General features: G+C 41.2%; 1 protein-coding gene across 1 annotated transcript; it reads right to left on the bottom strand.

Moving 5' to 3' along the window:
- Nucleotides 1-31735: 31735 nt before the first annotated feature.
- LOC141011999 (uncharacterized) lies at nucleotides 31736-61459 on the bottom strand. The gene is made up of 15 exons (XM_073485374.1): nucleotides 61292-61459; nucleotides 40066-40133; nucleotides 35348-35573; nucleotides 35157-35232; nucleotides 34674-34960; nucleotides 34552-34590; nucleotides 34370-34443; nucleotides 34151-34231; nucleotides 33753-33958; nucleotides 33570-33669; nucleotides 33325-33487; nucleotides 33121-33227; nucleotides 32892-33036; nucleotides 32621-32747; nucleotides 31736-32490 (listed from the first exon to the last, which is right to left on the bottom strand). Exons 1-15 carry the CDS (start codon nucleotides 61457-61459, stop codon nucleotides 32189-32191), a joined length of 2169 nt encoding a protein of 722 aa, XP_073341475.1. The 3' UTR covers nucleotides 31736-32188.
- Between the last annotated feature and the right edge of the window lie 10630 nt (nucleotides 61460-72089).

The raw sequence follows: 72089 nt of genomic DNA, 5'->3' as shown, positions 1-72089 counted from the left end.
AGTTGTGAGTCAGCAGGGTGAAGAGCAGGGGACTGAGCACACAGCCTTGAGGGGCCCCTGTGCTGAGTGTGATGCTGCTAGAGGTGTTGCTGCCAACTCGTACTGCTTGTGGCCTCTCACTGAGGAAGTCCAGCAGCCAGTTGCAGAGGGAGGTGTTGAGCCCCAGCTGGTCAAGTTTGCAGATGAGTTGTTGTGGGATTATGGTGTTAAATGCTGAACTGAAGTCAATGAACAGCATTCTCACATATGAGTCTTTTGTGTCCAGGTGGGTGAGGGCTGGCTGGAGAGCAGAGCAGATTGCATCCTCTGTGGACCGTTTGGCTCTGTATGCAAACTGGAAGGGGTCCAGGGTGGGGGGGAGGATGGATTTGATGTGTGACATGACTAGCCGTTCAAAGCACTTCATAATGATGGGGGTCAGTGCCACAGGGCGATAGTCATTGAAGCAGGATGGAGCAGGTTTCTTTGGCACAGGTATGATGGTGGTGGTCTTGAAGCATGAAGGAACAACAGCCTGTCTCAGTGAAGTGTTAAAGACATCCGTGAAGACATCCTTGAGCTCCTCTGCGCAGTCCTTCAGCACACAACCAGGGATGTTGTCTGGACCTGTTGCCTTGCGGGTGTTGATGGCGGAGAGTGTCCTCTTCACGCTGGCAGCAGACAGGCACAGAGCCTGATCGTGGGGGGGTGGTGAAGTCTTCTGTGGACGTGTGTTGTTTTTTGTTTCAAACCGTGCAAAGAAGCTGTTGAGGTTGTTGAGCAGAGAGATGTTGCTGTCGCAGATCTGTGGCGCGGGTTTATAGTCCGTGATGGTCTGAATGCCCTGCCACAGGCTCCGTGTGTCTCTGCTGTCTTTAGAATGGCAGGTTATCTTATCGTGTGTATTCCTGTTTTGCTTCCCTGATGCCGCGGGACAGGTTGGCTCTCGCTGTTCTCAGGCCAGTTTCATCCCCAGCTCTGAAGGCGTTGTTCCTGGCCCTCAGCAGCCGATGGACATCCCCTGTCAGCCATGGCTTCTGGTTAGCCCGAGTGATGATGGTTTTTGTGTGGGTCACATCATCGATGCACTTACTGATGTAAGAAGTAACAGTGTCTGTGTACTCCTCGATGTCTGTGTGGTTGTTGTATGTGGCTGCCTGCTTAAACATTGCCCAGTCTGTTGTGTCAAAGCAGTCTTGAAGAGCAGAGGAGGACCCCTCTGGCCACACCCGTACCTGCTTCTGAGCCGGTCTGGTGACTTTCACTCTCGGTCTGTATGCTGACTTTAGCATAACAGTGATGTGATCAGAGAGTCCGATGTGGGGGAGGGGTGAGGCCTCGTATGCTCCTTTGTGAGTAGTGTAAATCAGGTCCAAAATGTTATCCCCTCTTGTTGGGAAATGAACATGTTGGTGAAATTTCGGAAGGACAGTCCTAAGATCAGCATGATTAAAATCTCCAGCGAGGATGGTGAATCCGTCTGGGTGGGCTGTCTGTTGTTCACTGATGGCCTGATACAGTTCACAAAGTGCCACATTTCTGTCATTGTTGTTGGGGGTGGGAGGGATGTACACAGCGACTAGCAAAATCGCTGTAAATTCCCTCGGCAGATAGAAAGGACGGCACCTTCTGATCATAAACTCCGCCAGTGGTGAACAGTGTTTGCATACCACCACAGCGTCCTTGCACCAGGCATCACGGATGTAAACACAGACCCCGCCGCCGCGAGTCTTTCCACCGTGTACGAGGGCTCTGTCCGCTCGATAGCATGTTAGCTGCTCCAGTTGTACAGCGGAGTCGGGGATGTTGTCATTTAGCCATGTTTCAGTGAAGAGAAGCACACAGTAGTTACTCACATCACGCTGCGCTGACCTCAGCAGTCGTATGTGATCCATTTTGTTGTCCAAAGATCGTACATTGGCCAGGAGGATGGATGGTATGGCTGGGCGAGTTGGGCTAGCCTCTAGCCTAGCCCGGATACCTCCACTCTTGCCCCTCTTCTGCTTCCTCTCACACCACTTGCGGCGCCTCCTTTCCAGGGGGGGAGTAGCAGTCGGTGTGTCCAGTGTGGTCGCAAGCCGGCGGAGTAAACCGAGTTCCTTTATTGTCTCTGTTTGTGCAACTGTTTGTATAACATTTTAACTACTGAGACAAAGTTTTCTCCAAATCCCATTAATTTGAATGTATTAAAAATAAAAGGGTGTTCTAACGTGTCGAAAGCTTTGTAGAAATCAAGAAATATAATAACTGCTTGTGACTCCACATGTTCTGAGTAGTCAAGTAAATCTAAGATTAATCTAATGTTATTACTAATGTGTCGCTCAGACATAAAACCTGTTTGGCATTCATTTATTATATCTCCAAGATTAGATTTTAATCGTCTGGAATAGACAAATGCAAATAATTTATAATCCACATTCAAAATTGTGATGGGTCTCCAATTATCTATACATAAAGGGTCTTTGTTTGGTTTTGGAATTAGGCTAATTAAACCTTGTTTCATAGTTGATGTCATTTCCTTGTTTGTAATACAATCTTTATACATATACAAAAGTGGAGTTTCAATAATATCCCAAAAAATTTTATAAAATTCAGCAGATAAACCGTCGATCCCCGGAGATTTCCCAGTTTTCATGTGTTTCAAAGCTTCAATGAGTTCCAGATTCAAGATTGGATTTTCACAATGTTGTTTAAATTCTTCTGAGATCATTGGGATATAATCCTTAATACTGTCTAAGAATTTTTCACAGTGTTCAGGTTCATATTTAGATTTATACAGTTTTTCATAAAAAGCACAAATATGTTGTGCTATTTCTTTGGGATTAGTATTTAGATTATTTATTATTTATTATATTTATTCTCAGTGCCGAAATGTTAGATCTTTTTCGATTACGTTTTTCAAGAGCGAAAAAGTAACTCGAGTTTCTTTCACCATGTTCTAACCATTTTGCCCTAGAACGAATAAATGCGCCTTTAGCAGCTTCAGTATATAAATTATCGATTTCATTTCGGAGTTGCAATAATCTAACGTGTTCCTCTTCTGAAAGATTTTCCTTATTTAGAAAAGTTTTTAATTCATCCATAATTTCCTTTTCTTTTTTGTCTTTAGCTTTTTTGATATTTTTACTGCAGAGGATGGCCATGTCTCTAACTTTAAATTTAAAGTATTCCCATTTCTGGATATTGTTCATATCATTTTTAGGAAAGATATCTAAAGCTATTAATTTAACTGAGTCTTGAAAAGTTTTATTTTTAAGTAGGTTATTATTTAGCTTCCAATATCCCCTTAATTTCTTGTTACTTTCTTTAGAACCAGTTGTATTTGTGTTGTATTGAGATAAGATTATGGTCAGATAAAGGAGCGTATGAGTGATTAATTTCTGAAATATATTGTAAACATGAAGAGGAGGTTAACCATAAATCAATTCTGGATTGTAATGTTGTTCTTGTATTAGACCAGGTAAACTCTTTACAATCTGGACTAAAAGAATGCCATGCATCTATTACTGATAATTCTTGGCTCATAAATTGTGTGGCTTTAAAAAGTGAATTTTGAGAAGCTCTCCCTGGAATTCTGTCTATCATATCATTTGGAGCATCATTAAAGTCTCCTCCTATAATCAGGAATGCCTCTTTATTTTTACTTTGTAATTCCCTTATTTTGGACAAGATTTCTGTAAACATAGTTTGGGCTTGTGTGGTTCCATTGTGGCCATATACATTACATATTATGAAAAAAGCGTTATCCAGTTTGCATAACACAATACACCATCTACCACTATCAGAGTTGTAGGTTTCTAAGATATCACCTGTAAATTTATTAAATAGTAGTGCAACACCTGCAGAATTATGTGTAGCATGACAAAAGTAAGCTTGATCTCCCCATTGACTTTTCCAAAACTTATTGTTTGAGTCGCAAGAGTGTGTTTCTTGTAAGAGGATAATATTGGCATTTGTTTTTCGAAGAAAGAGGAACGTTGCTTTTCTTTTTATATTGTTTCTTAATCCCCTAACATTAAGTGAGACCATTTTCAACGAGTTAAACTTAAAATCATTCATTTTCAATGAAAAAAAAAAAAAAAAAAAATATAAGAGCACAATGTCTGGAGAACAGAAAGAAATAAGATAATGTAAGCCTTAAAAAATAGGCTTGCTTGTGCAAATGCCTCGAAAGTGTGAACGAGTTTTTTAAAGTTTAGGCACCAGTAATCAATTTAAGTAACTATAACTGGAATGCATTGAGTAACATATTTGTCTAACAGTCTAACAAGTGGTTTATAAACAATCTTTTCTATTTTTTTTTTTTTTTTTCCTTAACCCTCTAGGCGCCAGAGTTTATTTAGGAAAATATTCCGTTTGGATTGTAAGATTTCAAAAGGCTGTAGCTTGCAAGTGGTGAGAGATAAATTCATAGTGTAAATGAGAAAAATATTCATAATGACCTAAAGTTTGTGATGGGAGTACAATTAATCATCTAATTTGCATATTGTGACGTCACCAGGTGACTGAAAGTAACTTTCAGTAAAACTGATTTTTGAACATATTTACACAGAAAAAAAATATTTATATTGTCATCTCATCCTCAAAATAAAGGAACAGGAGTTTGATTGGAGTAAATTTACTAATCTAATTTGTATGTCACCAGGTAAAATTCAGTAAAACGGAATTCTGAACATATTTACACAGTAGATTTTTTTTTTTTCATCCTCTCATCCTCAGAGTAAATGAACAGGAATCTGATAGGAGTAAATGTCCTAATCTAACTTGTAAAAAGAAAAGAAAACTCTCGCCGTGATCAGCGTGTGTTGCTTGTGTGACAGTGTGCGCAGCTGCAGCATCGTCAGTCACTCGTCTCTGACGAGCGATCGTCATCAGAGGGCAAATCATCCCCTTCTGAATCGCGATCAGCAAAGATCTGTGCAAGCACCTCATCCACACTCTAAAGTCTTTTGGGCATTTTGTTTTTTATTGAAAAAATCGCTATCTGTCTCTCGATCTGTCCAGCACACTTCTGCCACCGCTCCGCGGCTCTCTCCTCTCCCACTCTGCCCGCTTAGCCGCTGCCGCTCCGACAGCCGGTGTCGGGTTTCAAACTTTTTTTTCTCAGGTATTTTGCATAGAAACACACCCCCAAATGACGTCAGGATTGAAGCTGAATCTATTGGCTATCTAGTGGTAGCAAGCAGTAACAGCACAAGGCAGTAGATTTAAAGATATGGGCTGTTTTAATGAGCAATGTTGCCTGTCGCAATAATGCGACTTTGGCGCCTAGAGGGTTAATGGAAAAAAAGAGAACATTCAGCTCTGAAGGTGGAGAGATAGGGACAAACCTATGGGTGTCTCAAAAGACATCTTTCACTGAGTCAGCGGTGATTCTCTTTCCTTCGATGATCACATCTGGACCACGCCATGCAGTCTTTCTTCCATCTTTGCGGCCTTTTTCAACCAGTGGCCAAAGTTTCTTTCGGCATTGTCTTTCCCCATATGTCAGATCCTCCGCAAGTCGAAGCTTTTTCTCCCTCATCACGGCGGCGGTCATCGAAGTTTTCCATATTTTCTGCCTGAAGGTGCGCATGGTGAATTGGATTATCACAGGATGAGGGCTCCTGTCATCTCTGGGGCGTCCAACTCGGTGTCGACGAGAAAGCCAAGCTTGTTTTTTTCATCTGGAGCCATTTGTCCAAAAATCTCAAAGATCTGTTTTCTTAGATCTTCCGTGGACTCGTTGGTGGATTCCGGTAGGTTGAAAAGTTTCAGATTCCAGCGTCGGCTGTAACGCTCTGCTTCTTCAATTTTTCCATCCTGTTCACTGAGCCGGCGACTCATCACTTGCATCTTGTCATTGTTTGTCTTCACCATATGTTCAATACCTTTGATGTTTTCTTTGATAGCCACAATCTCTTCAGTGTTTTGCCTTATCTTTTGTTCGAGAGATATGAACCTGCTCGTTAAGTGTTGGACAGCTTTTAGTATGTCTGCATTGAATACGTCATCGTTCTCTCTCAAGCCCTAACTCCAAGAAAACATGCTCAAGAGATGAGTATCAGGTAAAGGAGAGCATAAGCTGAGCGGAGAATCATCATTCAAGTCCATCAAAATGTTCCCCTTTTTTTCTTTCACTCGTTTTGTCATGTTGTTGTCTTAGCGTTTGGCTAGTTAGCCCCTTTGCGTTAGCTCAAAGAAGAGGGAGAAAAGAAAGTCTGTGTATCTTCCCAAAATCGATAACAAGTTAGACTTTAGTTCTTATATTGTCCTTTTCCTCACATACCAGTCCTTGAAAGTAATGTTCCGTTAAGTTTACCTTAGTTTATAGAGCAAATGGTGCCCAAAACTTGGAGGAGTTCACAGCAAAGCGTGTGTGCTGGCTGCCATCTTGCCCAGCCCCCCAACTTTAGGTCGTAATGAGCTGCTTGTACAAACGACCTATGAGGTCGTTTTTTGGGGGAGGACAGTCTGCGGCATTTAGGTACGTGTGGGACTGTTTCCTGGACAACTGCAGAAGACAGTTCATCCCCAGTGACTGTGTCACCATAGATGAGCAGCTTGTGCCATTCTGAGGCAGGTGCAAGTTACGGCAATACATGCCCAGCAAGCCTGCAAAATATGGGATAAAACTCTTCTTGATATGCGACGCAAGGGTATGCAATAGATGGAATTGTCTATAAAGGGAGACAGCCAGGAGAGGAGGTTCAGAGGAACCCTGGAGAAAATGTCGTCCAACAATTGTGCAGTGGAATCAGACAGACAGGTGAATATACAGTACAATAGAGAAATGAATGTATAAGTTTTAGCACAATACCTACATAATTTTTCCCAATCTTTTATGATGTGTATTTTATTTTTTTATATGATTTCTCTATTAGCAAAATAGTAGAATAGAATAAAATGCAATGCAATGCAACAGATTATGGTGTTAAGCCGGGCATACACTGTGCGATATTTCAAATCCTTTGATTCAGCTCCATCTCAAACTGCACGACTAGATCGCTGAGTTCAAAAGTTCGCAGCCCACGAATCGTGTTCTCACACTATACGGCCCGATGATCTGATGCAACTTGATTGCTCACACTATACGTCCTTATACCACACGTCGGACTTTTGTATCCGGAGCTGCAACGTCAAAAAGAAGTAGAAGAAGAAGAGGAACCTGGAAGTGGGAGAGGCAGAGGCATGCTCAATAAAAACAAGCGCGCTGCCCTGGCAATTTGTGCCATTCTGTGTGGAGATAAATCCAAAAAGAAAAGGCGACGGCGTCTTTGGACAAGGAATTGGCTGGGCAGACGTGGGCAAAACGGTCTCTCAATTCTTCAGAGAGAACTGGAGGTAAGCAGCAACAGCTAAATTGCACTTTAGACCAATACTACCTACACATAACTTTTGACACTCCTGCTTTTTCTGTCTTTTTTACACCAACGTTCAAGCCAGTCAGTTAAATCCAGAAGTAGGCTAATTATAGTTCACAGTATGTTTTTGGAGTGTTAATTCTACTTTCATTAGGCTACATTTAATTATAAATTACTGGTCATAGTTAAGGACAGTAACTACTAGCCAAGTTACTTGAGCTTTACTTGACTAGCATTCTAATGAGTGACTTTAACATCTTTCAAAATCAAGTACTACTTAAATGAGACTTCTAGGTGCTTTATACAAAATTGGTTAAATATCAATCTTTTAATTCTACAGCACAAAGGCTTCCACCACAAACCGGTTTCAGACTCTTAAATAGGCAATAACATCATATATAATGATGCCTATAATGATGCTGTATTAATATGGGATGTCATGTGTACATAGGTAGATGATATGAAGGGTTTTCGGGACCTTCTCCGAATGTCTGTGGAGGAGTTCAGTTATCTCCTGGAGAAGGTAACTCCTCATATCCTCAAGAGGGATACACATCTGAGGAAGGCCATCAGCCCCAGGGAGAGGCTTTCTGTTACCCTACGATTTTTGGCAACAGGCAAGTGTATGCACATATAAATTACACTTCTGTGACGCTCTCTATTAAACTATATAAAGGTGGACATGCGGCAAGGTCATCTATCTCACATTTTAAATCAATTCAACCATTGAATTACATACATCCAGGCTACATCATGCAATCATTCACCTCTCTAGATCAGCTACACTGGCCCAATATCTATTCACCTACATGCTACTACTACATACTGCTACATTTTGTTCTCCTCCATCCATCCATCAACTAAAATCTGTCAATCTACCAAGATCCATCCATGTCCACCTTTCCATATAATAACCATCTAAATCCACCTGACACCTAACACTTTCTACACTTTGACAGGTGAAACCTTCAACTCACTAAGTTTCCAGTATAGGATCGGCAGCACCACACTAAGCAGGATTGTGATGGAAACATGCACAGCCCTTATCTCCGTACTATGTGAAGATTACTTGAAGGTAAATTTGACTGGAAATACACTAATGTTACTGAACATCATCTACCCATGTTCATACTATTGAAAGGTTGACTTGCACATTTTCAAATGTCCTGTTAATACATTTTTTTTAACAAAAGCAATTCTCTGAGTCAAGGATGTATTTATTCAGTCTTTGTGTAATCAAATAAGTTAAGTGATGTTATGTGTGATTAAGAAAGAAAAAACATAAATTCACCAGAGACTCATTTGATGTAACACTTTGTACGTGTTTCACAGACACCATCGACTGACTCCGAGTGGAAGGCCATTGCCAGAGACTTTGCAAACAAGTGGCAGTTTCCACATTGCTTAGGGGCTATAGATGGGAAACATATCTTCATTCAGCCCCCAGCCAAGAGTGGAAGCATGTTCTACAATTATAAGTCAAGGTTTTCCATCCTACTCATGACTGTTGTTGACGCCAATTACAAATTTGTGTATGCATGCGCAAGTACACAGGGAAGGGTGTCTGATGCTGGGGTGTTCACCCATTCTGACCTGAGAGATGCTATGGACACAGGCACGCTGAACTTCCCCCCGATGATACTCTGCCAGGCACGGATGTGATGATGCCGTACATGCTCATTGGTGATGAGGCTTATCCCCTCCGACCCAATCTCATGAAACCATACCCCTTCCGAAACCTCAACACCAATCAGAGAATCTACAACTACCGTCTCTCGAGAGCACGCCGTGTTGTGGAGAACGCTTTCGGAATTCTGGCCAATCGCTTTAGAGTGTTCCGAACAACTCTTTGCCTGGATCCAGACAAGGTTGTCAGCATTGTTTTCGCATGTCTTTGTCTGCACAACTTTCTCCAGCACCAGAGATCTGACGCCTACGTACCACCCGGTTATATGGATTCTGAAGACGCAAACCATCAGCTGGTCGAAGGAGCATGAAGAATGGAGGGAGTACTTCAGTCTGTTTCAATGAGCCGAGCAAGGAACCCCTCAGTGGAAGCAAAGAAGCAACGGGAGGCCCTTTGCCAGCACTTCATCTCACCTGCAGGGAGTGTTTCATGGCAAGCAGACATGGTGTAGGTAGATCAGAGACCAAAGTTAAAGCGATACTCCCACTGGAAATGGCCTTTAAAATCCAGCGTGAATCAATCACTAGGTAACATCAACTGAATTGGGCATAAGAAAATGAAACTGAAATTTCCCCGTTCTGATAGTGTTAGCTGCTGGTTCATTATTCGGTCTGTTGTACCATTTAATTTCCAAATGTGAACTCTGTGACCTCAAACAATAGGGCTATGGATTGATTCACACCTGACTTAGCCTTTTGTTTCTCCTTACAATTCAGTATTTTTGGTTTTGAAATGAAATGTCACAATATGTTATCTTTATTGAAAATGTGATCTCTTTTTTAGAAACACTGTTTAGTACCACACAATCAGTGGTCTCTCTTCACTTGTGGCAGATCACAAAACTTTTTGTTTTTCTTTTTGATTAGAAAATAAATAAGTCAGTAAATAAAAAAAAATCCCTTTTTGTAAGTAGAAACAACAATAAATCTACCTCTGTGGGAAATTACAAAAATGATTTGCTCCATTAAATAAATAGAAGAACATTGGTAACAAAATGTAAATGTAATTCTGCACCACACAGCAACATCGAGGTAGACGGCAAAGTCACATTATCATTGTCATAGTGTGACATCAAGAACATTAACATGAACTTAGTGCATTGAAGAAAAAGCTTTTGTGTTAAGAACAGGAACAGTAAACTAAAAACAAGTAAGGACATTTTGGTTTTAAGCTTCCCAGCTATTCAGAGTTGAGCATGTTCAGATAAGACGATGGCTGGGTTGATTGGGCCTGGTTGTCTTGGGAGGGTGGCTGGACATGATAAGGCTGCATGGGATACAAAGGTGGCCTAGCAAATTGAGCATGGCCAGCATGCTCTACCTCCTGTGTGTCATATATAATGTTCATTATGTTTCTCCTGAGCCTCAACTGTAGAACTCTGTCCTTAATGATTCTCAACTCTGAGGCTACTTGTTGGCCAAACTGCTCCTCAGAATCTGCATTAGATCCTGATAGGGTTTGCTGGACCTGCTGAAGCAGGGAAAGTTTGGCCATCTCAATGCTGTGCTCTGCTGATTTTGGTGTAGGTTTGGTCAATCTAGGTCTTTTGACAGGCGGACCTGTGGACTCCATGACCTGTGAACTGGTTGAGAAGCTTTCCTCTTCCTGCGCCACTGAAACCGGACTGGTGGTGTTTGAAGGAGTATGTACATCTACTTCAATTTCCACAGTGGACTGATCCTCATCCTCCTCCTCAGTTGTGCCTGTGTCCTCTGACTCTGTGCCAAGCTGTACAAAACACCACAGAAAGCAGAGAGAAAGTGATTACACAGACATGAAGATGTAATCAGTGTTGTTTAGGTCAGATACTAATTTCACACACTGTATCACTCCACCTAGACTATGTCAGGAGTAAGTTACATTTGTAGGAACACATGTCCATCGCCTCTGCATTACATTGAGGCCCTGTTTGTTCTTGTTAACTCTTTTCATCTGGATGAAGACGATTCACAGGAAGAAGGCGCCTTCCAGTCTGCCACCTTATCTCCTGGCAGAGAGGACAGTGTTTTCTTGACCATAAAGTCTTCAGATGAGGACACTTTTAATTAATTTACAACCTAAACTCCCATTTTGAACTTTCTTTCCCCTCCAAACAGATAAATTCTTCTCTCACAGGTCAGTCTGAGTGAGCATGGAGACATCTACTCTCTCCACATCAGGAGGGACAGGAACTATCTTTTTGTCACAAGGATGTGTTAATTAAAAATGTCTTTGCAATTGAAAATTAAGTAACACGTCTGATGTCTCTCTCTCTCTCACCCTCTCTGTCTCTCTGACTTCTAATCCACAAACACACTCTCCAGAGTGGACACCAGACACCTTCTGACTTGTTGTTCTATGCTCTTACTCTGTCTTTTGTTATTTATGACACATCTGGTCTCACTATCTGTGGGACATTCCACGCAAATGGTCTCTGTATTCCTCCAGATTTCAGACCATTTCTAATTAACCATTAAGTCAGGATCTCACCCTCTTAATTCTAACAAATTAAGAGTCAGTAAAAGAAGTTCATAAAACTGATCTTTTTCCCGTTTCTCTGTGATGAAATTTGACTGAAATCAAGTTTAATGTTTAAAAGTGTCTTGTGTTTGGTGGAACCACAGTAGCCTCTAGTGGTGAGTCCCGGTACGATTGGATTAGACTGTTGGGAGATCTTTTGTCTAATACGTTTTTCTTGATTACCAGTAAAAGTCTCTAATATGTTTTTGTTTACAAGTATTAAGCTAGAACTAGAAGAAATGTGTATAAGTGATCAGTTCTATCAGTTCTACTGTATCTTTAAGTGTGTTTTTATGTTTTGATCCAGTGTTAATTTCTTTTAAGTGTTCAGTGATTTTAATCAGGTCATATTATTTCATTGTTAGACAAAGTCCATTTATTTTGCCATGGTAAAGTTCTGAGAAAGGCGAAGCATGATCTCGAAACATTAAATCGATAGTTTAAATTTAATTAAATTTCTTGAGTGTAGGCTTATGATATGGTCTACAGTGTGAACACCGTCAGCCTGCCCCTCGGGTCCCGCCTGCCACTCGGGACTACAAAACCGAGAGACAGCTCTCTCTCGCTCTCTTCTTTTTAAGCTCTCTTCTTTTTAAACTCTTCCTTTTAAACTTCTCTTCTTTTTAAATGTTTCAACCCTTTACTCTCTACTTTTGCGACACGCTCTTAGGCAGAAATCTCCGCAAAATTGACCACGTGCGATTTTACCTCATTTTTATAATTTCGAGGTGTGGACGCACTTGCTTTAAGTGCTTTCATTTTTGTTAAATGCTAACAGAACAAAGTTCTGCTTTGATAGTTTTGTTAAGTATCACTATTTTATTCAGTGGAAGTGAATTTAACTTAATTCGTCTTGTATTGAGTAATAACTGAGGACGCGCCCGGCCAGCGTTATTCTCTAGTTATTTTCATCAAGAAAGTTGAATTAGTTCAATCAGAAGTTAAGAGCCACCACTCCATGCAAGAAGAAGAAGATCTTTATTAAGACCAACACCATTAATAAAGACGTGCAGTAACTGCCTGCTTCAACAAACTGTGCGAGCGGTTTGTGACGAAAGAAAGACTTTGTGCCAAGCCGAGACCGGCCTGCCTCCAACGCTCACAAGCGGTGCCACCCCGCTGGGCAGCGGACCGGGACCATCCTGCTGAGTACTGGACGAGTTGCGCTCTACCTCCGACACCTGGACGAGAGAGCCACCCGCTGTGAGATCGGACGAACCACGACTTCCCTCCGGCTCTTGGACCGGCACTGCAAGCCCGCAGTCGAGCCACCAACTCCGGCAGAAAAACTCAAAGTTGTGGACGTCCCAACTCTCCAGACAAAGTAGGCTAGGCACCTTGCACACTGCTGGATACACACGCATGTACTGAGTTGGTGTCTCTTTACTTTTCATTCATAATAATCTTTTATTAAGAGAAATCCGGTTAGGGTCTCGTTAGTATCAAAATTACTCCCGTAATATTTGAATGCTTCCCAGACTCGCGACTTTACCATCCGCTCATGTTCATATAATCCCATTACCTTAATCATATAGTCTCCACATTTTCTGTTATCATTGTTGTTTGCTTAAATCATCCTTTCATTTATTCACCCTGATTTATTTAGTAAATAAACATATTTAACCGTATGTCGTTGTCTGTGCAGGTTTGTCTTTAATGTGGAGAACCGATGGAAACTGTGTAGAAATCACTGCTTCATTTATGAGATTGAATAAATTGATCTGAAATTGATTAGAGTTGATACAAGTTAACCTTGTTTAGTCGAATTTGATTAATTACCTCCGGATTATTCAAATAGATAAAACAACGGAGGTGGTGCCCCATTAACGAGTGTTTTATTAATCGCCAGTGATTAATGAATTAAATTTATTGGTAGTGTATCTCCTACACATTGAACTTTGGCCTGCTCTATTATGGAAAAAATGTAACGATTATTCATTAACTTTGTGGCATTCATTTGGCTAAAAACTTTTTTTTTTGCTGGGAATTGACTTGAACTTTGACATAATTCCCATCATTTCCATATAAATATACCTTTATATGGCGTGTGTGTGTATTTAAACTTGGTTATGAACTTACTGTCAGAGTGGACTCAGTGCGTCTGTGTATGACATGAGCCCTCAAAAAATCCAAGTGCTGTAGGATCCACGTCTGTTTGGGAGTCAGAGGTTTATGGCCACTGCCGCTAGGCTTGGGTTTCAGCAGTTTCCCATACTGCGTCCGCAGAGATGCCACACAGGTTTTCACCTCATTCACTGAAAATGTAAAATTAACACTTAATGACGTATATTTGCCACTAGTAGTTATTGCTTGCTAATCAAAGATGACACAATCTGATTGACCGGCTTTCTGTCATCGCTGCCTCTCTTCATTCATTCCACACTCGCGCAACCGCAGCAGCAGCAGCAACACACACACACACACACACACACACACACACACACACGAAGTGACAGCAGCAGAGGCTAAAAACATTAGCTCCTCATCTCCTCAACTTTGCTGAATTGCTAGTCTGGACAAAAACATTAACTTACCAGGCAGCTGCAATGAGCGGCAATCTCCCCCCAACTTTTTTCCCGGTTGTTGCGGTCATGGTAGGTCTGTGAGGCCACGTCGAAGAGGCTCGGGTTGCCTGGGTCCAGATGACTCGCTACGCCTCCATGTTTCTCCGTCTACTTGTTTTGACGTAACTTCAGGGATCGCGCATGCTCTGTGCGAGAGGTTGAGGCAAATCGGCTCGTGGCACTGCTTCTACTGTGAGATACCTTCACGAGGAGCGACCAGGATTTCAAACAAGTTTGATTTTCTTGCGAGCACACGATTTGTGATCAGGAGCTTGTCGTGAGGTGTCAATCTCTCCTCGTTACCCCACGTATACTGCACGAAGCACGACACACGATTGAGCCGAAATTCGGCCCGATTCAAAAAATAGTCGCACGAGTGGCAAATCGGCTCAAAATGAGCCGACAATCGCACAGTGTATGCCCGGCATTAGATTTTAGAGAATTCGATGTTGAGTAAATTTACAATCTTTTCCCCCTCTCATAGGTCGCAACATCACAATGGACAACTTCTTCACCAGTGTCCCTCTGGCTGAGAAGCTCCTCGAGAAGAACCTGACCATTGTTGGGACTCTTCACCAGAACAAGCCGGACATACCACCTATCATGAAGCCATCCAAATCACAGGAGATTCATAGCTCAGAATTTGGATTCAATGGCAACATGACCATGGTGAGCTATGTCAAGTCAAGTCAAGTCAAGCTTTATTTATATAGCACCTTTAGCCAAGGCGCTTTACAATTAAAAACAATTACAATTACATACATCAGATAAAAGCACAATAAAACACAATAAAACAATAAAATAAACAATAAAATAAAATATAAGAAACAATAAGAACTGTCATGATAAAACAATCAGTCAGTTAGGAGTGTTAAAAGCCAGGGAGAAGAGGTGGGTTTTGAGCAGGGATTTAAAATTTTCTAAATTTGGAGCTGTTCTAATGCAGAGTGGCAAGTTGTTCCTAAGTTTTGGAGCAGTGACCGCGAAGGCTCGATCACCTCTTGTTTTTAGCCTAGATTTTGGTATGTTGAGGAGGAATTGGTCGGCTGACCGTGATGTTCTACATGGAGTGTGGGCAACAAGCAGGTCATCTAGATAAGGGGGAGCCAAGCCATTAATGGCCTTGAAAGTCAATAATAACATTTTAAAACTTATCCTCTGGCAAACAGGAAGCCAGTGGAGAGACCTCAACACTGGGGTTATGTGCTCAGTTTTCCTGGTGCCTGTTAAAAGGCGAGCGGCCGCATTTTGGACCAGCTGGAGACGTTGGATAGAGGACTGGTCTAGGCCCACATACAGAGCGTTGCAGTAGTCCAGCCGGTTTGTAATAAAAGCATGTACCACTTTTTCTAAGTCACCCGGGGGAAGGTAGGCTTTTATTTTGCTTATTAATCTCAATTGGAAGAAGCTTGAGCTGACCACCGATGAAATTTGTTTTCCAAATTTAAAAGAACTATCAAGGTGCACTCCCAGACTTTTCACAGAATTGAGCATTTGAGGAGATAGGCCCAAGGATAGGTTCATCCCCCAATGGCAGTGGGGAGCCAAACACAATAACTTCTGTCTTGCTCTCATTTAATTTTAAAAAGTTTGAGGACAGCCACAACTTAACTCGTCCAGACAATCAAGCAGAGGTTGCAATGCACCTTTGCTTTTGATTTTTAAGGGCATGTATATCTGAACATCATCAGCAAAGCAGTGGAACAAGACATTATGCTTTTCAAATATAGAACCTAGGGGCAACATATATAATGAAAATAGGGTGGGGCCCAGAACCGAACCCTGGGGGACACCACATAGGAGCGGAGCATGTCCAGAAGCATGTGCAGAAGAAGGGAAAGGTTGTTGTCCTCCTGAGCACCATGCATGATGACAAAGCAGTGGATGACAGCAGTCAGAAGAAGAAACCAGAGGTGATCCAGTACTACAACAAAACAAAAGGAGGAGTGGACACAATGGATCAGATGGCAACTACTCATGTAAGCGGAGAACCTCGAGGTGGCCCATGGTTCTCTGGTACAATATGCTGGATGTTGCCACCCTCAATGCCTACACCAACTTCACCACACAACACCCTGATTATATGGGTGGTGTGAACAATGCACGCCGGCTATTCATCAAGGAGCTGGGCAAAGAGCTTGTCATGCCACATATGAAGAGGTGCTTGGAGGCACGCCCAAACTCCAGAAGCATATTATTGAGGCAATGGGAAGATGTGGGTTAAAAAAACAAAACACAGCCACCACCCAGCCACAAGAGGACATCAGACAGGAGGGCCAAAGGAAGAGGAAGAGGCGTGCGATCTGCCCAGTTTCCAAAGACAGAAAAGTCAGCAGCTGGTATTCCCAGTGCACCAGACCTGTGTGCATGGAGCACAAACACGTAGTGATCATTTGTGAGGCATGTAAAAATTGAGATGGCAATTTGTGCTCTAGTGGTGTGTTCAGTTGTATTTTATTTTGTTTGGTCACATTTCACCAGTTTACAGTTGTTAAACTACAGATACAGTTCAGTTCAATAGCTGCGTTATCTGTTATCAGAGGTATGTGTATGTGTGACAAAATGACAAATAAACATGTTGCAAATATTAAATACCCCACTCATTGCTAAAGTATTACTTGAAACAAATTATTATTATAGTATTAAGTCATTTAATTTTAAATCATACTTGGATGAATGGGTCATTTTTGACCCATGTGTGTGTAAACTTGATGTAGTAATATAAAAACTATTTTTGTTCATTAAGTATCAAAAGAAAAATGGAAATAATGATCGGTGGTAATCAAAAACAAGATATTTAAAGAATACTTAGAATATTCAATCATAAAATAAATTCAAGAAAAACTCAGCCAGCATGAAATAGCCTGGGAAATGAATGCGGGTCATTTTTGACCCATGTTGTGCATTAGAAGGGGTGTGCATATGTTGTGCATCAAAGGGTTAATATTGCAACCCCACGTTTCTGACTAGAAAAACAGCTGTAAAACACCTGACCAACCCAGTTTCTTTTAAGTTTAGCAGCCTCCTTATCTATCAAATGTACTTCCTGACAAAATGCAACATCTGCACTTTGAGACTTAAGGTAACATAAACACTTGTTTCTTTTGACAGGGTTCGACAAACCATTCACATTCCACGTAATTATCTTCATATTTTAACTTAGAAAAACTCTCCGAAAGAAATACAGATAAAATAAACAGGAAACAACATATAAGAACTGTGAGACAACCGTCTCCCCATCTCCTACCCACAACCAAACAGTGCGCATCCGGCACTCCCTTCAACTACTGGTCCGTGAGGCGCTGCCAGTGGTCATACCCGTCATACCACAGATGTGGTATGTGGTCATACCACATCTTGAAATGAAATATTCTACTACTTTTATATGACTTTCATATCTGCAGTATCAACCATATACTTTGCCTAACATCTGGGTGAATTTTTACCCTTAAAAGGTCAGAATAGGGCAAAAAATAAAAAATTAAATGAATAAAGGATAAACCAACCTACATGCAGGGGACCATCCCCGTGCCTTTCATCACAATTTTGTCTGTCCTTGAGTCTGTAGTCTCAGCTCAATTGGCTGCATAACTCCTAACATGCTCATTGTTGCAGAGCTCCAGTTTTTTGCTCTAGTCAGCGCAGGGAATCGGTCCTCCAGGAGAGAGAAAAAAAAGCGGAAAGTTTATCGTTGGTCATATCCCAGCAGTAGCCGCTAGTATCGGACCTGTCAGATGCACCTGTTCACAATATAATAACCTCCTGTCCTCCAGGTAGACACACTCATTCTCGTGGCTTTTCGGTAATAAGCTTCATTGCTTTATGAGGGTCTTCAAAGCTCTTCCTCTCTCCCCTACATGTGAAGCGGAGAGTTGCAGGATAAGCCAGCATGAATCTGATGTCGAGGTCATAGAGCTTCTTCCTGACATCGGCAAACCTCTTCCTCTTCTCCACCACTTCTCTGGTCAGATCAGGAAAAAAAGAGATCCCACAGCCTTTCCAAATAATTCCCTTCTTATCTTGATATCTTTGTCTTGCGGCCGCGAGCACCCTCTCCCTCTCCAGGCAACTGTGAAAACAGATGATGAACGGCCTCGGTGGCTGACCCTCATTGGGTAGCGGAGCCAAGGAGCGGTGTACTCGCTGCAGCTCAGTTTCCGACAGATCTATGCCCAATGCGTCGGATATGATGGTTCTCACAAGTTCCCACGGCTTGCCATTTTCAGAGCGCTCTTTCACACCAACAAGACAAAGATTAAGATGCCTGTCTCTGTTTGCAATGTCCTGCACCGCTCTCTGAAGCTCCTCATATTGTCGGCTCTTTTTAGCTTCTTTATCAAGCCGCGCATTCTCCACCTCCAGGTCCATAATGCGGGCATCCGCTTGTTCTAGCTTGTCGGTAATGTTAGCAACATCTATCTCCATTTTGGTCTGCGAGGCTTTCACCACCGAAACATCTGCCTGTAGATCCTGTAGAATACTGCTAACCTGAGCCATCTCACGCATAGCCCTCTCTAGCGTGGCTTGTAGATCAGTCATGACGGTCATTGCCACAGGCGCCCCGGCTTCAGGAGTTTCATCTATCTTGTTTCCGCTAGCCATGGTAGCATGGCTAGCAGCTTGCTTCGCCATTCTAGTTTTGGAGTTTGATGCCGCCATTGGACCGTCTTGTTGTTAAATTCAATGGCGGAGACGCACAGGCTTCAGTGAGGAGATACTACGTAGTAGAAATAGGGGATTTACTCAAACAGTTGAAAGGGAGAGTGAGCGATCCGACGGGAGGCTCTAACCCTAACCCTAACCCTCTAGGCGGCCATCATGGTCAGCGGTCCCACGTGACTCCTGGATGATATTTTAATATTATGTTGAAGTCGGCCAGCTCTAACACCCAGCGATGTCCGGTTGCATTCAGCTTAGCTGTGCTCAAAACATAAGTAAGAGGATTGTTATCACTGTATAGTGTTACAGAGGGAGCATAAAACAAATAGTCTCTAAACCGGTCTGTAACAGCCCACTTGAGTGCTTAAAACTCGAGCTTTCCTGAATTTAATCGATAGTTTTTTCTGCTGGTGTCAATGTTTGTGAGCCATACCCGATAACTCTGAGTTTATCTTCCTGCCTTTGATTACAGAACTGCTCCCAGTCCCTGTTCTGAAGTGTCAATGTGTAGGATGAATGGATCCTCAAACCTTGGATAAGCTATTACAGGTGGGTTAGTCAGGACATCAACAAGATAGTTCAAAGCGTTCTGGTGAGTGTCAGTCCACACTATTTTCTGATTTGGGGGAAGCTGTCCCGCCCTTTTTAACCGTGAGTAGAACTTTGACTCCGGACTTGGTGTCACATCTGTTGAGAGTAGGTCATACAGGTTTTTTGCATGACGAGAGAAATCTTGGACATAACCTCTACAGTATCCCAGGAAACCCAGAAGTTTGCGTAGCTCTTTAATGTTTGTAGGTGGTGTTGTTTTTAATGCCTGAATTGCAGCTATTACTTTATTGTCCATCTTGTAGCCTTCAGCTGAGATCACTTTTCCAACATATCAGAATCAGAATCAGAATTCCTTTATTTGTCCCGCAAATGGGGAAATTTCTTTGTCACAGCAGCCAAAGGACAGCAATTACAATAAACAATAATAAAAAGTAAAAAAAAATAAACAATATAATAAGAAGATAAGAAATAGAACTGACTCGTATATACATAATATTTACAATATGAACACTGTAGTAATATTTACAATATGAACAGTGTAATTATAAACAGTGTGGTATTTTTATTTACAAATAATAATAAATATGAGGTATTAAAAATTGTCCAGTTAGTGCAAACCAAAATGTATATGGGATATGTGTAGAGTTTTTTATGGCATAGTGCACATGTGAGGTCTACTGGGAGCAGCGCTGGCTGTACAGTCTAACAGCAGCAGGGAAGGAAGGACCTGCGATACCTCTCCTTCACACACTTGGGGTGTATCAGTCTGTCGCTGAAGGAGCTGACCAGTGTGGTGATAGTGACCTGCAGGGGGTGGGACTTCTTCACCAGCAGCGATGACAGCTTATCCATCATCCTGCTCTCTCCCACCACCTGCACTGGATCAAGAGGGCATCCCAGGATGGAGCTGGCCTTCTTGATAACTTTGTCAAGTCTCCTCCTGCCTGCTGCCGAGATGCTGCTGCTCCAGCAGACTACACCATAGAAAATGGCTGATGCCACCACAGAGTCATAGAAAGTTGTGTACCTCATTTTTAAACAGGTCACATTTGTCTGGCCTTAGCTTAATTCCCCAAGCTTGCTGTCACTTAAGGACTAATCTCATATCCTCAACATGCTGTGGGAATGTTTTACCATAAACTAAGACATCGTCCAAGTATGAAATGCATATTTTGTCTCTGAGGCCTTCGAGGCCCATACTACGCTGGAAGGCTGAGGGTGCGTTTGTGATGCCAAATGGGATTCTGTTCCATTCATACAGCCCCCATGGGGTTGTGAAGGCTGTGAATTTCTTGGAGTCCTCACTGATGCTGCCTTGATGGTAAGCGTTGCCTTGGTCCAATACACTGAACCAACCGTTTCCCCCAAGACCATCCAGTATCTCCTGAATGCGTGGTATGGGGTGCCTATCTGGAATTATCTTTTTATTAAGCCCCCTATAGTCAATATAAAGTCTTATGCTTCGATCTTTTTTTCTCACACACACCACTGCAGATGCATACAGGGAGGTGGATTTGTGGATGAATCCTTTATTCAACAAGTCCTGGATGTGGTTCTTTACCCCCTTATACAATGCTCGATGTATAGCATTATATGTTTTAGCTACTGGGACCTCATCAGTTAGCTTAATGTCCATGTTTAGGTTTTTGATGTATCCCACTTCCTCTTTATGCCTGGCAAATGCACCTAAATCTTCTCTGAGCATTTGTTTAACCACTGCTTGTTGTTCACTGGTCAGATGGTCCAAATTGACAGGTGGATCCCACAGTTTGTCTTGGAAATCTGTTTGAGAAGTTTCTGTGGTGGGGCAAAGTGGATTCTGGGAGTTTTCTACAACTACTGAATTAGCCTGGTGTTGCTCTGGGTACACTGGGTAACAGTCTGTAATTCTCTGTATGCCCCCTATCACAGTTTTACCTGGCATTGTGATGTCATGATGCGTGGTATTTCTCACACAGATATTCACTTTACGTGAAGTGCAGGAAATGTTCACTAGCTGACAGCTAATTTTGAGACCCTCATCTAATGAAAGATTCTCCTCAGGTTCAAAGAGCATTTCAGCTTTCACTTTTAAATCTGTTTAATAGGGCAGCTAAGGCACTTTATTTGTCCCCCTGGAACTACAACGGCTATGTGTCCTGTTTTAACATTAGGTAGGTAACATTCTCATTTGTAGCTCCCTGTATGATGTTTAGCAGGGCTTTTGCTTTTCCTGATCCTAGTCTTAGTGAATTTCTGAGCAAAACTACTCTTTCACTTGGCTTAACCTGGTCCTCTCTATCTCTCACTATCTCCTCAATGGCATTATAATATAATGGGTGTAGGAACACATGTCCATCGCCTCTGCATTACATTGAGGCCCTGTTGTTCTTGTTAACTCTTTTCATCTGGATGAAGACGATTTACAGGCTACAGGCTGCCACCTTATCTCCTGGCAGAGAGGACAGTGTTTTCCTGGACCATAAAGACTTCAAATGAGGACAGTTTTAATTAATTTACAACTAAACTCCCATTTTTGAACTTACTTTCCCCTCCAAACAGATAAATTCTTCCCTCACAGGTCAGTCTTGAGTGAACATGGAGTTACATACTCTCTCCACATCAGGAGGGACCGGAGCTATCTGGTCATCAGAGACTGTGTTAATACAGAATCTTTACATTTGCAAATTAAGTAACACGTCTGATGCCTCTCTCTCTCTCTCACCCTCTCTGTCTCTCTGACTTCTGATTCACAAACACACTCTCTAGAGTGGACACCAGACACCTTCTGACTTGTGTTCTATGCTATTACTCTGTCTTCTGTTGTTTACGACACATCTGGTCTCACTATCTGTGGGACATTCCATTCAAATGGCCTCTGTATTCTTCCAGATTTCAGACCATTTCTAATTAACCATTAAGTCAGTATCTCACCCTCTTAGTTCTAACACATTAAGAAACAGTAAAAGAAGTTCATAAAACTGATCTTTTTCCCGTTTCTCTACGATTAAGATTGACTGAGATCAAGTTTTAATGTTTAATCTGTACTGTGTTCGGTGGAACCACAGCACCTCCTGATGGTGAGTCCTGGTACAGTTGGACGAGAAATATTCTGTTTAATATGTTTATGGTTATAACCAGTAAATGTCTCTGATATGTCTTTGTTTAACAAGTATTAAGCTAGAACTAGGAGAAATATGTATAAGTGATTTTAATCACGTCATAATCCTTTTCATGATAGACAAAGTACATCTATTGAGCCATGGTGAGATTCTGTGAGAAGGTGAAGCACGGTTTTGAAACGTTTAAAACTATAAGTTTAGTTTAGTGAGTTTCTGTGAATTTTCACAACTCCACTAAATCTTGGAGACAAAAGCCGGCAAGCCCTGCCCACGACACGCCTGCCGTTTGGAGATAGAAAAACAGGGAGACATCGCTTCTCTCGAGTCCAGTTTGAGTTTTTTTTAGTTTTCAGTTATTGTTTAGTTTTAAGTTTTCTTTTGTTTTAAGTTTTTCTTTTGTAACTTATTTTTGAAGCTCTTTACTTTGAAACACGCTCCAAGACAGCGATCTCAGCAGAAGTGCTCACGTGTTGATTTTTCTCATTTTTATATTTTTCGCAGTATTGATTAGCTTCTTTTATTAAGTTTGTACCAGAACAAAGTTCTGTTTTAATTTGTTTTATACAGTTAAGTATCGTAACCTGCTTTTGAAGAAGTGAACTTAATTTAGATTATCTTGCATTAACTAACAACGGAAGATCCGCCTGATCAACGTATCATCCTCAGTTATTTTATTCAAGAAGTTAAATTTAGTTTACAAAGTCAGAGCCTGAGAACCACTCGAAGAAACTAAGAAGAACATCTTTATCACAATCATCATCACAACACTACAGCAACTTGCTGTGTCCGAGACCGTGCAAGCGGTTTTCCAACGAAAGACAGACTCTTTGACAAGCCCCCAGCGCTCGCTAGCGGTACCATCCCGCTGGGCACTGAGCCAAGATCTCACCGGGTCGGTACGGGACCAGCTGCCCTCTTCCTAAGACAGCGGACCGAGGTGCCCAACCGACTGACACCGGACGAGCTGAGCCTCGGCCATTGGACCGGGACTGCCAGCTAGAGCCGCAAATCACGTGAGGAAGTCCGCCGCCGCGGACTCCGCAACTCTGCTAAGAAAGTAGGCTCTCCATCACTCACAACAGCTGGATTCACACATGATACATGAGATGGTGTCTATGGCTCTGATTATGATCTTTTAGCTTAAGAGAAATTCGGTTAGGGTCTCGTTAGTATTAAAAATTACTCCCGTAATATTTAAATGCTTCAACCTAACTCGTGATCTCACCATCAGCCCATATTCCACTAGTAACCCATTACTTAGTTATTCCATATTTCCTGTTACCTGTTGTTATTCATTTAAATTGCCATTTCATTTATTTAATCTGAATTATTTAGTCAATAAACATATTTAACCGTATGTCGTTGTCTGTGCAGGTTTGTTTTTAATGTGGAGAACCGATGGATATGTGTAGAATTCACTACTTCATTTATGAGATTGAATAAATTGATCTGAAATTGATTAGAATTGATACAAGTTAAACTTGTTCAGTCGAATTTGATTAATTACCTCCGGATTATTCAAATAGACAAAACAACGGAGGTGGTGCCCCATTAACCCTCTAGGCGCCGGAGTTTATTTAGGAAAATATTCCGTTTGGATTGTAAGATTTCAAAAGGCTGTAGCTTGGAAGTGGTGAGAGATAAATTCATAGTGTAAATGAGAAAAATATTCATAATGACCTAAAGTTTGTGATGGGAGTAAATTTAATCATCTAATTTGCATATTGTGACGTCACCAGGTGACTGAAAGTAACTTTCAGTAAAACTGATTTTTGAACATATTTACACAGAAAAAAAAATATTTATATTGTCATCTCATCCTCAAAATAAAGGAACAGGAGTTTGATTGGAGTAAATTTACTAATCTAATTTGTATGTCACCAGGTAAAATTCAGTAAAACGGAATTCTGAACATATTTACACAGTAGATTTTTTTTTTTTTCATCCTCTCATCCTCAGAGTAAATGAACAGGAATCTGATAGGAGTAAATGTCCTAATCTAACTTGTAAAAAGAAAAGAAAACTCTCGCCGTGATCAGCGTGTGCTGCTTGTGTGACAGTGTGCGCAGCTGCAGCATCGTCAGTCACTCGTCTCTGACGAGCGATCGTCATCAGAGGGCAAATCATCCCCTTCTGAATCGTGATCAGCAAAGATCTGTGCAAGCACCTCATCCACACTGTAAAGTCTTTTGGGCATTTTGTTTTTTATTACAAAAATCGCTATCTGTCTCTCGATCTGTCCAGCACACTTCCGCGACCGCTCCGCGGCTCTCTCCTCTCCCACTCTGCCCGCTTAGCCGCTGCCGCTCCGACAGCTGGTGTCGGGTTTCAAACTTTTTTTTCTCAGGTATTTTGCATAGAAACACACCCCCAAATGACATCAGGATTGAAGCTGAATCTAGTGGTAAGCAAGCAGTAACAGCACAAGGCAGTAGATTTAAAGATATGGTCTGTTTTAATGAGCAATGTTGCCTGTCGCAATAATGCGACTTTGGCGCCTAGAGGGTTAACGAGTGTTCTATTAATCACCAGTGATTAATAAATTACATTTATTATTAGTGTATCTCCTACATGGGTCTCTGTACTATGTCCCTGCTTACTAGTACTGGAACTAGTATCTCGCAAGACCTAATTGTTTTAGCTTTTGGATCACTCAGACTGACACTAACCTCAACCCAGCCCTGAAAGGGGATTTCTTAACCGTTTGCAGCTATAAGTCCAGCAGCTGATTATTATCTAACAGGTCGCTGGTGGGGTTGATTTTTAAATCAGGTAAGTTTTGGGACTTCCACGCCTCACTCATGATGGAAACTTGTGCTCCTGTGTCCCACAGGGCTTGAGTCTTCACGCCATTCATTTTGCACCAGACAAGACACTTTCTGCCTACCAGCTGTGCAACTTGCTTGCGTTTTGTACGAAGGTTGTATGAGTGAGGGAGTTGATCTTCATCTGTTACATTTGGCGTTAAAGGTGCTAGAGGAGGCTGATGTGGGGGCAGTTTTTTTTCTCTCCCTCACCTTCTCTCTCTCTGTGTGGGCTTACAGGCTTTTTAATACAATTCAACGTTGGGTTAGGATCAATTTGGGACTTTGATTTTGAGGTCATGGCACATCCCCCCATCATAACCTCTGCCCATTTCCCAACAGTTTTTGCCTATCTCCCACCCTGCACCCTTTTGCCCAATGCGTTTCAGTGCCACACTAGAAACAATGGTTACAGTCACTTTTGTCCTGCTGACATGCTACACATTGTCTTGCTGGCCTCTTATAAGCATTAGCTGGTGCTTTGGTTTGCTTATCATCAACTGTTTTGGACTATGGTCATTGTGGACTATTTGTACAAGTGACGCTACTTGACCTGTGAGCTCCCTGACTGCTATGTTACTTTCCTCTAGTTTTGTAAATAGGGGGTTTTCTTTGGTTGGTTTGCTAGGTTTAGCTGAGGCTGTAATTGGCTGAGGGTCATTGTCATCTTCACTTGCCTCTTGCCAGGTTTAGATTTGCCCTATGAGTTGCTCTGATTGTGGCTTTAATCTTTTGGGCAGGCTCATGATATTGAGCGATCTGCATTTTTTGCAGAAACAGCTCATAACTACTGTTGTCATCCTGCGGATACATCCTCATCTCGGCTCTTATGTTGTCATTTGACAAGCCTGTCATAATGGACAGAGCACTGGCTCTGGACTAGCCCAACCAACCTTTTGGCGCAGATCAAGTACTCTTACCACGAAATCCAGTGCTGTTTCACCAGGTCCCTGTACAGCTTTTGCCAGTTGTTTGTACAATACAGTTGCGTCCTTTTCTGCCCAGTGGGCTCTTAATATTTGTCTGAGAGTGGCTAGAGTGAGATCTGTTTTTCCTTCTAAGTAGCTCCTCAGTTTCAATCCAGACTTCACAGCATGCATCAATGCCTCCGTAATTTCAATTTCTGGATAGCCTTTCCTTAGACCACAGTCAATCTGGCGCTCAAGGCTGCTAAAGCTCAAAGTGTCTTTTGAAGTTGACTCACCAACATGTCCATTGATTTTGAAGTCCTTTCTGAAAGCCCCGGAAGATGCACAGCAGCTGTTGCTAATGGAGTCTCTGCCTCTGTGTTGAGTCCGGTTGTCCTGCGCCATTTCCTGGGCAACCCGCTGCTGCAGCGACGACAGGAACGGTGCGGTGTCTCCCGGTTGTCGTCCCCTCGCGGGCTGCTCCAAGTGAGCCGCCTCCTCCTCCTCCTCCTCGTCGACTTGCCGCTGTTGAGAGTTGCCGCTGCTCAGTCTCCAGACTTTAATCATCCAATCCACCAAACAACACCAAACAAGAGTCAATAGCAGAATAAGCTGTTTGGCAGAGAAGATTTGGCAAATTGTTCATGGCCACAACCCACATACTTAGCTCTGCTGCTCATCCCACAAATGCATGTTCCTTACAAATGTGGGACCATTTAAAAAGGGAAATAAACAGGCTTTCCAACAGTATAAGATTTATTGCCAAGAAGCATTGTTACAACAAAGAAATAATCTACCAAACACAAATTTCCTTACTTTTTGTGCTATGTTTATATACCCTCACATGTGCACATCCGCCATTGTCATTGTGTCAGTGTTATTGTAAAAAATCAATAGTGAGTAAAGTATGAAAAAAATAGGCTTATTTTACAATAGGCTACTATAAAAACTATGAATAAACTATTAAAAATGATTCAATTGAATGAATATTTCCTTATTTTCTCTGGTATTCATGTCATATACAGCTGCAATGATGATGATGATGATGAGTGCTTCCTAAATGGACAGATTGATATCCCTGAAGTTCAACTGACTTGGTGTTACGTAACAATTAAGTGTTCCCTTAATTTTTTTTAGCAGTATATATACACCAGTCAAAAGTTTGGACACACCTTCTCATTCAGTGGTTTCTTTATTTTTATTATTTTCTACATTGTAAATCAATACTGAAGACATCCAAACTATGAAGGAACACATATGGAATTATGCAGTAAACAAAAAAGTGTTAAACAAACCAGAATTTGTTTTATATTTTATATTCTTCAAAATAGCCACCTTTTGCTTTGATGACAGCTTTGCACACTCATGGCATTCTCTCAATCAGCTTCATGAAGTAGTCACCTGGAGTGGTTTTCCAACAGTCTTGAAGGAGCTCCCAGAGGTGCTGAGCGCTTGTTGGCTGCTTTGCCTTCACACTGCGGTCCAACTCATCTCAAACCATCTCAATTGGGTTTAGGTTGGGTGATTGTGGAGGCCAGGTCATCTGACGCAGCACTCCATCACTCTCCTTCTTGGTCAGATAGCCATTACAAAGCCTGGAGGTGTGTTTGGGGTCATTGTCCTGTTGAAAAACAAATGATGTTCCCACTAAGTGCAAACCAGATGGGATGGCATGTCGCTGCAGAATGCTGTCGTAGCCATTCTGATTAAGTGTGCCTTGAATTTTTGAATAAATCACCAACAGCATCACCAGCAAAGCACCCCCACACCATCACACCTCCCCCTCCATGCTTCACGGTGGGAACCAAACATGTGGAAACTCACCTTTTCTGTGTCCCACAAAGACATGGCGGATGGAACCAAAAATCTCAAATTTGGACCAAAGTACAGATTTCCACTATTCTAATGTCCATTCCTTGTGTTTCTTGGCCCAAACACCTCTCTTCTTGTTGTTGTTCTTCCTCGGTAGTGGCTTCTTTGCAGCAATTCAACCATGAAGGCCTCCTCTGAGCAGTTCCTTTTGAGATGTGTCTGCTACTTGAACTCTGTGAAGCATTTATGTGAGTATTTAAGCTGGAGATGAGCTGCAGGTGTGAGAGAGGGGACAGCTCCAGTATGGAGCTATATTTGTGCCAGAATCCTGAGCGAGCAAAGATAGATTCTGAGCACACAAGGAGAGATTTTGAGCACAGAAAAACATATTTTACAAGCACATCAATTATATTTCAAAAAGAAATTACACTTGAGCAAACAAAAACATATTCTGTGTGCACAAACAGGCCGCTGCGCTCGCTCGCTCCCCCCGTCCTGCTCGCTCAACATCTCTCGCTCTGCGCGTACAGGTTTGGTCTCTCCGCTCGCTCAGCTTGGCACACACGTTACAAATGTGCCACAAAACCAACCAATCAGAGACCTGGCAGAAGTACGTCCTGATTGGCTGTTTGCTCTCCAATGGGATCGCTGGTTACTGTAACCCGGAAAAAACAAAGGAGATCGCATCAGATGGGCTCGGACTGGATGAAGAGGACGTGTTTTAAAACAATTTTCGGTCAGTATTTATTATTATTATGATTATTGTCTGATGTTACAGAACTACCTTGTTAGTTTTTGTACTATAGTGTTGTAACGTTAGGGTCGCGTTGTCTGGGCTTACGTTATATCCTCTAATTTTGAGACATTAGCTGTTGTGTGACTGACGAAGACTTTTCCTTTCTGTCCTGGGCACCCTTAGATAATGTCAGGTGAACAACAACAACAACCACATGTAAGTTTGTGTTGCCTTTGTTATAAACACAGTGTGTCATAAAACATTTGTAAAGTTATGTTTTCACGTTAGTTTTAACCATTGTAAGTTTGCCAACTAGCAAAACTAGCACTTACAACAGGTGATTTCACTAATTAGCTCACCTCACTTGGCTGGGGAGTGCACGTCACATTTATACTTTTTACTTTGCTCACCTCTGCATATCTACATGACTGCATAATCATGTATTTTTTATTCGGAGACATATATGATTGAGTCCCTCTTCCTTGCTAATCTGGGCTCTTTCTGTCCAACAGGACTTGTTGAGACAGCAGTTGATGGAGGGACTTCTTACGAAACTGCAGTCTGCCATAAACCAGCAACCGCTAAATTTGGATTATTTGGAGTTCTTGACTCGCCATCAACTCATCCTCTTTGAATCATTCTCTGAACAGATAGGTGGTGTGTCAGAAATTACCGAAGCTCTACAAGACCTCCATCATGCTGTTCAGTGGGAAAACAATGTCAGCTCTATACCCATTGTGGAACTGGGGATGGAAATTGGTCCAGGTTCTGGTCACCCCAAAATTGTAGTAGAGAGAGAAAAACTGAAAAGTCTGCTGGACACACATCTGCCAGTCTCCTGCATTGCAAAATGCCTTGGTGTTTCAAGAAGAACGCTTTACAGAAGAATGCAAGAATTTGGCTTGTCTGTAAGAGGATCATACAGCACAGTGACTGATGAAGAGCTTGATAACATTATTTCAGCTATTAAAGGTCAGATGCCAAATGCTGGTTATCGAATGGTTCAAGGACATTTGGTTTCAATGGGGCTCCGCATTCAGTGGTGGAGAATGATGGCCTCCATGCATCGTGTTGATGCTGCAGGGATCTTCTCACGGATCGTGGCACTAGGGTGTGTTGTGCGAAGAAGTTATGCTGTGCGAGGCCCTCTCTCTCTGGTCCACATTGACACGAATCACAAACTCATAAGGTAGTAAAATAGACTGTTTATGCAATTATCTACATACTGAATGTTGGAAGTAAGTGGCATATTATAAGGACAGTCATAGTTATATTCTTTTTTTCCTCTACTTTAACAGGTACAATATTGTGGTGTTCGGTGGAGTGGATGGTTATTCAAGGAAGGTAATTAATGTGTTCTTGTTCCTACAGCCATATGTTTGAGCTTAACTGTGCAGAATGATGTATGTGCAGTTTGTCAGTGGAAGGATGCTTTCAGATCTACTGAAAGTGTTTCTCTGTGCTAATTGAAAATAAGATTTTCATGTAGGAATGTGAAGCCCCCATTTCACAAACAGTGACTGGCTTTTTTTCTGAAATGAAACATTTTCATAGATTGATTGATTGATTCTGGAATTTTTCAGGAGGGAAAATGTGTAGATGTAATTTTAAGGAGATAATTGAACTTGAAAAATGACAAATTATTCAAGGAGATCTTCAATGTTATCAGCTTAATGTAGCTTGTATTTAAATTCTAATTAGAACAAAAAATGCATTTTGTATGAAAATGTCAATATAAGCTTGCATTTCTTGCAAAGGTTAACAATTCAGATGCAGCTGGATGTATAGGTGTGTATTTCAGATCAAATTTATTTGAGTGACTGTGTGTAAAGGTGTAGGGTAGACCTATATTTCTTTTTATGGTATGATACCACACTACAAGATGTAAGCCATAAGTCTGATGGAATAGCTGAAAGCAGATGTAAAATTTTCCATGTGGTTTTATTGCAGATCATGTACTTGAATACTGCAACAAATAACAAAGCAGCAACTGCATTCTCATTCTTCATGAGATCAACCCAGCTCCATGGCTTACCATCCAGGTATTCTGCCAAAACGAACACATACAGGGATAAATGGTTGTGTTTAAATTTCATATTTAAAAAAAGAAAACATGTAGAGCTTTAATTGTATCTCAAAGTTAAAGTAAACCTTGTTAAATTAATTGTTAAATTCATTATTAAAATGTTTTTTCATCTTAGGGTAAGAGGGGATCAGGGTGTTGAAAATGTGGACATTGCACATTACATGTTTGCCACACGGGGAACAGGAAGAGCAAGCTTTATCTCTGGAAAGAGCGTACACAATCAGAGGTTAGTTGTTTGTACATCTTACAATTTTTGAATACCTAATTATTGTAATTGTTGCAGTTTTGTTGTTCAATCAAAGCACAAATTGCAGTATAAATTGAAGTCAACCAATTCAAATATCATTTTAGAATAGAGCGACTTTGGCGTGACGTCTGGGTTGCAGTCACTAGCAAGTACCATGATGTCCTTCACTCTCTGGAGGAAGATGGTCTGCTCGATATCGCTGATGTGGTACACCTCTTTGGTGTGCACTACATCTTTGTCCCTCGACTCCGGGCTGATCTTGAGACCTTCATCAGAGGATGGAATAATCATCCTCTGCGGTCAGAAGGAGGTCTCACTCCCGAACAGCTGTGGTGTATGGGACATCTACAAGATCTGGACGAAGGGGAAAGACTTGAGGTACATCATTATAAAAGGATATAAAACATGCCAAAAAAGTGAGTTGGAGAAGTGTGTGGTAAGCTGATACCAATCTCATTTTCTGACAGACTTAGCAGAAGCAATTGGACTGTGGAACACACTGGCGAATATATTTCCTGACAACATGGTTATGATGTCTAATGATCTTGTCATTTGTGTAGACAATGCAGATAATTTTCACTAACAAACCATAATGCCTTTGTTGGTTACAGTGAGTGAGAGGCACATGACATGTTTAAAATCCTTGGCAACAGTTCAATAATAGTAGTTTTAATTTCTATATTGAGTAAAAACAGATACATTTTTATGGAACAGTTTATTTTTATAAACAAAATACACACAGCAGTGCAATATTTTTATAATAGTCTTGACATACTTTTTTTGGTCTTTCTGGGTCTGTAGGAACTTCAAGACCCAGACATTGACTGGGAGAGTGTCGTACTGCAAGGGGACTCTAATGGAGCAGTTGTGGTTCCTGAAATCGCATGCCCACTGGATGACGAGGCCCTGGAGGAACTTCAGAGAACTATTGATCCTCTGGGACATTCTCAGTCACATGGTCGTGACTTGTACACACACTTTTTGCACAAGGTGTCTGACATTAGAACATGAATAGACACATTATCGGTTACAGGAACCTTGTTTTACAGACATTCTGAAGCTTTTACAACAAATACATTAAAAAAAAAATCCTGTATGAGGTATTGAAAAAATTAAACTACTGAATGAACAAAACTTAACTCTTGTCTGTTTTCAGATCGAACAGCCATTGGCATATTAATAACTTCTTGTTTTGAATAAAGCTCGAGCTGTTAAACTCTGTGGAATCCACCACCATATCGCACTGCTTCACTCAGGATTCTTCTAAACTCAGTGTAAGTGCTAAGATGCTGTACTGGAAAAGTCACAGTCTGAGTGCATGCACTCACTATTGGGTAACAAACCGAGTGGTCTCCAAGCCTTTCCCTGCATTCATGGTCAAAGTTGCATGTTATTTTGAAATGACTCTTTTCATCAGGGAGGATGGGGATGTGGGATTGCCCGGTCATCCACTGGAGCACATGTGGCACTGCAAGAGGTTCTGTGTCACCAGCTGCACTGTCTGTCTCCCCATCTGTGATTAATATATTTTTCAAATAACATGAATTTAAGGAACAGTTTAAACTGAGTTTTAAAACAAAATCCAAGAACATGTGCTTGGTACATTAAATGATGCTATGTGTATACTATACAGTACATCATACCTGGCATTTCAAGCTCTTCTAAGAAATCTTGGAGGAAGTTGATAATCTTCCTCTCAGCTCTTTCCTTAGATGTGCCCTTTTCACTGTAATGTGGCTGGCAGTTCATCATCATGAAGTCAGCATCAGGCTATAAAGAGAGCGAATGCAGATTTGGCTAAATATCTTTAAATGTACAAACTCAGGCTATTAATGACATACAAAATGGAGATTGCAATACAGAACAAAAAATAATGCATGCAAGAACAAAATAAGTAGCAGTTAAAATATTTACTTTGGTGATCTTCCCAGGAACAAACAAGGAGTGGCAAGCTGCAGGGTTTGACGTCATCTGGTCCACCAGGCCATACAGTTCCATGCCCTTTCTCAGTTGCTGCAGCATTGGAATCAGTCTTGTTGTAGAATGTAGGACAATTGCTCTTTGAAGAAAAGCACAAAAAAAGAAAATCAATACTAGTTTGAAAAGTTAATATAATATGTTAATATTGTTTTAAAACACTTACCGAATGATGCTTTCCTTGCTGTCCAGTTTGATCTGGCTGGTGTATCCACAGCTGACAATTTCATCAGCATACATCATCAGAGACTGAACATCTGTGGAATCTTTGACCTGAAATGTGCAATGAAGAGATGAAGCAAATCATACAATAGGTATTAACAATAATTGTGAAATAATTCATATTTAACAATGCCAAAAGAGCACTCACCCTGCTGATGAGTAGACAGGATTCTAGATCAGCCACATCCTCCTTTGACAGACTGTGAAAGTCAATCTCTCCTGTGCAGAGGAAGTTGTAGCACCACTCTTTCAAAAAAGCAGGAGGTGGGCCACCTTGTGCAAGGCTGACTGCCATTATTTCGCCAATAGTTCTGTGTGCAAGGTAAAAAAAGTCTCAGTAAAAAAAAAAAAAACACATACATGAATTTGTAAAAAAAAAAAAATTTAACCCACCTAAAATTGTCATTGTCAAGGTCTGTCAAAGAGTACTTGGGATTTTTACCCTGGTTCCCAGCTCCTTCAAAGAATCTGTTTTCAATACCTGAAATCATTTCTTAGGCAAAAAAAGCAATACACAGATTTAGATGACCTATTGGTTTTGTTTCATATAACAAAACGGTTACATGACCAACTTACCAGTGAGAAACTCTTTTCTTAGTGCTCCTGTATCAATGCCTGCCTCTCCTATGAAGACCACCTTCAGAGCACTGGCAGGAGATGCAGTTTTCTTCCTTTTCCATTGGAGAATGCCCCTGTCAAGAAGGTCTTCTCTGTCCACACACAGCTTAAATTCTGTTGTGGTGTCAATTTGGTGTGTAAGGAAGAGCAGTACATCCTCCACACTTAAGACAAAAGAAGAAATATTAAGATAGTCCCAAATACCCAAACAAAATTTGTATACATTAAAATGATTTGAAAGTATGTGATGACTAGCTCTTGTGTAACTGAGAACATGTTGACTGTGTAAATGACGGTGCAAAACATGTATGCACTATTAAAAATAAACATGCAAAGGAAATCTTAATACAACATACCTTTTTGGTTTGGATACTGGAGTTTGAGCAGCTGTTCTTGGACTATTGTCATTTGGTGCAGAAGTCACTGTACATTCAAAGCTGTACAAGAAATAATAGTCTCACACTAAACACTGTACATACAGTATACACAGACATTGTTCAGGTTGTATAGACCATATACAGACATTAATCTATGAAAAATGTTTATTATACAAACAGCAGGACAAAGCAGATTACCTCTCTCCACATAGACTAGCATGGACTGTGATCTCATCATCTGGGAATTCTTTGGTGCAAATTGGACAAACCACCTGAAATTAAAAAAAAAGAAAATTGTTTAATGTTAAAAAACAACAACAAAACAGCTGGTGCAAAGCAAACCAAAGTGATCTAGGATTTCAATTATATGCTATATTTACCTTACACTTGTTCTCCACAACCCATACGCCATCAGAGGACTGCAAATTTACAAAACAGTAAATTCAATTTAATTGTAATCTTTTTAAAAGAAAACAAAAACAAAAAAGCAATTTGCCTTCACCTCATCATCATCATCATCATCATCATCAGACAGTTTCCCCTTGCATGTCTTAATGTGCACTGCAAGCATCTGCAAAGGCATCAATTCATTACACTGGTAACATGTCTTCTTTGGCATTTTTGAGAAGTGCTGAGAGTCAGGAGGAAGAGGAGAGGTGTCCAATGTCTCCTGAAGCGGGACTATGTAAAAAGTGGCTTTGCCACCTGCTGACACAGCTCGCAGAGCTTTGGCAGTATATCCCTCTGCCTCTGGTGGAATGACAGTGAGTTTTCGTCTACCACTCCCACCTTAATTGAGAAATAGAGAAATAAAACAAAAGTTTAAAAATCATCTGTTTTGTTGAGAAAAAAACAAAACATTTTGTCAGTCAGGCATCTTTAATGCTTACAGAAAGTAATCAACACACCATAAGAGTTTAAAGACACCAAAAATGGGATGTGATAATCAGTAAATAAAACTTTAAACAATATTTATCTTACAAACCTGTAGCCTTATGCAAGAGCCACCCTCCATACAGACCCTCCATTTTTGGAAATGTGTCAGCCAGGAGCCTTGAGATCTTTGTTAATAATAAGGGGGGGGGGGGGGGGGGGAGAGAACAGTGCACACAACTTAAGATAAAGTACAATAACTACCTTTAATGACAAGTTAAACAACTGGACTGACAGCTGTACCTCTGTGTGGTCACCATCTTCAGGGAGGCTCACCATTTGTCTCCCCATGCCCGCCTGAAGGAGTTCAAGCTCCTCTACTGGCAATGGTGTGTGGGTTGTATTTTTTGGCAGCAGATAAAAATTGAGAGCAGTTGTCTTACTAGTTATCTTAAGATGATGCTTGGTGGCAGTCAAACACCTCTTTTTACCACGGTTGAAGTTTGACTTGAAATATCCTGGAAAAGATCTGTGGATTAAAATATAAATGTGAGTTTAATAAGTGTTGTATTCAAATTCTAACTAAAAGGTATATATATATATTTTCTAATGTAATCACAAACCAAACTCCTGTCTGAGTGTGATTCAAAATGCACATTTGAATTTACACATCTTGGCAGTAATGACGTGGACCTAACAACAAAACGTTTTGTTCCCAGTACAAATGAGAATGACGTTGTGTGGCTTCAATAACAAACCTTGTCATTTCTTGCTGCACAGTTACATTTCTATTGGCTGGGGCGGGCTGCTCTGTCTCCTGCCTTGTGGGCCTTGTTGAGTCGTTTGTGGCCAAAGTGCCGAGTAGCATAGACACCAGGTTTCTGGCTGCTGACTCAACTGTACCATGACCCTAAATCAATTCATGATGTAACGTTAACATGTTGTCTGTTCAAAGTAATTAGACATGAGAGTGGCGGCTGGCTTTAAAATGGTTGTTAGCCGCCAGTTTAGCTGGCTATGTTGCCAGCTAGCAAAATTAATTTCATCTGAAACGGTCGGATAATAGGTGTAGGCATCATCATCAAAGCACAGACCAAAATAGCTAACCGCTAGTTGGCAAACTTACAATGGTTAAAACTAACGTGAAAACATAACTTTACAAATGTTTTATGACACACTGTGTTTATAACAAAGGCAACACAAACTTACATGTGGTTGTTGTTGTTGTTCACCTGACATTATCTAAGGGTGCCCAGGACAGAAAGGAAAAGTCTTCGTCAGTCACACAACAGCTAATGTCTCAAAATTAGAGGATATAACGTAAGCCCAGACAACGCGACCCTAACGTTACAACACTATAGTACAAAAACTAACAAGGTAGTTCTGTAACATCAGACAATAATCATAATAATAATAAATACTGACCGAAAATTGTTTTAAAACACGTCCTCTTCATCCAGTCCGAGCCCATCTGATGCGATCTCCTTTGTTTTTTCCGGGTTACAGTAACCAGCGATCCCATTGGAGAGCAAACAGCCAATCAGGACGTACTTCTGCCAGGTCTCTGATTGGTTGGTTTTGTGGCACATTTGTAACGTGTGTGCCAAGCTGAGCGAGCGGAGAGACCAAACCTGTACGCGCAGAGCGAGAGATGTTGAGCGAGCAGGACGGGGGGAGCGAGCGAGCGCAGCGGCCTGTTTGTGCACACAGAATATGTTTTTGTTTGCTCAAGTGTAATTTCTTTTTGAAATATAATTGATGTGCTTGTAAAATATGTTTTTCTGTGCTCAAAATCTCTCCTTGTGTGCTCAGAATCTATCTTTGCTCGCTCAGGATTCTGGCACAAATATAGCTCCATACTCCAGGGAAGCCACGCCCAGCCTTTGCAAAGCACCTCTGAAAACACAAAAGTACAAAAACCACAAAAACAGCCACACCAAAAGTGCCAATCATGACAGCAATATATGTAAGTTGTGTATGTTGTATAATTTGTGTATACTGTCTTTGTGCAATGCTGCTCTGTTTATGTTTTTGTGCTATTATCTCCACTATAGGCAACTATATGTGCACAGCATTTGAATCCAAGACAAATTTCCTAGCAGGGACAATAAAGTATATCATATCGCATTGTATAAACCCTTAATTCACAGTGTTATATGTGAAAATATATCCTGGCCCTACCCAGACAAGAACAAAGAGAGAGAGGGAGAGAGTAGGCAGTGTGTCAAGTTGCTACTAATGGACCATTAGCTTAAATAATTCCTGTTTAACCCTCTAGGCGCCAAAGTCGCATTATTGCGACAGGCAACATTGCTCATTAAAACAGCCCATATCTTTAAATGTACTGCCTTGTGCTGTTACTGCTTGCTACCAATAGATAGCCAATAGATTCAGCTTCAATCCTGACGTTGTCACACCGCGGTGAGGTTGTCTCGTCTTGGGTTATTGTCTGGTCATTTCCTGTTTTATTTTGAAAATCTAACTCTCCTCTCGTTTCAGATCACTTGCCCTTCCTCTTGTGTCACCTGCCCGTCTCCCTGATTCCTGATTGTGTCCACCTGTGTCCCATTTCCCTCATGTGTTTAAAAGTCTGCGTTCCCCTTTGTCTTGTGCCAAAGTGTCTCGTTCCATGTCCGACCACAGAAGCCTACCATAGTCCTGAATCAAAGCCAAAGCATTTTCGTGAGTTTTTGTTGTTTCCTCGTGAGAGTGATTTTCTGTTAAATTTTCATAGTCATTAGTTCTGTTCTTTTGTCAGCCTCCTTTGTGAGTGATTTTCTGTTCATTGTGTTTATGGTTAATGTTTTGAAGCCTTTTGATTTCCTCCTTGTGAGTGATTTTGATTTTGATAGATTTTGTACTTCGAGTTTCCTCCTTGTGAGTGATTTTGATTTTGATAAACTTTATACTTCGAGTTTCCTCTTTAAGAGTGATTTTGATTTTGATAGATTTTGTACTTCGAGTTCCTCCTTAAGAGTGATTTTGATTTTGATAGCCAGTTTTCCTCCCTAGGAGTGATTTTTGTTTTAGCCTAGTTTTTCCCTCCCGATAGACTCTCTTTGAGTAATTTTCATAGCACTATTGTTTTGAAACCACTCTCTCGAGAGCCTTGTCTAAACTCAATAAAAATCGCTCACTGACACCTCAGCTATTGAGTCCTGTATTGAGTCTCGGCCTGACAGACGTCATTTGGGGGTGTGTTTCTATGCAAAATATCCGAGAAAAAAAAGTTTGAAACCCGACACCTGCTGTCGGAGCGGAAGCGCCTGAGCGGGAGAGTGGGAGCGGAGAGAGTAGCGGAGAGAGTAGCGGAGCGGTGCGGTGACAGGAGCGTGTTGGATAGATAGCGAGACAGATAGCGATTTTTTCAATAAAAACAAAATGCCCAGAGGACTTTACAGTGCAGATGAGGTGCTTGCACAGATCTTTGCTGATCGCGATTCAGAAGGGGACGATTTGCCCTCTGATGACGATCGCTCGTCAGAGACGAGTGACTCTGACGATGCTGCAGCTGCAGACACTGTCACACAAGCATCACATACTGATCACGGCGAGAGTTTTCTCCGTCGCGGTCGTGGGAGAAATCGGGCAAGGAGGGGACGTGGGGGCGGCAGAGGGGGTCATCAAAATAGGGCTGTAAATGATGATGATGGCTGGGAGTATTTGAGAAGTGAGGAGGTGTTCCAAAAATGGATCAGGGACTTTGATGAGCCTGTGGGGTATCGTGGAGACAAGGATCTCACAGATGCTAGTGCATGTGATTTCCTGTCTCTGTTTTTGGATGAGGATTTCTGGAACCTCATCACAAATGAAACCAACAGATATGCTCACCAGTACATTGACACACACCAACTTCAGCCAAACTCCAGGAATCATGGCTGGTATGATGTCACCATCCCTGAGATGAAAGCCTTTATGTCACTTCATTTGTGCATGGGGCTTGTTGAAAAACCTGAGATTGAGGACTACTGGGCAGGATTTTGGCCATGTTACACACCTGGCTTTGGCAAAGTGATGACAAGGAACAGATTTGAGGTCATCCTTTCTTTCCTCCACTTTGTAAATAATAATGAGCAAGTTGAGAGGGGTCAGCCAGGCTATGACAAATTATTCAAAGTGCGTCCAGTACTCGATATGGTCATCCCCCGTTTTTCAGCCATGTATGGTCCACTCAAGGAACTTTCCCTGGATGAAATGACCATCGCATTCAAGGGGAGGTCAACCTTGAAACTGTACAATCCCAAAAAACCAGATAAATATGGCTACAAGGCATTTGTACTGAGTGAAGCTAGCTCAGGCTATGTTTTACAGTGGTCCATGTATACAGGACACACAGCAGATGAGGATGATCATCTCGGTGCGACCCATTTTATTGTCCATAAGCTGATGGCTCCATACGTTGGAAAAGGGCATGAGGTGTATATGGATAGTTACTACACTTCGCCAGCCTTAGCTAACGAGTTAGCAGCTAACGGAACGGGACTGTGTGGGACAGTGAACTGCAACAGGCGAGGGATGCCACGGGGCCTGAAACCAGCTCAGTTGCCTTCAAAAAGGGGAGATGAGCCTGTGTTCATGTGGCATGGCAAATTGCTGGCTTGTGCGTGGCATGACACAAAGCGTCTCACCATGCTGACATCAGTTCACGGGAACACATGCGTTCAGAAACGTATACGTTCAAAAGCAAATGCGACTGGTTTTCGTGACATCAAGAAACCAGAGTGCGTTGACAGTTACAACTCCTTTATGGGGGGAGTTGATACGGCTGATCAGCGTATGAAAACATACCTCTTTCCACACCGATCCAGGAAATGGTACAACCGCATTATCAACGCGGTTCTTAGCATCAGTGTGGTCAATGCCCACATCATCTACAGTCGGTGTAGTCCTGGCCCACACAAACCACTGAAGGCCTTCATCCAGGACATTGTGACTGCTTTACTAGAGGGTTACTCCAAGAAGGAAGGCAAGAAGGGAGGAAGGCCTTCAGTGGAAGGGGGAGAAATGTCACAGCGGCTCACTGAACGTCACTGGCTCCGCAACGCTGATGATCGTCCGGATTGCGTAGTTTGCTCGGATCGCACCCGTCCTAAGGGGCGACGCCAGACACAGTTCAGGTGCAGTCAGTGTGGAGTAGGTCTGTGTGCCGTGCCTTGCAACGAAAGATACCACACACTGAAAAACCCCAAACAATGCCATCTTGATAGATGTGTATAAGTTCAAGTCCCCCCCACCAAAAAATCTAAAAAAGACCAAAAAAACAAAAAACAAAACAAAAAAAAAACTATAAAAATAGAATTTTACCTGTTGATATACAAGTTAGATTAGGAAATTTACTCCTATCAGATTCCTGTTCATTTACTCTGAGGATGAGAGGATGAAAAAAATCTATGAAAAAATGAAATGAAATGAAAAAAAATCTACTGTGTAAATATGTTCAGAATTCCGTTTTACTGAATTTTACCTGGTGATTTTCAAATTAGATTAGTAAATTTACTCCCATCACACTCCTGTTCCTTTATTTTGAGGATGAGATGACAGTATAAATATTTTTTTTTCTGTGTAAATATGTTCAAAAATCAGTTTTACTGAAAGTTATGTAATCCAATATGGCTGCCACCTGGTGACGTCACAATATGCAAATTAGATGAATAAATTTACTCCCATCACAAACTTTAGGTCATTATGAATATTTTTCTCATTTACACTATGAATTTATCTCTCACCACTTCCAAGCTACAGCCTTTTGAAATCTTAAAATCCAAACGGAATATTTTCCTAAATAAACTCTGGCGCCTAGAGGGTTAATACTTGATTAATCAAGCTCAGAGCATCTCATGTTGTGTTTTGGGGGAGGGTTACACACAGGGTTTCTAAATTGAGGAGAGTGCAGGAAACGAGCTGGGGACTTTTTTGCCTTACACGGTTAATATATTCAAGCCATTATAATCCATAGCTTATTGATTTAATGAATCAGAATCAGAATCAGAATCAGAAATCCTTTATTTGTCCCGCAAATGGGGAAATTCCTTAGTCACAGCAGCCAAAGGAAAGTATCACACTTAAACAATAATAAAAAGTAAAAAATAAACAATATAATAGAGATAAGAAATAGAATTAACTCGTATATACATAGTATTTACAATATGAACTTGGTATTTACAATATGACATAGTATTTATAATATGAACAGTGTAAGTATAAGCAGTTTGGTATTTTTATTTACAAACATTAAATAATAAATATGGGTATTAAAAAATTGTCCAATTAGTGCAAACCAGAAAGTGTGTGGATATATGTAGAGTTTAGTATTGCACAGTGCACATGTGAGGTCTACTGGGAGCAGTGCTGGTTGTACAGTCTGACAGCAGCAGGAAGGAAGGACCTGCGATACCTCTCCTTCACACACTTGGGATGTATCAACCTGTCGCTGAAGGAGCTGACCAGTGCAGTGATAGTGACCTGCAGGGGGTGGGACTCCTTCACCAGCAGCGATGACAGCTTGTCCATCATCCTGCTCTCTCCCACCACCTGCACTGGGTCAAGAGGGCATCCCAGGATGGAGCTGGCCTTCTTGATAAGTTTATCAAGTCTCTTCCTATCTGCTGCCGAGATGCTGCTGCTCCAGCAGACTACTCCATAGAAAATGGCTGATGCCACCACAGAGTCATAGAAAGTTGTCAGGAGTGCCCCCTGCACCCCAAAGGACCTGAGCTTCCTCAGCAGATGGAGTCTGCTCTGACCTTTCTTGTATGTTGCTGCAGTGTGATCAGTCCAGTCCAGTTTATTGTTCAGGTGAACTCCCAGGTACTTGTAAGACGTCACCATCTCAATGTCTGTTCCCAGGATGTCCACTTGTGTGCAGGGTTGTTTGCGCCTGCGGAAATCCACCACCAGCTCTTTGGTCTTCCCGGCGTTGAGCTGGAGGTGGTTCCGCTGGCACCAGTCCACAAAGTCCTGAATAAGTTCTCTGTAGGCTCTGTCATCCCCGTCCCTGATGAGGCCGACGATAGCAGAGTCGTCAGAGAACTTTTGTAGATGGCTGTGGGGTGTTTGGTGGGAGAAATCAGCAGTGTAAAGGGTGAACAGGAAAGGGGCCAGGACTGTTCCCTGTGGGGCCCCCGTACTGCAGACGACTGTGTCCGACACACAGTCCCGAGTCCTCACATACTGTGGCCGGTCGGTGAGGTAATCGAGGATCCAGTTCGTGAGGTGTTGGTCCACCCCCGTGAGCTCCAGCTTGTCCCCCAAAAGCGCAGGCTGTATGGTGTTGAAAGCACTGGAGAAATCAAAGAACATGATCCTCACAGTGCTTCCAGGCTTTTCCAGGTGAGACAGTGATCTGTCCAGGAGGAAGATGATGGCGTCGTCCACTCCGATGCCAGGCTGGTAGGCAAACTGGAGTGGGTCCATAAAAGGACCCACCAGAGGGCGGAGATGGACAAGGACCAGCCGCTCCAGGGTCTTCATCAGGTGTGAAGTGAGAGCAACTGGTCTGCAGCTGTTGAAGTCCTTAGGGTGAGGGATCTTTGGTACTGGTACCACGCAGGAGGTTTTCCAGAGCAGTGGCACTTTTCCCAGCTTCAGGCTCATGTTGAAGATGTACTCCACAATCCTGCACAGCTGGTCTGCACAGGACTTGAGGAGCCTGGAGCTGATCCCGTCTGGACCCGTGGCCTTCTTCACCTTCATCTTCCTCAGTTCATTCCTCACCTGGATAGTGGAGAGGGACAGATTGGAGCAGGGGGGCTGAGTGTCGGGTGGGGGAGGTGGGTGAATGTCAGGGGGGGCAGTGGGGGGTGTCTGCAGGCTGAAAGCAGTGGAGAGGGAGGTAGAGGTGAGAATGGGGCAGGAAACAGGGGGGATGGAAGAGGTGGTGGGGGGCAGCAGAGATGACTGGGCCGGGGGAGGGGTGGGTGTCTGGTCAAACCTATTGAAGAATAGGTTCAGGTCGTTCACCCACGTCTGATCCCCGGCAGCCTGAGAGTCTGGTTTCCTCAGCCCTGAGATGGTTTTAAGGCTTTTCCAGACTCCACTGATGTTAGTCTGCTGCAGCTGGTCCTCCATCTTCCTCCTGTAGCTGTTCTTCCCCTCTCTGATCTTCTTCCTCAGCTCCCTCTGCACAGCCTTCAGCTCCTCCTTGTTTCCTGACCTAAAGGCCCTCTTTTTTTCCTTAAGGAGAGCCTTTATCTCAGGATTAATCCAGGGTTTGCTGTTAGAAAAACACCGCACAGTCCTGGTGGGTACAGTGTTTTCAACACAGAAGTTTATGTAGTCCGTTATGCATCCTGTTAAACTGTCGATGTCCTCCCCATGAGAAACACACAGTTCTTCCCACACAGTTGAGTCGAAGCAGTCCCTCAGAGCCTCTTCAGACTCCTCAGTCCATGTCTTAACTGTGCGGGTCTCCACTGGTTGCCTGTTTACGAGGGGCATGTACACAGGCAGGAGATGAACCAGGTTGTGGTCAGATCTTCCCAGGGGAGGGAGGGGGGCTGAGTTGTATGCCTCCTTGCTGTTGGCATAAAATAAGTCCAGTGTTTTATTGTCCCTGGTGTGGCAGGTGACATACAGTGTGAATGTGGGCAGCGTGGAGGACAGAGAGGCATGATTGAAGTCCCCAGAGATGAGGAAGAGGGCCTGTGGGTGCTGTGTCTGCAGTGAGCTTGTGACTGAGTGGAGAAGGTCACAAGCTGCAAGCGGTAATGCTGAACATTACCGCAAAATGCATCAAGCCAAAAGGTACTGAGCCTAAACCTTGTCTGCTGTGTGCTATGAGACACGCAGGATAGTTTCATCACACACTGCATGTTCAAATCTGATTGGTTTCTACTCAACACCAGGTGGTTTTTTTTTTTATGTCTAGGTCCTGATTTATCATACTTACAAATGAGTGAACTAGTAATTAAACCTGCATTTCTTCTGTATGTCTGTATACCACTTGGGGGCAGCAGGACAGGCTAAAAACACAACATCTGATATATTATCACCTCATAAAGTGATAAGTCACAGCACAGAGCAACATTAGCATTCATTTGAAGGTATGATTGTGGCCACCCAACAAGTTAGTACAGTATCACTTTTCTTGCAGCTCTGTTTTGGTCTCGACCAATTCCTGAGAAAAAAAATATCTTGCTCTTTAACTGGTATAAGCACCACTATGTTTGCCAGTTTGTCATTTAGTTTCTCTGGCTTCTGTTTGGTGCTGTGCAGGTACAGTCGGTTTATCAGCTTTTTTCCTATCAAAAAAGAGTTGCCTTCTGCCCTGAGAAACAAGGCAGTTTGTAGGCCATAAAAACCAACAATGTAAAAGTGTTGATAACTGCAGCTTTGAGTGACAGGCCTAAAAAGCCCTGCTATTGGTGGTTAGTAGCTGTAACTGTCATTATACCAGACAATACGAAAATGTTGACAGAAGTGCCACCATTCTGATCATAACTTATCTTTGTCCGTCCATCCATTCATTATCTATAACTGCTTATAGCATCACAGGGGGCTGGAGTTGAACCCAGCTGACATTGAGTGAGCAGCAGGGAACACCCTGGGCAGGTTGCCAGTTCATTCCAGGGCTTACATATGGAGACAAAAAAACATTCACAATACAGGGAATTTAGAGTCTGACCTCCATGTCGTTGTACTGTCAAGGGAAGCCAGAGTACCTGAAGGAAACCCATGCAGACACAGGGGGGACATGCAAACTCCTCACATAAAGGCCTGGGTTTGAACCTAGAACCTTCTTGCAGTGACAATGCTAACCACAGCTCCACTGTGCCACCCCTGTAAGTGGGGGTGCTCAGTAATGCAATTGTCTTTTTAGGCTTCTACAACTACATACTGCCACAACTTTCTTTCCATGACAAAAGGCAACCAAATTGCCAGAATAAATCATACATTTCTGCAAAACCACAGATATATTATTATAAGTTTTATATGAGTTGACTTTACTTTATGTTGCAACTTTTTCATGGGGGTAATTTTCTATTTCTCTCTCATCAAAATACTGTAATGCTCTGGTTATGTTTAGGCACAAAAACCACCTTGATATGGTTGGGAAAACATCATGGTTTGGCTTAAAGTACCAGTACAAACATAGCTGGAACTGTCCCAAGGTGTAGATAAAAATATCAGCTTTTTGTCGAGACAAACATAGGTGGAAATTGTCCCAAGGTCTCCGTAAAAATATCCAGTGGTATCCTATTTACAAATATTGGAACACTGTGGTCCCTTGTCAGGAGTATTCAGTGTTTTCACACTTACAAATGCTGAAACGCAGACTGGCACCACGGTCACTGGCTTGGCAGCCCCCTCTCCCGTAACTCCACCACTGTTCCTGCCACCTCCCAATATAAAAGCTAATAGACATGTAATATGACCATGATATCACACATGTTTTACAAATCTCAATAGGTTACATTACATACGTATGGACGGGCGTATCTGTGGTTTACAGAAACATTAGCTGCTAACATTTTATTCTGGCAACTGGGATGCAAAAGGGGTCAGTACAAATTTTAAAGCTAAATGATTACATCTGTGACATATTCTGCTGTCAAAACCTAGCCAAATGGTTAAGTAATTGCTTTTTCTGTGTTGCTATGTGTGGTTGACAGTTAAGATTATGAGCTGTATGTCTAAACTATAAAGTATATATATATATATAAACTTAAAAATAAAATTTTACTCTCCAATCAACACTATCTGCTTTATTCTTTAACCTAATCTTCAAATGAAAACCCAACAGTGTGATGAAAATCTGCAACACAACCTTTGTTTATGAACTGTGCATTTCAGTGCAATACCTTCTATATTCATTTCAGCCCTTTATCAGCAATCTGATCTGGTTTAATACACTGCAGTAATATCCTAGAGCGAGGATATCTTGTAATCAGAGATTGATAGTGATAATTACAGTATGAACACACTTCTAAAGCTCTTCTGTATATTTCATATCCAGTAGGTTATTGCTTCCTATATTTTCTTTTCCATGTTGAACTCATCACCAGCTGTTTATTTGTCAGGGAAGACAGACTGTTTAGTAGAAAGGCTTCAGTGATTCTATCTACACAGGGAGGGACAAGTCGCTCAATATTATGGAAATACTTATTTTGCAGAGAATTTGCATGGTATAAATCGCATAGTATAAAGTTGTTATAATAGTGCCACCTGGTTTAGTGCAGTAAAATAGCACAAATTACTGAATGTATCCTTGAAAGGAATTGCATTACTCATTCCATTTGTCCACGTATCTTTATTAAAGCAGTTCTGTTGACAGGTTGACATTGTTTCATTGTTTTCTACACCAAGCTGAAAAGCAGTGTTTCACTGCTCTCTCTGGTTCAGAGTTTCAAGTCTGTTTTATCTCTTCACAGAAAGCTCTGTTGCATCTGTAACCCAACCACTAGTGATATCATGGTGTACTGACGCACTGGGAGCTGGGAGTGTAAAAACAGTAAATTTGCTACTTAGTCTAATAAGTAAACAAAATAAAACTCACAAATGACAAGAAAGGTGATACACCTATTTTCCTTACCAAGCAGAAAATTACAACTGTACACCATCTGAATTCAAGTTTCTCTTTTAACTACTACTTAACTAATTTAACTTGTTAACTCATTGTAAAACACACTTATTTTAAACTCGACATAAACAAAATAAAACTCACCAAAACAGTCTTGGTGTGTCTTTCCACAATAACCTCTGGTTTGGTTGAAATAAATCCTCAATTCACCAAGTAAGATACTTTGCTGATTCATGCCTATCCTATCTCCGCCTGCTGTGTCTTCTCGTCCCTAGAGTTTTCTGGGAGACAGCTGAACCTGGTTGACTGAGCCCCATTGACTGCAGTGAGTCCCCCCCATCATCCAAGGTTGCAATCCAGGCAGACTCCTGTCAGCTAACAGGGCCACTTAGCTCCGCAACTAACTGAGCTACTTGCTAATCACAGCTATCCACTACAGCCAAAGATACAGTGAGGAAATTGATTGGATAAGCTAGAAATGTATAATCTTTGGCTTGTGTACAACCTGTCCGATCAACTGACTGCTTGTGTTTCTCCATCCGTAAGTTTTCCCAGATCTCAGCAGTTACTTCAGTGAGCACATTGTTATCATAACCAATAGAAACTACTTCCAGAGGAGCAATTGTTAATTTTATCCTTCACTTCACTTTGCTGGTTGGTCTTTTTAAACCAGTGACAGGAGGTCACAGTTCCCCATTCTTCTAGATAGAGAGAGGACACATAATCACATACACATACTAAAACATACATACATAGAGGCAGACTCCTCCACAAACCGACACGCAGTCTCCATTAAAACACTAACCTGCCTCCATAATTAAAGAGTCTGGTTGGAACAGTTGTGTGTTAGGAGTGGTGGAAGTGTGTGGGATGGAATAAAGCAGGATTGTAAGTGACAGTAACATTTTCTGCGACACATTCAAACACAGTGCTGCTCTTTAAAAATGCATCTTGTTGTGTAGCAACAGTGTGGCTTTACAAAGCTCCTCATCAGGCCATTTAATGGAGACCATCAGACTTTACACAGACATGCACCAAGGCAGCCCGCACACACTAACGGTGCAAGAAAAAACAGTCACATGCACTGGGACAGACTCTACAGTCTAAAAAGTGAATAGGAACTGTACAGTGTAGTTAAATGATTATGTATCATGCTTGAATAAATGAATACCAGTTTTAAATCATTTAGTGTGGTAGTTTTTTTTAACCTCTACAAGGATTTAAACTGTGTACGAGGTTCAACAGTTTGTTTCAGAATAAAAATTATGATAAATAACAAAATGTGTCATTTTTGTTGACAGAATATACATGAAAAATATTCTGTATTTCTGCTTAAAGGAACTTGGGGCAGGATTTGTGAAAAAATAAACATGCATTTTAAGTTTTTTAATGCTAATGGGTGATAAAGCGTTCAAAACCAAAAAGAATGAGCCCACCCACGTATCTCTCCATTGCCTTGAACAGGCTGTGTGCTGCATAATGTACTGCAATTCGGTGTCCGAATTTCCCGCGCAGTCCTGCGGACGTGACGTAAGATGACGCTGAATGCGCATCCTCGATGGCTTTCAACTTGGATACGGGAAGAAGACAAGCGCGGTGAACCCAAACTAGTGTTTGGGTAGTAATGGATTCTGCTACGGCCAGCAAATGACCCACCACCACACAAAGTCCACTAAAAAGTCATACTAAGAAGAAAACAAAGGTTTTATCAGCGGCATGTCGTGAGTCAAAACAAAATTATGACAGAAGCCGGGCTGGCACCCGAATAAACATCGGATACGCGTTTGACTCATGGAGGCAGCTTCAACTTGAATTGGGACTGAGAACAGATGCTGACATGGCTCATTTCCTAGTAACCAGGTAAGAAAACATTACAGGTCATGTTTATAGCTTGATTTGAAAATCATATGAGATCACTGAGGACTCGGAGTGACCTAACGTGCAAAGTAGCGTTAGCTGCAAACATGTAACTTAGTCCACCGCTGTGTAACACTGAATAGTTACAGACTGCGCATTTTCCACGGTCCTTTAGTCTGAAACCGAATAGTTAGAAATATGTCCCTTTATATATGGGACCGAAAGCCCAACCTGTTATCCGGGAGGTGACGTTAGCAGCTGGCTGTAGCCACAGGCTAACGGTTTGTTTGCATGGATTAAAGTTCTCCGTCGCTACGACGGATTTCCGTCCTTCAAACTTAACAGAGGCGACTTGTGAGATCAATGTAGATCGGAGGAGAACTGTTGGCTGATTTTTATTGACAGATTGTCACACTTTACAGCCAATTGTATCGTTAACAGCGTGTGCGCGCCTGACCAATGACAGTGTAGTGACCCACACAGGGCGGGATCTCAACACGGAGCGGCGCTTAAGTTTAGCTGCTTAGCTAGCAAGGACTCGTCTTGCTGCTACGTTGTCAATTATCAAAAAAGTTTTTGAGTTTAGTCAACACGAGATAACTCGTCTGACACGGAGAGTCTCCTGTTGTGTGCTACATGTGTGAAATAACAACTATAGTCTGGACTTTGTCTGCAGTGTATCTGTGTAAACGGCTTCATTCAGCGTCTCTCCCTCCCCTCTGGCACCGTGAGTTACCATGGTTACAGGAACGCCCTGAAACTTTATAATGATGATCAATAAGAAGCTTTTGGTTTGTTTGACTGTACAAAATCATGAATGTAGCCTGATTGTAGCTCAATGCTGAAATCTTGTATTATAACATATAGAACAAAGCCTCAGAGCTTCTTTGATTATTAACAGCATGTTAGTGATGACAGAAAGGTGATAACTCGCCATCAGACTGACAAGGCTGCAAAAGTTGCTGCTTGTATGATGTATTTTTCTGTTTCTGTCACTTTAAACAATATTAATAATAATAATAATAATAATAATTGATGATAATGATGATGAGAAGAAGAAGTAGAAAAATAACGTACTGAAAAGTTCTGTAGATGGTTGATTATTTGAAAGAGTAAAACTTGAGAGAAGCTTGGCAAAAAAAGGCACAGATTGATTTCATAGATTAAAAATTACATTGAAAAGACAAAAAACATTTTAAGTGTGAATAGAACAGCTGTTCAGATCATCCTCCTGTAAAACACTGTTGGTCAAATATTTAAACTTGATGTCTGCATTAGAGAACATGGTGTGGGGTGAGGCTGTAAATCTTATCTTATTTTTTTAGCACATGTCAAGTAAAATGCCCTGTAACATGTTTCACAAATTACAAATTGGGAATATGACTTGGCTACAGCTCGAAAAAACATTTCAGTCAAAAGATTTTTTTTTGCTTTAATCCATGTGTTTGTGTCTGTGTATTAACATTAGCCGCTTACACACAGCAATCCCGTATCAGAGATGATATTTCTGTCCCCCAATATGCCGTCTTTGCTTTCGCCTGTGCCTTTCAGACTGCATCAACTGTAACGGTAAATCGCCAAGCTTGTGTGTTGCTACACACAGTGAGCCGGCTTCCCGGCTGCTTCGTGTGTGTAGAGGTAAGGCATCAGCTGCACTGCTGTGAAGAGTTCATGCGCGCTGCCGCGCCAACTCGGCTGATGGCTGCAGTTACCCTAACGGCCGCAACGGCCGTCGTGTCACTATTGAGTCTTATTTCTTGATACTGCCCCAAGTCCCTTTAAATGATAAGTAGGGTGATATTATATATTTTCTTTTTGTCAAAAAACTTCACTAAATAACAACAATAAATCTATCTGACAAGTATTGTGAGTGTATCCAAAGCCTTATGTAGCGGGTACCGGCTTGGTCCCCACTGACAGACATATAGATAATCCTCTGATAGGAGCCTGGAAATATAACACAGAAATCAGCGAAGCAGGACAACTGTTGCTCATTCTCCATTCATCTGGATTATATTTATTCTCACATTCATTTTAACCTTTACACTGCAACCATGAATTATTTCTGTTATTTTGTCTGCATTCAAGCACTAGTATTAACCATCTCTAATTAACATTCACATTAAATGGCTATTTTTACATATTTTCAAGAAATAAACTTATCGAAAATTTGTATTAAACCAAAGATCAACATTTTCCCTTTTAATCATGTCACCTGTCTATCATCAATCATGTATGCACTTCGGCCTTACACACATCATCTTCATCCTCTCATGGAAAGAGTCTTTTCTTTATATAACTGTACATAAAGTACGTTTAGTACATTAAGTGCTCACTTAATATAACAGAATAAATCTCCCTTGCAGTTTAACTATTTCACATTTACACTATATGAACACAAACTGAAATAATAAGCATGGCTGGCTCATAGCTTGCTGCTTTAACCCGTTAACTTGAACCATAGCATTGTTGACAATTTATGTGTGTGCCCTCCACCAAGGCTGCAGCCGTAGCTGATCTTAAACTGCACATTAGCATTAGCTTCAACATTTCGAGCAATGCACTACACACACACAACAGATTTTCACACATACAATAATAACCCACAAATGCCCAGGAGCCGAAAGAAACAAATAAAAGTAAACATTTGGTTACGGCGCTGGACGCCATTTTCTCCACTACAGTCATCACGTACTGTGACACTTTACGTTATTTACACACTTAACGACCTTTTAGCTTATGGACCACACATCACCGGGTATTCATATTAACTTATAACCATCTGAAGTCACAGAAAAGGTGAGTTACTAACCTGGAAATATAACACAGAAATCAGCGAAGCAGGACAACTGTTGCTCATTCTCCATTCATCTGGATTATGAGCCCCGCTTCCACGATGCATTGGAAAGAGTCCTAGTGACGCTGTCACTACGTGCTGCCACCCAGTGTCCATTTCACGCAACAGCACGTCATTGTGTGTTTCTCTGTGTGACTTCTCATTCTGAATTAGACAGACTATAATAAAATAATACAATAGCAATAAACTAGAAAGTGACTCTCAGAGGAAATAAAACAATACTAATATCTCAACAAAACACTTATTTTGTGAGTATCACACTTATATATCTTATTCCTCTATGCCATAAGGCTCCATTGTCTACAAACTATTAAAAACACATAAATGAGTCACAAATTAAACCCTGCGTGTAATACATTGTTATCAACAGGTGCGAACAATGGCTAACCTGACCAGAACTGGTTTTCTGACTCGTTGTGCTGTGTTCTGGAATACAATTCAGGTATGAAGTCATTCCCAGCTCTGACTTTCAAGGTTTCAAAATGTACCATTATACTTTTCAACGTGTTTATCATTGTGAAATGTCTATTTTAACACAAACCACGATTTGCGAAACCTAACCAAGTGTTTAAGTTGCCTAAACCTAACCAAACAGTAACAGTGAACTGGAAAGAAACTGAAAATAATAAGCGACCTTAGTGGTCCGTCAAATTGAACCAAATTAGACCTAACCCAAAACCCAAAATAAAACCCTGCTGGTTGGGAGTGCAAGGGAGAGATATCCAACCCTCATATAGCAGGTGCAGTGATCAGAGGATGTTACTTCAGGTGTGACACAGTCTCCTGACATCCTGCCACTCTGCCTCAATACAGGAGCTGGTAAAAACACACGTAATCATAAAGGGGTCGGAAGGGGTCGTCACACCCACACACATTGTCCTGTTGCCTGAAATACTCACAAAAGCACCAAATGTGGATCAATCTGCTGGTGAATATAGTCTCCAAGAAATGTACTACTGTTAGAGTAGCATTTGGGGAAAAAACACAGTGCCCATGTATTTTTGAGCCATTTATAAGATTACTTCATCATTACAAATCAATGGGTTTGGAGCTGAGAGCCACTGACAAAGAAGTCCAAGAGAATTGTGAGACAAACATATTGTTTTTTTCTCTTTTCAGATTCAATGCATGCTCTCCTTTTAGCTAATTATGCTTCCTTGTATCTTCCCTCCTCCATCCTCCTCCTCGTGACCCATAAGTCACCCCGGGTCTGCCAAACGAGGATGTTCCAATCACTTAAATGCCTCTGAGGAGATGAGGAATGGGAAGAAACAAGACTTCCAGCTGAGATTGCAGAGAGGAAACATAAATGTATTCATGCGAAAGCCATCCTTCAATGGGATCCAGAAAACCTTCAAAGGGTATGTGTACATCGAGTGGTCACTACAGCTGATTTGTTGGAACAGTAAAAGGAGCAGGGTACTGTGGAAATAAGATTACTGCAATACTATTATTATTGTATTACTGCACTAATGCAGTGGACAACTACCTATGGGGACAGGAATAACATCACCAACTATAGCTGTAACATTAATTTTGATTAATCTTAATCCATAATTAGATATACATGTATAATCCAAGAAATTAATCAATTATAGCAGACACATTTGCCTGCTGTTTCTTTATTGGTCCAGAAGTTTTTTCAATTTATCTTGAATTTTTCCTTGCAAATGCACCTTAGCTCATTTAATTCCTTAAATGAGCTAAGGTGCATTTGCAAGGAAAACATTATTTTTCCTACACAGCCTGAGAGTTAGTATTACTTATGTTAAGGCTATATAATATCTAGCCACAGCCTAAAGGACAGGACAGATTTATTATACCTGCAGCTTTACAGTATAACTGTTTTTATGCCTTCTGTCTGTTGTGTTCCATAATAGAAAGCTTTTATTCATATGTTGGTGTTATTTCCTTTCAGCCAGAACACACTAAATTGTTTATGGGACATCATCAACATACTATAGATTAATACAAAATAAAAAATAAAAAATTAAATAAACCAATAAAACTAGACACTAATAATTAAAGGGCAGATAAATCTACACCGTTATTTTAAAAAGTACAGATTTTTATGTATTTTCATATTTTCATGCAGGCTTGTAAACGTTTGGGGAATCACTGCAGTGATACTGTTGGACCTTTTATCAAACTTAATAGCACAACAGTGTCCCCATTGCTATGGATTATTCACAGACCTCACCAGGAACAGCTCTCATTGGAACTTCGTTCTATGATAAAACTATCCCTATGCAGCAGTTCAGAGGATGACAAACTAGATTGTCATGTGATTGTCATGGCTCTCAGTAGGGCGCATACCGCCGCCAAGGCCCAAGAGTCCTCTTTAATTCAATCATGCCTATATTTAAATTTGCTAGATCTTGATTTTTATTAGGATCAAATTGTACTCAAACATAGATACCAGATACCTGAATACACCAGATTTCCATGCATTATTCCCTGGGAAAATGTTGAAAAATGCCCCATCTCAAAATGTCCAAGAAAGTGAGAAAAAGTTCCTGGATCTGTCCCTTTATCCAGACCAAAAGTTGTGGGGTCTTTTCCACCTTCCATCCAAGTTTTGTAGAAATCTGTTTAGTAGTTTTTGTGTAATCTTGCTGAAATTATCCACTACAGATAATGTACTTTTACGAATACAAGTGTCATCCGAGTAAAAAGCAAATTCCTTTGTGATGAAGCACCAGCTTCCTCACTATGTGCTTAACCCTTTTTTGTTCAGGAAGGTGGACATACATTCACACACAGTTTTCTGTTTCCTTTATTTAAATTATAGTTCCAAAACATTATTGATAAATACAAAGAATTGCACTCAGTATTAGAGTTTGAGAAGGGAAGAAGTTTATTTCTCAAAATATATTAAAAGACATGCTGTAATCAAAGCAATAACCTGTGAGAGTTTGAGTCCTTTGTGGTGGCCATCTTGTGCTGGTGATGAAAGAGGAAGCACGCCTCAACAGTAGCCTTTTTATGTGGTGTATGAGCGTGTGCTCAGATTTGATTGGATAGTGGATGTGTGATGAAATGCAAGTAATTAAGATAAATACTGGATGATGTACAAATTATTTGTTTATTTTGAATGTACAGTAGTTATCTTAATATGTTGAAGAATTAATTTAGATCTTGTTGGTATGAGAAAGTTAAGAAAACAATGTGTATTTGTTATTTAACCTTGTCAACTCTCCATAGTAGAGATCTGCCCTGATAGGCCAGTTTGAACTGGAAAGGCGGACTCACCTGCTATATATGTAAGTGGAAGGGGAGAGAATGAACTGGGTTTTTTTTTTTTTTTTTAAAAACTACTAATAAAATAGTAATAATATATAATATAATATATTATATAATATATATAGTAATAATATCCTGCACCTCACCTTACAACATCCTTATCAGATAACTGATAATGATAATAATGTTGGTTCATTCAAGTTTATATAAACTTGTTCTGTAAATAATTCTCTTATTGTTGTCTGATGCTCAATTATGAGGCCATTCTGTAAATACTTTTCTCATAAATAATAAATATAGTAAATTCTGATAAACCTATATCAATTTCAGGCTTTAATTAACAACTTGCTGTTAGTCCCGGTCTTGCTCACTATTATGCCTGTGTAATGGTACTATTTTTTAACTTCATAATTAAGAAATACAATTGACTTTAATAACTCATCTTTGGTGGTCAGAAATATGAATAGTAAGCTAGTCTATCTTGCTAACATGTCAGCAAGTTATTACTTATCTTAAACAGCATTGCTTTCAGCAAGCAGTATGTGTAGACAGGACCGTACAACAGTGCTGCAATGTCCATCACAGAGCATTTACTGTGATTTTGGTGTCTTAAACATGGATTACCAATGATAACCATTAATATATCTATATGATAATAAAGCCAGGACACAAGATTTCACTGCAGACATGCTTCCTTACCTCATGCCCCCTCCATGGAATATGTCTTCCCCTGTGCACTGCTTGACTGGCTGCCTGCAGGATTGCCTGAGCCTGAGACTGGTCACTGAGTTCCTTGCTCCAAATAACATCAAGTTGGCCAGTCTAATTTTCCTATGCTGACTCCCTTTGCTTGTTCAGTTTAGCAGCTGCTTTTTCTAAACCTGCATCATTAGTCAATCTGCTCAACTTTTTTCTTGACTTGATTATGCATTATTTCCCCTTATACAAATCTAACAGAGCTCACTTTATCCACCGAAGTGACAAATGGCATCTGGAATGAGCCATCAACATCTTTAAAGGGGACATATTATGCAAAACTCACTTTTTCCTTGGTTTAGTATGTATATTTGCGTATCCGGAGTACCTCCCCACCCCTTAAGCATAAGTTTCGACAACTAAGTCAATATTTTGTACCTGCCGGAGTCAGGAATTGAGTCTCTAAACGAGCCATTTGGATTTTGACCGGATTGTGACGCAACAATCTGGTCTTTTGCATACTCCAGCCCTCGCGCTGGCTATCTCCTCCCACACTACGCCAGCTACCTGAACGAGGATCCGCCATTTTCTCGTTCTCGCTTCACTTGTACGCGACAGCCTGACCGCTACTATGTATAACCCGAAAGCCAAGCACTGCTGCTCTGTCGTCGGATGCACGGATCTTCCTGTTTCGCTACATCGCCTCCCTACCAAAGAGGATATCAGAGCGAAGTGGCTACATTTTATTTATCAGGGAAACGTCCCAGCTTGAGTGAGCAAAAGCGTTATGGTCTGTGCCAGTCACTTCACGCCGGACTGCTTCAGCAACCAGGGTCAGGACTGGACGCTGGACTGGCAACAAGCTTGTCCCTTAAAAGATGGATCCATACCCACTGTCAATGATGGAACTGTAAGTATTTAAAAAACAGTGTAGTTTGTGTTACGCCGTTTAGCACATGAGCTAACGCTAACCGTCGATGTAAATATGAGGCTGAACTAACATTACATGTGAAGTCATCAACGTTGGGCTTACTGGCCGTAGTATTCACGATAATGTTAATGTTACCAAACGTTAATTTGTCATATCAGCACTCTTTTAAAACATGACAGTGAATTGAGAAAATGAATTAGGATATTGAGATTTTATCGCTTCTAACCGGCCGGTGAACCACTGCTCGGCCGTGAACATGGGGAGGAGACGGTGTGAAATGTCTCAGTTGCTAGCGGACGGTGAGCTGCTGTTCCGCCGTGAACAAGCAGAGGAGATTGTATGAAATCGTCTCAGTTGTTCGCGGACGGTGAGCTGCTGTTCCGCCGTGAACAAGCAGAGGAGATTGTATGAAATCGTCTCAGTTGTTCGCGGATGGTGAGCTACGTTTATTCATTAGCATGTTGTGCTAAAGGACAGTGACCTGCACGTTACCTGCAGTAAAGCAATCACTACTTTGTTTTGGAGCCGGAGACAGGGGTTAGATGCTACATGTCTGCTGTGCTACTATCAGTTATATGCAGGCATGGACACAGAAAAGTTGCTTCGCAAATGTGTATAGCTCGTTGCCATGGTCACGCAATGCCGTCCTCACGTCTTCCGCCCAGCAGGAAGAGGTGGGCGGCGCACGCAGTAGCTCATTAGCATTAAAGGGAAAGGCACTCAAACCGGCCGCTTAGAGCAGGGCTGTGAAACTGGTGTGTAAACACCCCTGCTGTGCTCAATCCTTCGTTTTTTTCGACCAAAGCATGTTACTGTCATTCCATTTAGACATCAAGGAACCATGTCAACAAGCAGAAATGAGCATAATATGTCACCTTTAAAATGTTGTGAAAAAATCTCAGTTTAACCCATGGCCATGTAGTTGGTGTAGTAGGCCATTTAATGGTGGTCAAGCTAATTAGAAAATACAGATTTAAAAGAGTCCACCAGCAGATGGTGATGTAGTGATGCTGAGAGCCATCACACTGGACAACGGAGAGTGGCCTTTAAATTCCACACTAGTTCCATGAGAACTGGTTGAAGTCAGTGAGGGGTGTTCCAGTCTTCACTCCCACTGTGCAGTGAGTCATCCTCTAAACTCTCTCAAACACTTGTTTACAATACTTCTTCACGCAGGAGATGCTTGTCCTTTAAATGGACTAGCAGTACACATTTTGTATCAAATTTCAGGTAAAGAGATCACGCTTCATCCATATATACAGTGTAGAATCACTGATAATCATGGTAGTGAAAATGATGGATATAAAGTAACATACTCCCTGATTCCTGTCTTGTGTGTCTGCCCAACTGAAACAATCTGAACTGTAGTGCAGCTCTTTGTAAACCCAAACCCCATTATAATTGGTCTGCTGTCCTCATCCTTCCCTTGAACCAAGTCTAATGGCATCAAACAGCCCACGGTGCAGAAGAGAACCTCAGTTTGCAGTGCACTACATTACAGTATTACCTAAATGTGTGTTTGGTCTGCTTGAGTTCTGTGCAATCAGTTATGCTTGCCTGCGAAGTCTCATAGCGTACACAGTCGTTCAAGGGAAGGACAAATGTGTCCTTTCTCTTCTGTTTGGTGCTCACAATGAAAGACATGTCAGTGAATTTACAGGACTCATCCAATCACAGAGAGGAAACACACCCAGCACACACAGGCTACAGCAGGACACCAATCATGGCATCCTGCTGTAGGGGTAATAAATGTCTTCTCAATGTGAAAATGAATACTCATTTTCTTTTGCTCTTCTCCAATGTTACTTTTATAATGAGTTATATGAGTTATTATAGTATTAATGAGTCTTCAAGCTTTATTGCCACTCATTGGCAAAAAAACAGACACTGTGATAGATATTCAATGTGAACATTTGTGTGTGGATTTTCGGCTACATTCACCTGACTACAAGTAGATGAGCCATCCTCCTCTGATGGCATCAAAGAACATCAAAGGATGTATTAAAGAACTTCCTCCTGGCTAAACAACCAGAGAGAAGTAAAACTTTCAAGCCATCCACAATACTAAAGGATTTCTAGGTTTATTTGAAGAACCTGATAAGAAACCAGTTGCGGTGGTGAACTTGTGATATAAAAATGTACAGCCTATGGCCTTAATAATTTGTGTTTTGATATGGAGTTTTCAGGGCTGATACCGATTTTTAGTAATCAAGGAGACCGATAACTGGTATTTGCAACCGATATGCATTTACAGTAAAAGAAAAACCCCACAAACTTCAACACAAGCTTAGCAAAAATGCACTTGCATTTAATTATATGTTTGATTAAAATAGAACTTATAGTTTACAATTTAGTTTCCCAAAACATAAAAGTGCACTTCAGAATAATATACTACTGGAATATATTTAATAATACACTAATAAACCTGTTCATTGCTTTACGTGGTTAAGGGAGAGCTCATATTAATTGCTTTTATACTGCTCGATAGCTTAATCTACGACAGTATATCAATGTATTTGTTGATTTTTATTTTATATGAATAATCTGAATCCACAACTGGTGACTTCAGTTTTCAAATAAATTTAGTGGCGTAAAAAGTATAATATTTGCCTCCATAGTTTGGCAGAGTAGAAGTATCAAGTATCAGAAAATTAAAATACTCAACGAAAGTCTCTGTCAAGTACTTCAAAATTGTTTTTGTACAGTCGCCTACTCGGGTAGCCTAAATGAAATTAATTATCTCAGAAAGAGTCAGAGACTGCTTCAACACACACTTCAGTAATGTTGCTACAGTTAACTTGTTGAGACAGAGAATATGACTGGAAGAAATAATGCTATAGCATGTCATTCTTTTGCTAGCTCTGAGAGACTCGACATTAGCATACATTATTATTGGCTAACGTTATGTGTAACATTTAAAAACACCAACTCATATGTGTGGGATGACGCTTTCAGACAGGCCATAGACAGGCTAATGTTATCGTTACAACAAATTCGAACATTCTCAGTGGTGTAATTGGGAAACATGGCATGCTTGTCACAACGGAAACAAATCATAAGAATGTGGTATTTTTGATACTTCAGTGTAGAGGATTGTGATGTTTGCTGCTTTACCCTCCTAATGCAGCTCCACCAGCTCACCGGAGCAACTCCCCTCCACTGCCTTGTCTCTGTGCCTGTCAGTGGCACTAAGCCTTCAGTGTTGATTGACTGTTACCCGTGTGACGTGCATCGTCAAAGGTCCCAAATGCCAAATTGAGCACCACTAGTGGTCGCAGTTCAGTACCAGCATGTTAGACCAAAAAACCCTCCCCTCTCCCTTCGCTCCCTCATGCGCCCCGCCCTCTCTATCACTGCTGTTCTCAGCAGCAGCAGGTGTTGCCACGCACAGAGGAAGCATCCCCTCAACACAGGAGATAACGGAATGAAGTTACCCTTTTGTGGACCATCTTGGCTATTATTTGCTTCAGTAACTTGCAGAGTTGGGAGTGAGAGGCAGTGCGAGTGTGTGTGTGTGTGTGTGTGTGTGTGTGTGTGTGTGTGTGTGTGCGTGCGTGTGCATGTGTGTTCTAACTTATGCCACTCTCGGGGACAAACACCAGAGTGAATACTGCATATGCACTCTGGTGTTTGTCCCCAAAAGTGGCATAAGTCAGACCACCCACAACCATGCTCACTGTGTCTATAAATGGGGTGGTCCAACGGTTCCAAAGGGAGGGGGCTCACATGCACTAAATTGCATGCGCACCAAAACAAAAAACAGAAGCTCAATAATAATAATAATAATAATAATAATAATAATAATAATAATAAAAAAACACAGAGAGTTGCTCTCTGCTCAGAATGTCTTTACTTCACTATATCTTAGCAAATAGTTGTTTCCTGACATCTAGTGAGGCTGAATGTTGTATATTGGACCTTTAAGTGAGAACCCAGATGTGTGCTGCTTTCAGCAGCTTTGTAATCAAGTCTTGAACTGTAGTGTCTTTTTGGAGACAATACACTGGCTATACAACGATTTTAACCCAAACTGTTATGTCTTCTTAAGCAAAGGAATGTTCTTCTAATGTTTTTCCTGAGCAAAGGAATCATATTATATTATCTTGGCCTGGAGTCCAACAACAACAGTTTAGGTTGTAACAGTGTGTTATGGGTTTATGGGTCACGCTTAGATTACCGCCACTGACAACTCTTTTAATGAGAAGGCCTCAAGGGAGCCTCATTAAAAAGTGAAACAATAATTAGCTACAGCCAGCATCCACTGGTAAGTCTACAGTCCCACAGGCTCACCATGTTTTACCATCCAAATGAAACCATGAAATTTTGGCAATCCTTTATATTCTCTACAATCTTCACGGCACTGAAGGGTGGGCCATCCTCAGCTTTAACCTTAGGTCATACATAATGGTTTTGACTTTAATGAGTGGACGAATATTATAATAATTGTTAGATAATCAGGGATCTGTGGAAGCTCACAGCAATTACTAATGAAGACAACAACAACTACATTTTCTTGTGTTAACTTATATTTCTGAATTCAGAATCTTGTGGTTTAGTTAAAACTGTCAGTTTGGAGATATTTATCTTTTATGATAAAAATGAATGTATTATGACATTTTCATCTTGCATGTGGTATTTTTTTGTCTTTTTAATTAGAATGTACAATTATCATAATTAGAAAATATTTCAATCATTTGAGAACGATGTATCACTTGACGAACGACGTAACACTTGTTTCTACACACTTCAGAGCCAACCCTTTGAAAAGCATGCTGCTGTCTCATAGAGTTTGGAATGTCTTAATTATACAGCATCATTACTTGGTTACCATTAATTTACATGCAGTATGAACACCAATTAACAGATTCTTGAAACTTGTGTTACTTTAAGTAGTTGGTCATAGACACCTCTGGTCTACATAGGTTGGCATGCAAAAAATCTAAAACTGTATATGATTTGAAGTGAATTGGCTAAACCTTGTAAACACAACGTTAGGGTCCTTTAAGGGGGCTAACCATGTAAACATTGAAAATGTTAACTCACCATATCAACAGAAAGATTATATCCTGTCACGGTGTGTGCTGTGTCAGTCTTGTTTTCGGTTGTTTTTTCCTAACCTGTCCCCCCCCCCCCCCTTTCCCTCACCTGCTCCTTCTCAGTGTGAGTGCTTGTGGGTGTGGTTTGAGAGAGACACAGCAAAACTTCATCAAACTCATCAACAGCAACTACATAACCCTGGTCTCCACTTCGGTGCCAGATTGTTCTGTCTCTACCAAATTCTATGGCGTCGTTCTCCTCAGCCTTCAGCTCCATTGTCACCTGTGCTGCCTGCTACATCCCTGTAACCCAGTGAGACCACTCAATACTGCATCTCGTCTCCTCCTGCTCACCTGCCTGCCCTTCTCTTCATCATTGCCCTTTGTTGTTAAAATAAACCTTTTTACTTTGCACCAATCCTCATCTCTCTGCTTTTGGGTCTGCAAGTACCAAAACCTAACAACATTGTGTTGCAGAGATGTCTGCTGTTAACTCATCCTAAAACAAACTCAACATAAACAAAATCAAACTCACCGAAACAGGTTTGTCTTTCCATAATCACCTCTGATTATTGGAAAACTATGTACTTCTTATGAAAAAAAAAGAAACCTAAAAAATCTGAAAAGAGACAAGGTAGATCAGCCATGGCCATTTGCGCAACCCAGTCCTCTCAAAAGTCTGTTCTTGTAAAACATTACAGGGTATTTCCCATGGCAGCAGTTCACTGACAGTTCTGAGAGCTACCAATGCTAGGAGAATAAGCAGCTTACTTCCATGGTGCGCTTAATGGAGAAAACCACAATCTGGTTAGATCTACTTGTGATGCCCTATAAAAAATGAGAAAAGCCATTTAAAGAGAATAAATAAAACAAAGACAGAATTACAAAACAAAAATGGCAATAAGTAAAACTGAGACACAGCTAGCTTAAAGCTGCCCATCAGGTTTAAACTAGCGTTGAAAAAGGAAAAAATCATTGCTACAAGGTAAAAAGGCTTATGCAAAATAGCAGTGGCTCCTACAATATGAACAGATACATTGTTATTTAAAGCCACATACATTCAATGGTCAGTTTACTTTGATATACTGAATATAGTTTAAGAATTGCTCTACAAGTTTAGTGAGCGTTAAAACAAGATGACACTTATACTTCTGTTGGGTGTTGTCTTTCTAATTTGTTACTAATAATACAAATACTATTCATTATTATAATTATATAATTATATTTATATCATTATTATGTATTTTCACAGTTCTATATTTCATTAGTTTTCTGACAAACTTGCAACTTTCTCGAATTGAATTTTTTCCTTTTTAAATTGACAAACATAATGTGACCAGTTCAAACAGGATCAAAAAATTGTGTGTTTTTCTCCATTCACTAGCATACATTCTACGGTGGTCCTCCGGAAGGGGCATGACTCCGGCTCTCTTGACAAAGTAAGAAAGTAAAGATTTTTTTCCACCATGACAATATTTATAATGACAACGATAATGTCAGTGAGTTTTACACAGATGTTAAATTTGTTTGGGTAAAATTACACTCCGTCCCGTCACCAGAAGGGCTTCAACTAATTGCTTGTCTCTCACTTGATCCTCTTCTTTCTTTTCCTTTTTTTCCCCTCATGATTACAACATAAAGATCTCATATTTAGGGAGGGTAAGGTTATAACAGACTATAAAAAGTAGCCTAGACTAATGCCTTTACATTGCTTTGACAAAAAATGCTCATTGCAATGTCAGACTAAATAAAACACCATTAATATCCTCTGTCTGTGTAGCAATCGTGCCCTTGTAGAACAGCATCCTTCTTGACACTTCTTCTGTATTTATGCACAGACTTGAAAGAGCAGCATTACACAAAGAAGCCTCCTCAAACTGTGTTGCGCTACAATGAACAAAAGCCATTAATCAGAGTCAGGGTTTCCTCCAAGATTAAACTGTCGCTAAAGAACACTGCATCCTTTGCATCCCCAGTCTTCGTGGCCTTGCCATTATAAAACATTTATTTGCAAAGATACTGCATAAGTGCAAGAGTATAAAAATAATTACAGGGAAGGAGCAGTGGCAGTGAAGGAGCACAGCCCCTCACAGAGGACGTTTCCAATTAATTGACTTTAATGCACCATAATGTGGTGTTTTCTTCTCCCACTCTTCATAATGGCTGCCACCTCACTGCTGTACAGTCAATTAAAACATAATACAAATTGACTTAAGTAGTCAGCACTCAGTGATTAGGTTTCCTCAAGACAATTAAATTTAAGAAAGAAAGGAGAGAATCATTTTTTTCTTAATTTCCGGCTGTCACATTAATTTTGTTATAGTTAATGGCATGTCACTTGTTACAATGAATAGCTTACAGATGTTCATAATCATCTAGGTGTCTTGGATGTTCTATGTATGTGCACCAGGGAGGCTATTCTCTGTGTAGTGCAAATGTGTTTGTTAGAGTTTTGGCTGTATTATCTGTTTGGCAGTGATTGAGTGTGGCAGTAAAAAGGCACTGAGAAAGACACGGGAATGTGGGATGATTGCCGTGTGGCTTCGCAGAAAGCCGAGGTAATTTCCCTTGCCGCCAACTCCACTCTGTCGTTTGTCAGCCACCACTTGCGCCGCTGGCAGCTATTGTGCCAACAGCAGTCAATCACGCAGATTATGAATCTGGGCCGCCGTCAATCGCCCCGCTTATGAATCCAAACAGCAGTCAGCGGCTCAGTGTAGGAATCCATTGACACATCTGGTCGTTCCAGCTGGTCACATGAATACCTAGCTACAGGACATCCTGAAGGCAAGCAGACATTAATCACAACAAATACCTCAAAGGAAAAAGGTGGCTCTGTTTCCAAATAATCAGTCTATCTTGGAAATCATCCAGAAAAATTGACAGACACTTACGGAATCAAAATGCTAACAAGCCTTAAATACTATGATGAAGCCCTTCTTCATTGAACTTGGTGATTGGTTGCAAAAACATCAGTATGCTACAAAAAGGAAATTTCAAATCAAATTTAAGTGAAAACACCCAACCATCCCCTTTAATTAAATCAAGCCTAATCCAATATCAAGTGAAATATATTTAAATCCACTAGATCTGGATTGTTTTTTTGGATCCGCATGAAATTGCACTCACTCATAGATAACAGCCACCTTAGTACGCCTGATCTTTTATTCACCAAGATCCATGCATTTCCCTGAGAAATTAATGAAATGTTGACAAACACCCTTTCTCGTAATGTTACAGAAAGTGAAGAAAATTCCTGGATCCATCCCTTTTTCTGAATCCACACCAAAAGTTAATGGGGTCTGTTCCGGGCTGAGACCCATCCTCCATCCATGTTTCTTGAAAATCTGCTCTGTAGTTTTTGTGTTTTTCTGCTGACAAACCAACCAACCAACCAACCAATGAGTAGTTTTTGCTTCAAACAAGCCACTGTGGCTGCCCTTTTTAGAAGCATTTTAAAAATGAATCAGGATGTCCAGCTACCAGAATCTGAATAATCAGAGATGGAAATATGTGCTACAGCATACCAGAGACCTGGTAACAGATGTGTGCCTGTATTAGAGGCCTGCCCTGGACTATTTTCATAATCCCACTCCTGCCGGATTTCAACCATTACCGCCTGCTGTGTGTTTACTCCCACCTGATCCTGCGATGTGTGTCCACTTCCGCCTGTACCTGCACAATAGAGTTCCATTAATTTTGTGCCTTCTCCTGTTCCGCAGGAAAAACAGTGTGTGATATTGATAAAGAAATGCACACCTGTCTGAATAACACAGTGAAATTGAATTGTCAGTCAGTACTTTGGCGCACTTTTCACAAAAAAGTCCAGTTCTTTTTCACTTGATCTGTTATCAAAGCAAAAAGCAAAAGCACCTATTTGGGAATATTTCAGATTTAAACTCAATGCTAATAGAGAACCTGATAACGTTAATGAGGAAAAGGGAGTTTGTTACCATTCTGAAAGCAGCCCTTCATCTGACAGCTCCTTCTTGTTCAATTACTCCAGCAGTATAAATCTACTCAGACATATTTACAACTGATCCACTGTCAAAAATGTCACCATGTCACCATTGTTTTGCTCTGTCATTTTTGATGAACAATAATGGTGCTATACTAACTTTACAATGCATTTCCTGTGATAGCCTACTTCAAAATAAAAATAAATGCTTTTAATCTGAAGCTGCAGCCATAGGTTTGCATTTGCAGTAATTTAACAGCGCTCTACAGATAGTGAGTGTCTTTTCTTGTAAAAAGCCTGGTGTATGGGGTATTGGTGGGAAAACTACAACACTGCAGCAACCCTTAGCTAGTAATCTCGGGACCAGCTGTTATTTTTTTGTCTGCCCTCTGTCCTCCTTCCACGATGTTTGAGTTTGGTCCCTTAGGAGCTGCTGGGTACCAGCCTGTATTTTACTGTAAAATTGCCTATTAAGACAAGGTAGGTGACATTAACTTCAATTAAATCAAACAGCCTTACATAGTCAGTACTAGATATTCTAATCCATCCACAAAACAAGTCTGACTAGATTTTAAATAAAATGGTAAGTAGAGCTATCTATTCTACGATAGTGGCTTTGGAGAGAGGCTTGAGTGTGGGGGTAGGATTTACTGGCTGGATACTTTCAAAACTCTAGCCTGGGCTTGAAGGTTTTTCCATCCTACCAACCCCAGCTTTAAGACAGCGCATTCTTGAAAAATTCTGAATAAATCATCAATGACTGTATTTTGACGTGACTGTTATTTGCAGACATTTGTTCAGGGAGGCAAACAGATCTGGTGTTGTGCTATCTTAAGAATATGTACGTCATTTTCATTCATAGCTAGCTTGCATGATGGCTTGCTCCCAAGCAAGCAAAATGGTAGACATGAACACAAAATTAAAGTAAAAAGGTTAATGTTCCAATTATGAGACTTGTGCATGCCAGTCCCTCTGTATGAAACTGTAGACCATCCATGCAGTTATGGAGACCGGTGTTCAGACAGAAGGCAGGGTGGGTTTTCACTTTGCATTATTCGTGCAGCTTACGGCAGAATTATTTGTTTAACAGCCAGAATTGTGCATTAGCCATAAGTAAGCGAGCAACGGCAGACACCAAAGGTGTGTGTGTCTGTGTTTTTGCGCTCAGTTCAGCCTCTGACTAAACTAAGCACTAGGGATGCACGATAATTATCGGACCGATAAAATATCGGCCGATTTGGGGGATTATTACGTCATTTTTATCGATCCGATATGTACATTTTAACCAATAAAAAGATCCGATAAATTAATGAAATTGGGGAAATTGTTTGCAGGCCAAGTAGCCCCAAAACAGGCCATGACGTGCTGGTTACGTCATCTATTCGCGCCTTACTAGAAGGACCCAAGCCTGGCCCCGTCACTGCCTGACTAATAATGAACATGTCTTCACCAGTGTACGACAAAGTGATTCATAGCGCTCGACGACCAGCCTTTTTCTGTCGTCGAGAACCCGGGTTTTCGTAAGTTAATAGCACATTTGGAGCCACGATACACCCTCCCAAGCCGTCGCTTCTTCTCGGATGTGTCCCTCCCTGCCCTCTATGATATCGTTGCCACACACATCCACAACTTGATCGACAAAAACGGACTACACGCAAGTTGGACGTCGGATGTTCAGCTTAACGGCTCAGTGGTTGGATCAAGATTTTAACACGCAAAAAGCAATGCTGCACGCACAGGAGTGCCCCGGGTCGCACACAGGGACAATGATATGTCAAGCTTTTGAAACAATGCTCGCACAGTGGAGTATAACAAAAGACCAAGTGCATGTTGTGCTCAGGGATAATGCAAGAAACATGACTAAGGCTATGGAGGAGTGTGGGCTTGCAAGCCTGGGCTGTATGGCACACACTCGCTGTAAATGAGGCTGTGCTGAGCCAAAGAAGCATCACAGACTGTGTTTCGATCAGCAGGAAGATAGTAGGGCACTTCAGACACTCCCAACTCGCCACCTCCCATCTTCAAAGCTTACAGAAACAACTAGGCATGACAGAGGCAAGGCTTCAACAAGATGTGCCCACTAGATGGAACAGCACGTTCTATATGATGAGAAGTTTGTTGGGGCAGAGGCGAGCCCTTGCAGCATATGCAGTAGATTTTGACTTACCTGCTTTTCTGACCCCATACCAGTGGACTTTAATTGAAAACATGCTCACTATACTTGACCCCTGTGAACAGCTGACAAGATTAAATTAAATATAAAAATATGAACATATCGGTTATCGGTATCGGTATTGGCCATGAGAAGCAGGAAATTATCGGTTATCCGTATCGGTTGAAATTTTTCATATCATGCATCACTACTTAGCACTGACCAGAGACTCCAGTTCTTTCTGTCATTTCTCTCCTGTCTCTTTTTTGGCCAGTTTTTTCCCCTTTCCTATCTGGACATTCATGAAGTTAAGTGAAGTCAGCAGTCAACAAGGATTGCATCTCCTTGGCATGCTGCTGCAGACAGGTTGAGAAGCCAGAGTTAAGATAAAATCACTTTTGTTCCCAAAATAAACAAATAAACAAATAAATAACGAATTAAAAAACTCTGAGCTCCCCGTGCACAGGTGAAGGGCAGAATCTGATGTGACTGGGTGTGTATTCCTCCAATAGCTAGCAAGCTAAGCTAACATAGATTTAGGTCACTTGACCGATTGAAGAAATAGCTCTTAACCAAGCTGAATATGTTGTTGTAACAGTGTGTTGAGCCAGAATATTTCACATTTAGCTTTGGCCAACTAATGGCCAACTTGTTTTTTTAAATAAACCCATAAGGGTTTATTTAAAAAAACAAGTTGGCCATTATTAGAACAGTAAAAAGAACATCAAAACAATTCTGGTGAATTCAAATGAAACGTGTTCCACAATGACTGCAAAGTAAAATTGCTGTTTTTGTCAATGGGATCTGGTGTTTTTGAGAAGAGCGATGTAACCGCTGTTTCTGGTTAGGGGAGAGGTGTGGTTGATGCTCCCATTTCTTTTGGTCTGAGATACTGGTGCACTAGTGTGACATCTAGTGGTAATGAATGTTGTATAGAATCTTCATTTTCAGGCTAAAAAGTATATACACACTAAAGTACATCTACATGCAGTAAAGAAGGGATTTGATTTAAATGGATGGATGTACAACCTCATTTCCTTGTGCTTCTAGTTGCATTGCAGTTTTTGAGTGAGGTTAATGATGTAGAAATTGGGGTGATGAGTCAGAGAATGATGCATTTCCTGGCCTGGCAAAACTCAACCCCCACCACCTGTTAGCTCTGTCTCGGCCTCCTCTCCCGTAGCGTGCCTGTAGAGGATAACACTGGCCATGCTGACTTCCAGCTGCAGTGGTTGGAGGTTAAATGGATTCCACCCTGCCGCTTTCTTATCATAACTGTCTGCCATTCTGCCAGAGCAGACCGCAAATGCAATTCCCTAACCTTGGGGTAGACCGACCAAGGCATGTGTTACACTTAATAAAGTGCTGACCTAAATTTAACTCTACACTCTGCTACTTATGTGGTCCAGGGGAACCGAGGAACCAGGGAGTGGGGCTTTCTTGTGTTTATGAGTGCTGTTTTGAGTCCTTGTAAATTCATCTAAAATGACATAAATCAGAAATAAATGTGGTTTTACCCATACATTTAGTAGAAGTGTCACACAGATGCTGAACACAATCTCTGCAACTTTTAACCACAGAAAGGCAAATAAATGATAGAAAATGGAGTTACAATATTTTCCAGTATACTTGACAGGTCTATTTAAGCTCTATAAGTGTGAACAGGGAAAGAATTTTAGTCTTATTTTTATCTTTCAGAACTTAAGAAAAAAAGAGGTCCCAGTGGATGCAATTTTTAGGGCCCGACCTTGAACCCTGCGAGGACCTTATTGAAACTAAAGGAGTTATTATTTCTAATCTTCTTCTTCTTCTTCTGCCAATATAATCACATTTTTGAGGGGACAAAACATTCCTGAAAACTCACCAAACTTGACACGTTAGTCGTGGTGAAAAAATGTACACCTGATCTGGGCCTTGTGCAGGGGCATGGCTAAATGGCTTGACCATGAAAATTAGTAGGCACAGGTATCATACCCAGACGTACAAAAAGGCCTTTTGGAGCCATTGCCTAAATCCAACAGTAAGTCAGCCTTTTTAAATTTCGTGCTCATTTTTGGTGATTTGCACATGTAGTACTTTAACAAGCTCCTCCTACGATTGATGTCAAATTTTGTCAGGCCAATCTTAAAACCTTTAGGATGTGAAATTACCAAAAGCTTCAACGTTTGTTGAAGGGCGTGGCTATGGCGGTAACAGTTCTGTACTTCTCCAAGCCCAATGCAGCAAATTTAACATGTTGGATAACAGTCCTGGCTTGAACACATTTACCTGCCAATTTTCAGTTACAATCAGAGCACCACGTAGTGGCAACTGGAGAGGACATTTTTCTATTCTATATGAACATTTTTGGTACATTTACATTGCTGTCAGACAGTCTTTTTCCTTTGGCACTACATTCCCTCTAACCACATTCCTACGCACAAGCACAGCTGTTAGCTGCAATAAGCGGCAAAAATTTTCAAAGCATAGCGTACACTTAAATAGATCTATATATTTTTAGGTGGGACTTATTTTAGGTGGCTAAAATATGTCTTGCTATCAGTGCCATTTAGCAATACAATATTCTGCTTCCCTGTCAGTGCTACGTGGTGCTTCTCCACACAGGGGGAGAGCTGACGGTCATCTACTACAGGTAGCACACTGACAAGGGATAAGTACTTCATATACCCCACATCAAAAGACCTCAACTATTTCCTCACAAACCGACCCCAGACAGTCAAACTGGGACACCACCTCTCCTCCACCCGGACACTGAGCATGGGCTCCCCACAAGGGTGTGTGCTGAGCTGGCTGCTTTACACCCTCTACTCTACAGATTGTAGACCCGCCCACTCCAGTAACACCATCATTAAGTTTGCAAACGACACGACAGTGGTGGGACTGATCACGGGGGGAGATGAGTCTGCCTACAGGGACGAAGTCCTGAAACTGTCTGAGTGGTGCTCAGCAAACAACCTGTCTCTGAACACCACAAAGACCAAATAAATCATCCTGGACTTCATGAAACACAGGACAGATCCATCTCCCCTCTACATACACGGCAACTGCGTTCGAGAGGGCCCACACCTTCACCTTCCTGGGCACCGTGATCTCTGCTAACCTTTCCTGGTCTGCAAACACCTCAGCTGTCATCAAGAAGGCACAGCAGCGTCTGCACTTCCTGAGAGTGCTCAGGAAAAGTAACATCTGCGAGAAGCTGCTGGTGACTTTCTACCGCTCTACCATCGAGAGCATCTTAACCAACTGCATCACGGTGTGGTTCTCCCACTGCACCGAAGCAGATAGGAAGAGTCTCCAGAGAGTGGTCAAGACAGCACAGAAGATCATCGGATGCCCCCTCCCTCCCAAGACATTTACACATCCCACTGCCTCAGCAGAACTGAGGCAATCACAGGAGACAGCACCCATCCTGCACATCACCTGTTTGACCTGTTACCCTCTGGCAGGCACTACAGGTCCATCAAAACCAGAGCAAACAGACTCAGGAACAGCTTCTTTCCACAAGTCATCACTGCACTGAGCACAAACGGGCACTGAGACACACACACACACACACACACACACACACACAACCCAAGGACAATGTGCAATAATTGTAAAGACTATTTTACTGTACTTATTTATACTCTCACAATTCCCTACTTACAACCTGCACCACTGCACATATTTATTTATATTTTTATACTTACATTGCACTACTTGCCTTGTACTTTTTACTTACTTGCCTTGTACTTTTTACTCTATTTTATGTTGTGTGAAATACTTGGATGCTGCTAGAATTTTGTTGTACACTTGTGCAATGACAATAAAAGGATTCTGATCTGACTCTGAATTATCCCTTTAAGGTTAAACAACATTTGCAGTTATTGTTAAAAGCAAATCATCTTGGTTAAGGTTAAGTAAAGCCATTGTCATGCTTGACAGAAACCAATGTTGACTGTTAGCATGATATAGGAAGCTAATAGCAGTCTATCATATCAAAATCACATGCTTTGCCAACTGATCCTGTTTTTATGGCACATGTTAGTTATAATTGTACTAACTGTATTAGGCATCCATCTCCTAATAGCTTTGGTGTTTTCCTGACTTTATATATAGTGGTCAACACTGACAGTTCAGAGTTAAAGGGGAACTCCTACACTTATGCAGCTCCCTCTGGAGACACTAGAGGCTTGCTGTAACTTTTTTCACATATGCATGACTTCTGATAAATGTCCTTAAGTGATGTCACTTGAGTCAGCATCAGTCCTGGCTGAAGACGACAAGTTTGAACAATATCTGGTGTTATGAAGTTAGAAAAACATGAGCTTACCAGACCTCTGTAGCCCACTCCTTATTTCTGCTAGAGACTCTACATACATTAACCGCTACTAGCATGACACACCAACTCCACCTAAACTGTTGGAGTGGACTTGGATCATGGGTAATGCAGATTCTGGGTTTTGACAAGGAAGAATGTGTGTGGATCAAAAAGATAATATCTCTGGTTCTACACTGTTAACCCAAAAGTTCATTCTATGCAAACAGTTTGAGTAAATACCACTTTTAAAGAATAGTTTTATTGCATTACTTAAACAGTATGAGTATATGAAGAGTGTATGAGACAGTCATCGGGTGTACTCACTTTTGTAAGTTGAACAAACTTAAACTATCAAGTTTTACCTCAGGCCGCAGTGCTGCCCTGTTGTGATTGGCTCAAAACAAGTCTGTGCTTGTCCGTTGGCAGCTACAGAGAAAGTTGCGCCATTTTCTAATTTACACAGAGCAATTTAAGGTCTTTGCACTTTGCATGCTCCT

The sequence above is a fragment of the Pagrus major genome, chromosome 17 (assembly GCF_040436345.1).
Source record: "Pagrus major chromosome 17, Pma_NU_1.0".
Classification (NCBI taxonomy): domain Eukaryota; kingdom Metazoa; phylum Chordata; class Actinopteri; order Spariformes; family Sparidae; genus Pagrus; species Pagrus major.
This window is presented reverse-complemented; position numbering and strand designations above follow the sequence as displayed.

Excerpts from the sequence above, each read along its gene's own strand:
- LOC141011999 (XM_073485374.1), bottom strand. The coding sequence starts at position 61,459 with ATGGAGCTGAAGGCTGAGGAGAACGACGCCATAGAATTTGGTAGAGAC. Across the intron at positions 35,574-40,065 it reads TGCGGAGCCAGTGACGTTCA|ATCTTTTCCAGGATATTTCA; the intron begins GTGAGCCGCTGT and ends TTTAATCCACAG. Across the intron at positions 33,228-33,324 it reads CCTGTCTACTCATCAGCAGG|GTCAAAGATTCCACAGATGT; the intron begins GTGAGTGCTCTT and ends TGCACATTTCAG.